At 37.8% G+C, this 72,089-nt stretch overlaps 1 protein-coding gene and 1 long non-coding RNA gene across 2 annotated transcripts; one reads left to right on the plus strand and one right to left on the minus strand.

Annotated features, from left to right (window-relative positions):
• Window positions 1-1,987: 1,987 nt before the first annotated feature.
• On the minus strand, window positions 1,988-26,077 carry Plscr5 (phospholipid scramblase family member 5). Its single transcript, XM_021655545.2, has 9 exons — window positions 25,892-26,077; window positions 20,381-20,440; window positions 16,228-16,412; window positions 11,561-11,603; window positions 10,521-10,741; window positions 8,955-9,116; window positions 6,982-7,143; window positions 4,835-4,917; window positions 1,988-4,748 (listed from the first exon to the last, which is right to left on the minus strand). Exons 2-8 carry the CDS (start codon window positions 20,391-20,393, stop codon window positions 4,879-4,881), a joined length of 825 nt encoding a protein of 274 aa, XP_021511220.1. The 5' UTR covers window positions 20,394-20,440; window positions 25,892-26,077; the 3' UTR covers window positions 1,988-4,748; window positions 4,835-4,878.
• Window positions 12,009-25,672, plus strand: LOC110559902 (uncharacterized). Its single transcript, XR_002477105.2, has 5 exons — window positions 12,009-12,360; window positions 16,523-16,780; window positions 20,576-20,661; window positions 21,970-22,110; window positions 25,302-25,672. It is a non-coding gene; the product is annotated as an uncharacterized LOC110559902 (long non-coding RNA).
• Window positions 26,078-72,089: the final 46,012 nt, after the last annotated feature.

Genomic DNA, 72,089 nt, shown 5'->3' on the forward strand with positions numbered 1-72,089 from the left:
ACAGGGGCTTGTCTGAGACTGATTCTCAAACCAGGGACCATGCATGGATATAACCTAGAACCCCTGCTCAGATGTAGCCAATGGCAGCTTAGTATCCCAAGTGGGTTCCCTAGTAAGGGGAACGGGGACTGTCTCTGGCATGAACTCTGCAGCTAGCTCTGGGAGGAGCAGCCTAGCTAGGCCACAAAGAAGGACATTGTAGCCAGTCCTGGTGAGACCTGATAAGCTAGGGTCAGATGGAAGGGGAGGAGGACCTCCCCTATCAGTGGACTTACAGAGGGGCAGGGAGGAGAGGAGGAAGGGAGGGTGGGATTGGGAAGGAATGAGGGAGGGGGCTACAGCTGGGATACAAAGAAAATAAACTGTAATAAATATAAAAAAATAAAAATTTAATAAAAAATTTTATTAAATAATAAAAAAATAGATGAAGGCACAGAGAAACTAAACTGGGACTGAGATGGAAAATTTCTCCCTGCTAGTTAAAAGTTCCTAGTTTTAGAAGACTCCATTGAGGCTGCTGGGGGAGAAAAGGGACTTGTAGAGAAGACATGACAAGTGAGGGTAACCTCTACAAACCAGTTGTAAACTCTACAAACTACAGTACCTGTCTACCACTCAACAGGTTCCTAATTGTGCAATAGTGGCATGGATTTTATAGGGGTAACCAACTGCTTTCCACGTGGAGTCAGCTAGAGAGACTATATTTTTTGGTACTTCGAATTCTAGTAAAAAGGAAAAAAAAATCCATGCCTGGAGAATAATCTGCTAATGTCATTTAATTAAATTGCTTTAGTGTCAAACCGCCTTCTAATTATTTGTGTTTAAGACCTAAGTTAATTTGCTCTCTGCCTTAATCAGAATAGTCTCTGCGCAGTGAAAGGTAGTGAGTGAAAAGACAATCAAGAAGCTGAGAATGAATTAAGGTTGAATGCTCAGCCACAAACAAGACATTTATATCACCTCCTGGAAAGCTCAAGGAACATTGTTGCAGAAGATATGGAAAGAATGTAAGAGCTGGAAGATAGCCCTGAAGAAGGACTAGAGAGTACCATGAAACAGCATTTCCAACAATGAACTCAAGGCAATTGTGCCTGCTTAAATTGTATCTGCCCCAAACAGTCAATTATCGAGGATCTCAGGGTCCCTGTTGTTCACTCTATTGAACTAGTGTCCATTGATAGATTCTGGGAAACTGAGAGTAACTGCCATTAGTTACATAACTACTAGTGACTCCAACAGAGGCTTTAATACACAGCTCTAAACACAGTCACTCAAATGACCTTGGTTATAAACACATTAGGTCTCAAAATGGTAAACACATGAAAATGGTCAGGGGGTTGTAGAGAAGAGATGACAAGTGAGGGTAATCCTAGAGAGTAATCAATACGTTGTACCCATGTACAAAATTGTCAAAACCAAAGTTTAATAAATTAAAAAATGTAATCAGAAAAGAAAAAAATTAGGGATTAGTGACAGCTCAGTTTTTGCTGTGCAAGCAATTCCCAGCATTCTACATGAAAAGAAAAAAATTAGGGATTAGTGACAGCTCAGTTTTTGATGTGCAAGCAATTCCCAGCATTCTACATGAAAAAAAAAAAAAAAAAAAGACTATGCATAGTGGATGACAATTGTAATGTCATTGCTTGAGGAAACAGGGAGAATTGGGCACCTGAGCCATATCGGATAGTAAGCTTAGTCCAATTCATAAACTCCAGGGCAGTGAGAGACCCCACATCAAAAACCAAGGCAGACAACTTATGAGAAATATCCTTCAGTTGGCCTTTGACCCAGGCAAGCATACCTAAAACCAAAACAAACAAACAAACAAAACCAACAAAACAAAGTAAAATTTTATGGAAATAAAAAAAGACACATAACTTGAAAAGCCAAAATATTATAAACAATAATTCAAGCCCCTCTAATTTTAACAGAGAAACAACACAGGACTCCCGAAATAGAAATGGTGATTGACTGGAGAGATATCTCAGAGGTTAACAGCACTAGCAACTCTTCCAGAGGACCTGACTGAATTCACCTCCAAGCACCCATATGGCAACTCACAACAGTATGTGGCTGCAATTCCAGGGAATCTGACACTCTCTTCTGATCTTCGTGGGCACTAGGCACTCAAGTGATGCAAAGCTATACACATTGGAAAAATGCCAGTGCATATAAAGTAATAAAGTAAATAAAAATAATAATTCTTTCAATTTATAAAAGGATTCAAGGTTTCGAATTTTGGTAGTAAAAATTATAAATATAAACATATGTATGTGTCCTAACTAAGGCTCAAGTGAGTCAGAATTTTAGTGAGGTATTATGTGGTCCCAACTGTCCCCTTGGTTTTCCAGATTTTCTAGAAATATTCTGATCATGCCCAGATCCCTGCCTGAGCTGGAGGAGTGCTCTTTCACCTTACTATACCCCCACCTTTAGTTTTGTGTGATTGCATCTCCCTATTATGGTCACTGTCTTGGTGATTGACGTGTCTCATCTTGAGTTTCCTGTTAATACACTGGCCCCAAACTTTGCATTCCCCTGTTTCCTAAGTACCAAGATTATACGCACATATCACTGCACCAGTTAAAACATCTCATTAATAAGGAAATATTGGTGGTTTATGGGAAGGTTTCAGTTTTTTTTTTTTTTTTTTTTTTTTTTTTTTGTTACAAGGTTTTATGGGTCACAAAGAATAAATACTCTGTTAATCTGTCGGAGTTGTGCCCCTCTTGATTATTACACTCTAGTCACAGTCTTCCTGTGTTTATTAAACTTGCCCAGCATGTTTGACTCTTTTCCAAATGGCAAGTTTTCTCTTTCCTACACGTTCTCATCTCTTGTTGACTTCTTTTCTTCTATGTTCAAATTAACAGCTCCATTTATGTCTGTTTATTTGTCCTGAGTTACATTTCTTCCTAGGTCTAGAAATACAAAACTCTTGCCCTTCTTGTAGAGAACTGATTGATAACTCATCATTCCAATGGGTAACAATTAAAAGCAGCATTAAGTTTATTGAAAGGTTGGTTTTTGCAAAAGTATGTACATAGGCAAGACAATGTGAGATGTCTTTCATAAAATTACTGAACATCAGTTACTGTTCCCCAGCTTCAGTACAATCTCTCTCTGTCTCTCTTTCTCTGTCTCTGTTTGGCTAATTCTCTCTCTCTCTCTCTCTCTCTCTCTCTCTCTCTCTCTCTCTCTCTCTCTCTCTGTCTCTCTCTCTCTCTGTCCAAGTGCCCCATTGCTCACTGATACCTCTCCTTAATAACATTGGGTCGTCTTAGCAAAAGATAGATTTCTTGCAGTTCCCTGGCTAGTGACTATGAAAACAGATTCGTAACTTTTATGTCTTTATACTTCTAGAAATCAGAGTAAAGAGGCTGGAGTGGAAGTTGACTGGGCTTAGTATTATCAATAGCTATAACACTCAGATTCCAATGGAAAGTAAAAAAATTGGTAATGATCTGGACAATTACACATAGCAAAAACTAAAGTACATCTTGTGATGTAAACAATCTTTGCTTATGTAAAAAAAAAGTCTGAAAATTTGAAACATTATAAAAATAGCCCCTATTCTTTAAAAAAAAAAAAAAAAAAAGAAAATTCTTTTGTTTTTAGTTTCGGAGGGAATGAGGTTGAGATGGGACATGATTTTGCATCCCAGTATGACCTTGAATTCAAGTAGTGGTTTGGATGAGATTATCCCCCATGGTCTCATGTATGTGAACATTTATTCCTCAGTACCATTCTTGGGGATGTTCAGGAGGTGGAGTCTGGCCGAGGTGGACGCCCAGCTTGGCAGGCACATGGAAAAGTGGGTGAAGGAAACAGGAGTACTTTGAGGCACGGTGTTCATTCTGCATCGTTTTCATTTACTATGCTCTCTCACTTCTGCTCTGCTGCCTGGATTCAAGTCTGACATTTTTAGTTTTGTTTGTTTTCAAATCCAGACTGGTCCATTTTTCATCTTGAAGTCTCAGATCCATTAACTGGCAGAAACTTCATGGCAGTTAGATAAAGTCCTGGTAGATAAGACTGATTTCACTAATTTAGAGTCTATCTATATGGCTACTTAAATCTCGGGCATGAATCTGCTCAGTGCTTTAGTTAATTGTCTTACGGAATATAATTGCGCTTCTGCTACTTGAACAAATGGAAGCTATCTATCTTCCTTTAGATCTTTAAACGTATTATTTACTCAATCTCCAATTTTCCCAATATAGATAAAATGTGTTTACTACAATAAGAAAATTAACATAGTCTGGGAAATATGAGATACTTTCTCAAAGAATGTGAAAAGTGTCTTATAAAATAATGCTTCTATTTTAATTCATTAAGACTACATAAGAAAAATTTAAAAAGAAATAAAATTTAAAAAGTCAAAAGGAACTACTTTTGAAAAGATAGTTTAGAAATTCAAGCCTTTTGATTAGTAACCACCCGTAGTACCAGAAGCACTTCAAAGTGTTCTCTAAACATTGAATTCCCATCAGTAATGCTGCAAGCCTTCGCTCTCATCTTTCATGCTTACCATTGCAGTGACTTCAAAAGGATAAAAAAAGAATGGTAATCTCTCAAAGTAACCTATATTCACACTAGTAATTGCGTATTTAACCATCATGCATTCACAACCAGGTAATTGTCTCATTAGACTGTGTTTTAATAAATATAATAATAATTAACGTTTAGTTATAAAAAAATCAAATGCTCAAGCCATTCAGAAATGAAATTCAGAGCCCAAGGGACATCTAGAAGAAAATGAAAAAGAATTAGATAGTGTCAAACATAGACATCTTCAAAGGAAGGAGATCATTTAAACTTGCCTTTTACTTACAGAAATGTGTTCTGCATATTTTATTGTGTCCGTCATCATGCTTGTTATAATCCGGCAAGTGAATGTTCAAAGAACATAATATCCTACAAATAAATAAACTGAATATGAATGAATTTATAAAAGAAGCAACAATTAGAATCAAGAGCTTGACATGCCAGCTTTGATGATGTGAAGCAATGATGTTCCCAGTGGTGTTTCAGCAATGCATGATTTATTGGAAGAATAAAAATGACAATGTTTTAAGGTTCATGATTCTCACATGTTGAATTTTTGGCATGTGATCACCTTATCTAAGTAATCCCACTATCACCAATTGAAATTTTGGTAAGATCAAGACTGTAAATTATAAGGCAGAGGAAGAAGTTATAACAGGTACCCCCTTTGAAATGTTTGTAATTTACCTTAGAGATACATTTGAGAAACTATCTCAAAACACCTATTAGCGTAACTGCGATGGTTCCACAAGGTTGTGATTTCACGGGAAGTGGGTGGGGGATCTGTTTCTATTGTCAGTTAGACATGTGTCTCACATAATTGCTGGAGTTTAAAAGTTACCCATTCGTATGACTGGAGCACCCTCTAAAGCAGAGATCATTGAGCACAGAGGACCCATTCAACCCATGGGTAAGTGCTGGCTTGGTGCACCCAGGTGAGAGCTGAGGTTCTACAAGCCTGCATGCCGTGCAGAGATTGTGCTATGTACTGCATATTGAATGGGATCTAAGCAACCTGCCTATATGACATTAATCTCTCAAAGAATGTGAGCCAAGGATGGAAAATACACTTGTCAAAGCACGATATTTAAAAGGCTTCTGAAAAGGATCAAAAAGAAAAATCAGTAAGGTTTAAGATCCAGAAAACACCTATTGTTTACCAGTACTATTTTGGCATCAGTCTGTCAGCAAAAATAGGCTTATAGAGATGATCACAGATGAACTGTTTTTAATATGAAAATTAAGTAAATAAATTGATTAGAAAGATCTAATGAACACCCAAGAGAAAGGGTATATGAACATGTGTTTGCATGAGAATGTGTTTTTCTATGTATATGTGTGTGTGTGTGTTGTGTGTGTGTGTGTGTGTGTTGAATGTTAATGCTGAAATGTGGGATGATCAAAAATGGGAAGAATAAACAGGAAGTGATGAACAACTATGAATGAAGGAGAATGGAGAAAATAAAAAATAATTGCCAAATTTATGACAGGCAAAATTAACTGGACCTACAGTGATTCATAGATAGAAATAGGGACTGACTACTAATTATAGTAAATAAGTAGTTAAGATTCCTCAAAAGGTTTTGAAGTAATAATTCTGTTATACATCTGTCTCTCTCTTTTTCTGTTTACATATATTATACTTCTCTGTGTCCATCAAAGATAAAACTATGGAGTTAGTTTTAGTTAATGTGTTTTCTAAGTGTCTTTAGCAGAAACACAATAAATGGGGCCAATGTTACCCAACAGCAGCATAGATTGTGAAATGCCCAAAAATTAACCTATAAGCCCCACCTGCCCAGGAGCCAGGTAACTTCCTGGAATGCTGGGAATTGTAGTTCTTGGAAAATAACAAACCCTCATGGGAAAGCACTGTCCTTAAAAGCCTGCAAGGCAGTGGCGCCAGGCTATTCCAGCAGAGAAATTCCAGGGGACGGTACTGACCAAATGCCAACTCTTGGTCAGTATTTAATAATTAATAAATGCTTGCTTTAAATTTGGCCTAAAATGGTGGAGTTTTTTTTTTTTTTTTTTTTTTTTTTCTGGCAAATTGCAGAGTTAACAATTGAAGTAATCATTAGATTTGAGATCTGAAATTCTGAATTACTACAAAAGGAAGAGGAAAGATGTTGGTTTATTAAAACAAAACAAACCCACAGGTTTCTGTGAGTTCAAAATGTTCATAATAAGAAAGACCTCAGGCAGGAGCTGGTCAAGCATTTCGGTGAAGGTGTTACCTGACTCTTGTGTTAACCAATTGAGTGAAGCATAAGCCTCTAACTTCTGATTTCTAAAGGATGATGATCCTGTCTTAAACTGCCTTCCGTGTAGAAAGCATGCTCTGCAGGTCAAGACTGTGTGGAAGAGGATTAACTCTCTACAGTCTGGCTCGTAAGGACAAAAACTCACCCACGCAGCTTACACCAAACTTACAAAGAGAAAGCAAGCACCAATCATTGCTGCTTTGAGAGTCACATCCAGGTCTGCAGGAACATGGATCCCAAAGTTGTCGGCATTTGTGAACACATCATTGACAAATCCAGACCAGTACTTGGAAATCTTCCCAATAGTAAGCTTTTCATCAACAGTTTTCACCTTCACAAGGGGGAAAAAAAAACGAGGTATGAAATTTGCAGGTAAGAAGAGATGGTTGACATTTCTCAGTATGTTTCTCTCATGACGAATTTGAGCTGCTGTGTTATTCACCACCCCAAAATGGCAGCTCTCTGCTGTTTGAGCCTGTGTTTGGGCACAGGTGTGGCTCTCTATCTCCACAATAGTCAAGACCTTCAGACTGCCACAGTTTGTAGACCATTATAATTTGTTTTCCTTTTCATTTTTTATGCAGATGGAGTAAATAATTAAGGCCAGACAGCCACAAGATGGCAGCAGGTACATCTTTTAGTTATGTAGCTAGCTAGCTAAGCAGGACGCTAATTTCTTTACTATGTTTAAATTTTAAACCAGAATTTGCCATTATAAAATATGTATATGGAAAATATTTATACTGTATGTGAGGACGTGCTTACATGCATGCAGATATTAAAAATATTTGGGTGAATTAAATTATTTTCTAGGTTATAATTAATAAACTTTAAAAATTTATTGACTATGTAAATATTAAAACTTTTAACCATAATACATTGTCAAACTACATTTTTATGTTACACTCAGACATTTGTTAACTCATTCCATTCTAACCAATCCTAAGTATTATAAATTGCTTACACCTAGTGTGTAGCCAGGAGACTAAGATGACTCTGACACTGAAGTCTTAAGGCTTGTTGAATGAAGGATCTATATTTGACTTTATCAACTGTCCTGTATATCATTCAGACACCTATTTAATGTAGAGCTTCACTTCCTGAATGGGGATAGAAAATAGAAAGTAGGGAAGTTTTCTTAGGACATAGCTATAGCACAGATACTACACTCTAAATTCTAAATTCTAAAATTAATTCAATCATGTTATTAAAAATCCCTGCCACATCTTTTCACAATAGCGGGCCTACAATAAGTCACTTGACAAAGTCTGTGTTCTCAATGTGTATATACTTGCTAAGGGGTTGGCAAACAGATGGAGGCAGGATACATACGAAAAATGAAAAAGATGGTTTAAAGTAAATGCCCCCCTGCCTATGATGCACGTTTGGGATAATCTCTTAAGACAGTGTATGTTGTTACAGGCTAAGTTTGCAGTGGCCCATGTTAATACTCAGTCCCAGACTCCATTATTGTATAAAGCAACTTAGCACGTCTTAGAAGCTTAGCTTTATATAGTGAAACTCTAGTGGAATGAGCTTCTGAAGTGAGACCTGAACAGGGCTAAATGTCCATCAAGCGGGACAGCAGGAAAGGGCTTAGATGACTTTGGTGGTCAAAATACACATATTTACTCTGTCTACATGTGCTTTTAACTCCCTGTGAACCAACCTCATCAAATAGAGGGTTACCGTGATTTTTAAACAATCACAGTTAGTTAATATAAAACCACACTCACTCCTCTCTCTCCACCGCTTGACATTCAAAGGCTTAAGTGAAAAACAACAGGACAGTTGCTGTTAGGTAAGGAGATGCAGTAGTTTATTGGCGTATTTAGCAAATATTTCAAGAATTTTAATTTTATAATTCTCGTTTTTAATTTATGAACTTTTCTTTAAATAATATGTGCAGCGATCTATGAAAAACAAAATGGCGAAGCATTATTTTTGCTAAAAACCAGTGGACTTAGAAATCTCTGGAGTAATAGCTATTATTATAAGCACGGAATTATGATTTATTAGAGTATTATACTAATATGCAATTCTTAAAATGTATTTAAGAATTTAAGGGATACATCATTATTTTGATGTTGATTACATTGCAAGAAATCAGGACAGAAGCAAAACTTTCTTTGTCATTCATACCTCAAAGTCCACATCACCAAAACACCCACAGGTTGCACAAGGACCAACAATTTTCAAAATATCTTCTTTGTTTGCATTTTGGATTGTGAATTTGGGTTGAAAGGGGTCCCACTTCTGTGCAACATAACCGGCTATGGTTCCAGGAGGGGTTTGGATTTCTAGCTGTAGGAGGAAATAGTAACAAAATGAGATTTTCTACAGTTATATGCATTAAACATGATATTTTTAAAAGAGATAACTGTTGTATTAAAAGAGCCATTATAAATATATGTTTCTAGGCTGCAAAGGGGTGTTTTCTTTTGACATTTTGTATTTTGTCTTGGAAATGCCAAGGATGCATTGCACCTGTGTGTCTAGCAGTTCCCCCTAAATGCCTTGGTGTCCTTGGCACAGTTGCCATTTCATATCACCTGTAATGTGAGGAAATTACAGCATTTAGTATGGACCAACTCAATAATTACTCCTCAGCTGTAGCCACAACACATACATATTTTAACCTCTTTTATCGGTTGTAGAATGTTCACATTTGTCGTTTTAGGCATTATTTTAGCATTTGCGTGTAAAACAAATGAGATCCTTTTGGAAGATACTTTGGAATGTGGGGAGGCAAGTAGAAAATGCTTCTTTTGAAGTAAATCAGTGTTCTACCTATTTATCTCGTTTTTTTTTAAACCTCATACTAAGTTCATCATCTTGTGTGCTTGTCTACAGTGTTCTTGGATAGTAGAATATATATGTGTGTGTGTGTGTGTGTGTGTGTGTGTATTCATGCTAATTCATTAACATTTCTCTAAATAATATGTGTAGTGATCGATGAAAAATAAAACGATAAAGGACCAAACATTGTTATAGCATTGTTTTTGCACTTATTATATATATATTTTAAGATGCAAAGTGGTGTTTTTTTTAAATTTAATTTTGTCTTTTGTCATGGAAATGATAAGGGTTCATTGTATTGATATGATAGCACTTCCACATATATATAATATATATTATATATATATACAAACATATACAAATATATATATACATATTGCAGAATGGAGAATAAAACCACATTCTTCTAGGTCACAGAGACATCAAATCAAATTAAGGAGATGTCTCCATCAATGAAAGTTATTGTTGCAGTTCTACTAACAATGACAATCAATTATGTTTTAAAATAAAATAATTGAATAATGTTACTCTCTTACATACCACAGATTTGTTAAAGGTGTAAATGCTAAGTGTCATGGCCTCTCTTGGGCATTGACATTGTAGGAAAAGTGTTACAGTATTTGTGTAGTGATGGAAGACATAACAATTACTTGGCTAATACACAGGTCAGGAGGCTATGTCTTGTTTTTAGGATATATGAGCTGTCTCTATCATTTAATCTCATAGTAGCTGCCATAGCTCTGGGTTACAAATGGAAACAGTGCCTCACCGAATCTTCATGTTTTCCTTATCCTAAAAGGGAAGATGTAACATCAAACAACTGTAACGTTGACTGTCTCATAGCTCCAGATGAATGCCACTTAAAGGAGTAATCTTGAAAAGAAAAGCTGTTCAGAGGCGTTAACCAACCTCTTGTAGGTAGCAAGGGCACCAGCAGCTGTTACACCTTAGGGGCCTGCTCACTGTAATCACCTCTCGACCCGAGTTGTCTGTGATCCTCAGGGTGCAGGCTCGCAGGGTGGAACACACGTTACGGTTAAAACAGATGCTTTCTTCGACTGCAAAGTAAATTCTTTGTCCCAAGCTGTTTTTGATCTCATATTTGTTGGAGGTCTCAGTGCCGAGTATCACTATCGGAAAACACATGGTATGAAGGCACTGCTTTGATTGGCATCACCACTTGTCAAAAGGAAAGGAGTATTAAGAGAACACAGAGATACTGCCGGGTTACTGAGCTGATAGTCTTAGTTTCATACAAATCTGTTTCCATGCTCTAAACTTTGATGACTTAGCCTCAGAAGTCAAAGCAAAATCTGAGAACAAAACTAACAACTTAGCTAATTTTCATCCTAAAACTCTGAACAAACACATTGGGGCACCTTTCAACCAAAGAACAAACTGTGTAAGAAGGAATTCGTTACTCAGATAACAACCCTATTATTTTTCTGTAAGGTATTGGAGCAATTTACAGTAGCATTTGTTACTGTATCTAAAATTTCTTTTAAGATCCACTGGCCAATTGCTTCAATTATGACATATTTTAGAATAATATGGAATCTTATAAATAGAAAGCACTCAAGCAATTTGAAATTATGTATGTTTTGTTGAGTAAATCATGAAGCAATGAAACAATAGCATTGGTATTGACAAAATTTTAATATGCTCTCAACTGTGATTTTCCCTTATCAGAATGTTAAGAAATTTCAGTGACTATTATCCATGGCATATTAATTGCTGCTTGTCACTTTAAAATGAAATATATTAGCACCTGAATGTCACTGTTATTAAAGAATTGCTTTTATACATATAGTTTGTATGTAATAATTTTAATTTTGGTTTAAAAATAGGCCAAGCTATCATTTAATCTAATTCTAGCCATTGTTTATAACATTTTAGATGTAAAGAAACTCCTGAACACTAAAGCCTTTTCAGAATTGCAGAATACTTACTCCCGAGAAGTTCCACCTGCTGATGGATGATTATCAGGTCCAGCTGCAAAGGATGACACAAAAGAAGTGAAAATCATTCTGTCACAGCCCTTACCATGCAACATGAAATCTGTCATTTATATTAAACAGTTTTGAACACTTGCAAAGTTAAAGGCAAAGACTTTAGTCACAGAAATCAAAGAAACCTCTAAAAAGAAAATTAGCTTAAATTGTAGATCAATGAGCAAACATGTACTATGTTTTAACTAAGGAACAAATTCAGTAAGGAAGAATTGATGTCTCAAAGAGTAGCCCTGTAATTCTTCTGTGGGGCCATGTCTCATTCATAGGATGCATGAGCTGTCTTCGTCTTATTGTTCAACTAATAATTTATAGAACCCTTAAAATTTCAAGTCACAATTGCCAAGAGTAAGAAAGGCAACAGCGTTTATGCTGTGTGATCATGAGGAAAAGAGGTGATACTACAAACTATTTTGAGATTTTAAAAATAACATTTGAATAACAATGTAGACGACATTTCAAAATGTCCCCAAATTCCTTTTGAGGAAATGAAGCTACAGGATGAGTACTGGGCAGCCAGTTTCTTCCAGTCCCTGTGTTCCCTCTGACTCTGTTAGTTGGCATCACGCTCTCTCAGATAAATATCTGTTTGAGCTGAGAGATGACATTTTATAAATAGTTCTTATTCTTATTTTCCTTTAGGCCTGGGCATAACAGAAAACTTTCAGGTACCAACAGAAAGTCAACTGAAGCCGAATAAGTGTTCTGCTACCAAAGAGCCAACATAACATTAGCTCTAGGTAAGTAAAGTATGTAACTCAAATTGCTGCTTAGAAATGTATTTGCTGTTATTGTCTGTGTTCATGCTCATGATGTATGTTGCACACAGTGCCCACGTAGTGGTTAGAGGACACATTTTAGGGGTTGCTTCTCATTTTCTACCTTTATGTTGACTTTGGGGATAGAGTCCATCTTACCAGGCAATGGATGACCTTTACGCCTGAGCCATCTTATCAGCCCATGCATTACCTTTTCAAAGGAAATATGTGTTTTAGAGCAGTCTCGTTTGTCTGTTTTTAGTTCAATCCTCAGCACTAGTAGACTCACAAAAGCCAAATCATGATCCTTGCAAAATCGCAGCATTTCTAAAGCTTCATTTTAAATCCCATCTTGAAGTTGCTTTCACCATATTCTCTAATGACATATGTAAATTCTGCAGGAGTCTTTAAGCCAAGGCAATTGTAAACTACAGTATTAATTGTAAATCTACAACTGCAGTAAATTTGAGGCTGTCTTTTTTTTTCTTTTATTGTCCTTGAATATCCTGAGATGAGGTAGATCAAACATATCCTCTTATTGTCTTACCACAGATGAAATGAGGCCTTTTTTTAAAAAAAATAAAAAAGGCAAATATTTCTTACAAAAGTCATTTATAACTTGAGATAGTCTCAAATCATATTAACAATAACTACAAAGCATCTGTAAGTGAAGTAATTGTTGAGTGTGTCACATTGGTTCTGTTTTCTTGAAGAAAATTGATAGTTGTGGGCAAAGAAGGAAAAAGAGACCAGAGAGAAAGAAGTTAGAGATAACGCACTAAGGTCAGTCTTAAGGTGTCTGAGTTTCAGATAAGTACCCAACATCTTAGGTGACCAAGTACCTGAGTCTATATAGCTCAAGGACACACAGTAAAACCAAATACTACTGTTCTTAAACAAATAAAAGCATAGCGATAAAGTGACTAATAATGACACTCTGCTATACTCAGATCAGCTCTTGACTCAATCATCATCAGAGATACTCTGTCCTGAAGCAGATGGGAGCAAATGCAGAAGAGACTCCTTCAGCTGATAAACACCTTCAGCAAAGTGTCTGGATACAAAATTAACTCAAAAAAAATCAGTAGCCCTCCTGTATACGAAAGACAGAAGGGCTGAGAAAGAAATTAGGAAAAGTACACCCTTCACAATGGCCACTAATAACATAAAGTACCCTGGGGTGACTCTAACCAAGCAAGTGAAAGACCTGTTTAAAAAGAACATCAAGTCTCTGGAGAAAGAAATTGAAGAAGATATCAGAAGATGGAAAGATCTCCCATGCTCATGGCTTGGCAGGATTAACATAGTGAAAATGTCCATCCTGCCAAAAGCAATCTACAGATTCGAGGCAATTCCCATCAAAATACCCAACACAATTCTTTACAGACCTTGAAAGAACAATTCTCAGCTTCATATGAAAAAACAAAAATAAAACAAAACAAAACAAAATTTCCAAAGCCATGCTGTACAACAACAGATCATCTGGAGGTATCTCCATCCCTAGCTGTACTACAGAGCAATAGTAAACAAAACAAAACAAAACAAAACAAAATAAAACAAACAGCAACAACAAAAAAACTGCATGGTACTGGCATAGACACAGAATGGTGGACCAATGGAATCGAATAGAAGACTGAGAAATAAACCCACACATCTACGAATACTTGATTTTTGACAAAGAAGCCAAAACCATACAATGGAAAAAAGACAGCATCTTCAACAAATCGTGCTGGTCTAACTGGATATCTACATGTAGAAAAATGCAGATAGATCCATATTTATCACAATGCACAAAACTAGATGGCTAATAGGAAAAGAACTCAGTGTTATGTTTGAAGGTTCCATGATAATGTCATGTCAAAGAATTTCCCCTTTAAAATATACCTTAATATATAATTAACATATATATATAAATATATGCATATATAATTTAAAAATTTTATGCTACAGGTATTTTGTGTGTATGTTTTGGCTTCAAATTTAGTGTTTTTATGGGATTCCTGAGTGTGCAAATGAGTGGGTCTATGTTTCTTGCGCCTTTCCTTAGGCTCTTTTCTTTCTGTTTGTTTGTTTTGTCCATTTCCTATGTGTTAGTTTTTGTTTTATCCTATCATATACTTTCATAAACTATCATATCATAACTTATATCATATCATATTATAACTCCTTAAAAGACTTTTTTTCTAGAACAACAGAAAAGATGTGGACCTAAAAGAGAGGGGAGTTGGGTAGACTTCGAGGAGTAGAGGGGAAACTGTAATCAGGTTATATGTGTGAGGAAAATTATATTTTCAGTAAAGGAAAAAGAGTTAACATCCACCATGCATGTAACAGAAGGTCTTTTACAGACTTACGTGAGGTACTTTTGAAATGCTCCTTTATCTTTCTATACGTACGTGGCATAATGTAAGCCCATATTCTTTTCGTACAAAGTGAGTAACTGATTCCTTTTAGAAGTAAAATATAAACAGTTTATGGCATATTTTGTTTTCTGAAAAATTTCAGCCAGGGTACATATTTAGAAAATGTACTGCATTTAGAACAGAAGCTCATGAGCTCTTACGTCTGTCTATTGAACGTTAGAACACGTATTCATGTCAAGCATCTGGCCATGGTGTGTCATCGTTCATGGGTGGAAGAAGAAAATGTGATGACCATATGTGATCATCAAACCCCAGCCCTCTGGCGCTGGTATATCACTTTTATATTTGGCAAAATCTTGTCTGACAACATTCCCAAACAGCTTGCAGCAGTTAATCAACTCTACTCAGCTATTACAGCTGATCCTTTTTGCAGATGGAAGATGGTAGGTTAGCTTTTCCAGCTCCTTTTCGTTGCTCCCTGAGCTCGCCAGTCTATAGAACATTTGTCTGCCAGTGGGTTTCTGGAGAAGGCATCTGCAATTATAAACATTTTCCCAGGAACATATGCTGCACACAGCTTAAACCCTATCAGGCATAACAGAAATCTCTTGTACCTTAAGGGAATTAACACAAAGATTTGATTTTGATAAAAGAGATAGACTTTATGTTTGAAGGAATGCCAAACAGGCGAGCATGGCGGCAGATGTGCTGACATCTCAATATTAGCGGAAGAGGCTTTCTAATCTTGTGTGGGATAATGTGCTAAAACAACAAGAATACACCCATATGTGATGGTGGTGGTTATTTATTTGCCACATGACAATGCTATTAGAAGGCCATCCTGCCATGGCTATAACAGCAACGGTACCTAGTACTGATATGATCGGTTGGGCAGGTTGCCGTGGAGACTCACAAGCATCAGAAGACAGTAACTTCCTTTTCCGGTGGACTGTCACACTACTTTTGAGATCTGCTGGAAAGTCTCAGCTCTTTGCACAAGACTCTCCATGACTGTGTGTTTTCCTGGCTTTTGTACAGAGCTCTGTACTCTTCAAGCCAACATTTTCTTTTGATTGTTTGATCATCAACTTAGAAAATGTTTGTGTAACAGAGAGTAGGTTTTATAGCAAGTGCTCGATAAGTATGTTTAATTAAATAGCTGTAGGTGGCTTAGTTTGATCATTCCTTGAGAATACCTATCCCCATACCTTGAACCAGGAACAGAAAGTACATAAACATGCAAAATGGCAAAGTCAAACTTGTTTAGTCTTGCCACTATATCAAGTAAATAAGTATAGGTAGCAACCAAGTGGAGTAAAATTCTTTCTAAACAACAACAACAACAAAAATCAGAACAATCAGAACTTTACAACGTCAGGATTTATAATGCACTCTGTACTTCATTAATTAACTGATTGGAAAACAAGAAACTGAATTGACTTGCTTTCAAAGAAACACACTACTAGAAATGGAAAGGCAAGCAAACCTGGCTTAAATATTCTAGACCAGGAGGGAGACTGCCTGTTGGCAGGAAACTGCTTGGCCGAGGGACATCCGGCTGCTGCCTTGCTTGTTTCCTGGGATTGGAAGAAGCTGCTCGAGAGGTTTGATCTGGGTTTGTAGCTCCAGGAAGAAAACCAGGCAGGCATCTAGGATTTTGATTCTGTGAATCTGCAAGAGAATATATATATATCTTGATGTGTATTAAAATTTAGGTTGTCTTTTTCTTTTACTTAATGTTTCTTTTCTTTTCTTTTTTTTTTTTTCAATTCTTGATTTAGATGGCAGCATGTCCCTTGAGTGATGTTTCTCCCACTGTAGCATATTTTCCTCTATTTTTGCTACCCAGTGCTGCCTTGTACTGTGTGAAGATGCCTTGTGTAATTTGTTAGTCAGACTGTTGAGCCTCACACTTCAGCCTTCGTCAGAACCATCTGTAGGGCGTATCAAAATGGGTGTTGGGCCTCTCTCCCGCTATTGATTCAGAAATTGCAGTACAAGGCTTGCAACCCTGCATTTTGATAAGATCCCAGGTAAAGGTAAGAGCACTAATGGTACGTCCTTTGAAAACTCACTGTTAAAGTGCATAAGCTTGAGGAAGCTCGTGACTTATCCGTGTTTTAGCCTAATTATAGAATTATGTAAGTGTCACTTTGTTGGTTTAGAGAGAGCAACTGGTTAATATGACATCTGGCAGATACGCTTCGATTTCAGCCATTTCACCTTTAAATCTGCAAGTTAGGAAACTTTTTATTGTGCTTTTTGTCTATGTGATATTATGCATAAGCTCCAAGCAAGAGAATCTTTATCTGAAAATATAAAGGGTAGTTTTTTACTACTTTTCCCTATTCCTGTCTCATAAATATTACTGTGTTGTCTTTCTTATTAGATTCTATGTTTTTGTTTTTTTTTTTTTTCTGTAGACTAGCAGTGTTTGCTTCTAACCATCATAGAATGTCAAGGGTTTTTCAATGTAAATAAATTTAAGTAGTTTGTCAACGTTGTGTTGATTTAACTCAGCTGTGGGTTCACAACAAAGTGAACAACCATGTTTTTTTTTTTTCAGACATAATAAGGTTCATTATGAAAGCAAGGATTATGAAAGATAAGCTTCACATTGCTTAACAACATGGACATTTTCTGAGACTATATCCATCACTAGGTGATTTTACTGCTGCGTAGAGGTCATGGCATGTGTTCAAAAATTAAAGAGACCCTGGCCTAATTAGACAACAGCATTTTATGGACCATGGACTTTGTGGTCCACCATGCACTGAAATATTGTTAGGTAACACATATTTGAATGAGACAAAGGAATAGATTTTGGATACCAAGAGTAACTTTATAACAGCTACATAAGATTTGACTTAGTGTTCTCATTGAGCATATAGTAAAATTGAGGTGCTATATACTTAGTAATAAATTATAATAGTCTATTTCTGAAACAGTACAGAGTTTTATGGAAATTTCTGTGTTTGAGTTATTTTTCTGTGTCTTTAAATCACAAATACAGTTTTAAAGTGTGCTGGGATTCTTTCTAAGATAATAAATTCCCATCGTTAAGAAAACCCAAGCGTAGTCTGAACAGGGATGAAGGAAGACAGACACCCCATGAATGGCCCTTTGGACAAAGGAATAAATTGATTCTAGTAATGACAAGCTTGTTAAGCTTGTGCACACAGGAAGTGTTAATGAGGGCAATTGCCAGATGACTCATTTATTTATTTACCCCTAAGGTTGTAGGAACTGACTGGGTTCACATTAATATTGATGTTGGGTTGCTAAGTTTGCATTTATCCGTGGCATTCGAGATCTGTGCAGGACTTGCTGGAGTTTTAACACATGAAGAAACTTGTCCTTTGGCCCCACTGTAACAGAGATTGTAAGTGATAAGCCTGGAGTGGTTGCCTTCTCACAAGGATCCCACAAAAACTGCTTCGATCTCTGGAGCAGACACACAGCAAGGGGATAAGGCCTCTTATTCTTAGGAAAGGACACTGGAAGGGAATTTCAAGGGGGAAACCCCAAGACCAGGAAGACGATGTAAAACTGTCTTCGAATCAAATAGGAACATATGGCTAATTGATAACAAAGATTGCTAGGATATTATGTTATCTCTTATTGACATTTTCTTTTTAAAATGATGGGTAAATTACTCCCAGTGTATCTTGTTCCCCATGCTGCTTTGGTACACTACGCTAGATGATTCAGTGTCTGGAAAGGGGCTGCATATCCCTGACTGGGGCTACTGGGTTGCTGCACTAATAGCAGGTCCACAGGATGCCTTTCAACATACTTATCTTTACCAAGTGAAGAGGTTCCAGACGATACGCATTGCGTTGGATCTCCTGGCATCCAGGACTGGCGCTTTTGGAGTTGTCTCTAACATGCCCCATTAACCTGGAGTCTCTGAGGAGCTGCTATCTGACAATGCAACTTCATAGGCCAGAGACCATTATGAAGTCATGGTCATATGTTTAAATACTTTTGAAAAACATATTCTCAAATATATTTTAGGTAAAAGTAATGATAAGGCAATTGCTCGAACAAGATTTCCTATTTAAATGACACTTTTTATCACGTTGGTTTTGAAATAAATGTTCTATTCAGGACATAGGCTAATATTTTTAGCTGGTTGTAGGTGTGTTCATTTTTATCTTAAAGTTTCTCTCTGGGTTTGGGGTTAAGTCTTTTGCATTACTGAGCTTCACTTCTTTTTGGCAGATTAATCATAATATTGCTTTCCAGTCACATTTTCTTCAAAGAGCCAGACCACCAGATGAATAAGAAACTCCTTTGAATTCGTATCTGGCTTTGAATTTCTATCTACTCTTTTAAAAATGTATAACTAAACCATAAATATTTTACACAGTCTGCAACTCTTCTCCGTGAGGGCCACTCTGTTGCCGCTACTAATTTATAAAATGAGAGGTATTTGGACCGTGTTAGTGTCAGTCTTCAATAAATATTTGTAGAGGATTTTGTTTATTTGTCTTCAATGAGAGACCATTATGTACACATACATTAAAATTCAATATTTTTCTCTCTGATATATTTTATAATCTGTTTATAAGCTTTCCCATGGATTGTCCAGAGACTGGTCTACATTTGCTAAGCATGAAAAACACATAGATTACTTAATTTGTTTAATAGATGTCAGAGATGTGTTTTATGAAGCAAACAAGAAGGTATATACATTTGGATTGAATCATCCATTTAAATAATTTAGGAAGTGTACATTTGTAGAGTCATCTTTTTATTTTGTGACTAGTTTTAAATGCTTCCCTCAATTCACAAACCAAACTTCTCCATTCTGAAACTTCATTATAGTGTAGAGTTTAATAATGACTTGTTTTGATAATTGCATAAAAATAGATTATGCAATTTTCATTTTCAATATTTTACTGTGATTGTAAATTATTACCCACAACAAAACCATATCTCTTGTCTTTTGAAAACTGCTAATTGAAACAGATATTTCAATAGTTTTAGGGTCCTGAGTGAAACTGTACTCTTTTTTTTTTCTAATGTCCCTTATTAATCTGCTTGCTTACATTGAATATTTTGACCATATTGATTGATTTTTTTATATTGAATTTACTACCTAGGTATTTTTGAAATACTTTAAGTTTGTAAGCAAAATATTTAGTTCTACTTTATCAAGCTGAGGCTGCACTGAGGTGTTTTGTTCTTCTCTGGGCTGAATCACATGGCTTTGAACAATAAGAGGGCAGTTAAATTTTTTTGAATAACATTTTTAAGTGTTTAGGTAGGCTCTTTTCCTTCCAAGTTTAAATTCATTTAAACTTGGAATTTCATTCTGTTACTGTGTTTAAACCAAATATTGCACTCTCAATTTTGCTTTACAGCATTTCTTTCTAATTTGCTAAGTTTACATTCACTGCATTGAAAACACATTTTACACCTGAACTTTTACTTTTTTTTTATTAACATGTGTATGTATCTTAACTTAGGACAAAGTAAACATTGGAGTAAAATAATTTAAATTCCAGCGTTCAAGAGCAGTAAGCAGGAGCTTTTAAAATAGCAACCTCACTGGTTGTACTTCAGTAGCCATGCACTTGTGGTCTATAATATATATGAGGACAAATTTAGTTGCTGGCTAGTCTCACCCTTACCTTTAGAGGCCATAGGAGTCTCAGTACTTCTTCAAAGGCAGCCAGGTGAAAAGGCTTTTCCTGTTTCAACACGGAGAGAGCAGAGTGAATAAAACTCCCGATGCTCGCCGTCTGCCTCATGTCAGCTTACAGACCACAGAAACACAGTGCCTCGCTGGTTCTAGAGTGTTTGATTTTATCTGTTTTGGACAACAGGGGGAGATGAAGCCATCACGAAAGTAAAACACCTGCTTGGAAAAAGTCATACAGTTTGGTGGCTGAAAGAGCTACTTAAAAGAAAGGTAGGCACAATATTTCTGTCATCCTGTTGCCGCTCAGGTGTGTCCTAGGTTCTGTAGTCGGACGTGGTCTGTTAGGTTCTCAGAGTAGGAGGCTGTGTAAATCATCCTAGCACCCTGGAGACTATCAGAGCTGTACACACAATTCTTTCTATGTTCAGATGTTTGAACAACATTCTTCTTTATTTTGTCCTGTGACTTCTGTTCAACTTACATCCCACAAAACGCGAGTCAAACAAACAAACAAACAAACAAACAAAACAAAAGAGGTTGAATTCCCAACCCTTTATGCACAGAAATAATTCTTTATTTCCGTGTGTAAATGAAATGTGATTAATCACGGGAATTGAGAAGCACAGAGCTTGGTAGCTTCACAAAGCTAATCTAGGCCTGTAGATATTTAACTCATCGTGTACCGAAAATGGAGTTGCGGTTTGTGGTTGTGGCTGCAGCTTCCTGGAACAGCCTGGGTGTTGCTCACCCAGCCAGTTTACTCAGAGGCTATAGTGAAGGTTACATTACAGCACTGTCTGAAACGAGTACAGTTGTCTTAGAAGGTAAAGGGTATGTACTGAAAGTATAGATTTTCTTCTTTGGCAGGTAGCTTTTTGTGGTTGTCTTATTTTGCCTGTGAAGTTTGAGCCGGAATGCAGCTATCCTATTTAAGTTTTCATTCCATAGAAAAGCCATACTTGTGTTATTTTTAAGTTAAACTTCACAAATTTTATTGGCATTTGCAAAAAAAAAAAAAAAAAAAAAAAAAAGAAAAAAAAAAAAAAAAGAAAAGAAAGTTAATCTAAAGAAGTTACACTACCCAACAAGGTGTTTTAAACTGTGATCATAATTGGGCTGTAATTTTGACTGTTCAAGAGAGCACCAACTTTGAAATTAAAAGAAAAACATGTTTAAACGTATTTGACCTGTAGAGGGCACAGCATCCCTGCGAGTGCATATGGTCATGTGACTAGGAGCTAAACTCTCTATGATGCTCAACAACCTGGCATTTCCACACGATTTACCTCTGAAGCACGCATGTCACTACCTATTTCTTCTCTTGTACACTCGCTCCTGGCATTGCCAACCACAGGGCCAACAGATTCTCTCTTTTCAGATGTCTCTTATTTACCTGCCTCAGGCCTACCTTCTCTGGCTCTGCTCTTTTCTGATTCATATTCTTTCTCAAGGAGAGGCTCCAACCCCTCTTCAATGAAGTTTAGATGCTTAAAGCATGCTAATGGTTCCAAGTATCCTAATAATACATAGTTGTTGCTATGGGCTTTGCAACTAGTCAGTCTTTCTCTCTCTCCTCAGGCTGCTATTAAGAGCTGCTGCCCAACTTCACCTTCCACACTACCAGTCCTAACAGTGCTGTGTTAAGAGTAGAACCAAGGCCCCCATTGTTGGTCAAGATGGCCACAGCCTCCACCAGACGCGGTGACTTCTCTTGCTACGGTGATTCATTTTTCTCGTCCCCAATTTTGATTTCCTCAAGTAGAGCTAATAAAAGGTGAACATGTCTAACAAAAAACAAAACAAAGGAGAACGATAAAAGAAATACTGTCAAACTGGAAAAATCGAATAGTGAGCTTGCATGAAAAGAAAAGAAAACAACATTGAAAACAAACACTAGAAAGCATAGGGATGTGGCCTTGCCCCTTCCCTGTCAACTCTTGACTGGCTGCTTTGAGGCAAGCAAGTGTGGAGAACAGCTTAGCAATCTTAAACTCCACCTGATTTGAACCACACACACAGCCCCCTCATGATAATGATGTAGTCATGAGCCCCAGACACTTATTTGCATGCACTTTGAATACAATTCCCATTCTTGCACACCTATTAGCAATCTAGGACTCCCAATTGAATCTACCCCCCCCCCACACACACACTATACTACACACAATGCAGTAAGTTTCTCCTTCTCCCATTGACCCTAACACTCGCACAGTTCATCGTTCATCTTCAAAGGTTATTTCCAGTACTTCCTAAAAGGACCCATCCTGCTTGAACTGGTTTTTAATGCAGACACAATGAGGCAAAACTACGTGTCCTCAAGTACATACTTGGAGAGAATTCTCTATTTGCTGTATTGTACATATGCAAAGTTGCTTGTGAATATGATTAAAATCAGATACATTATGGGAAAGGACATTTGCCCTGGGCAAAGGCTTATATAATCTAAGCCTATCAGTTAGAATAAAGATCCACTCAAACTTTATTGCTTAGTAACCAGCCATTCTTTTTCTCAAACCCCTAAAGGAAAGTTCCAAACAATAGCTGGGCCCCAAAATACCACTCATGTGGCTTGCTTTCAATCTTTAGATTTCTTTTTTTTATATTGACTTGTTTATTTATAATGTGTGTATGTATGTGTGTATGAATATTATGGCACAAATGAAGGTCAAAGAACTGCTTGTGGGCGTTGGTGGAAAGCACCTTTACCTACCAAGCCATTTTGCTAGGCCAATTACTTTGAGTAGCATTCTTGCTGCTTTTGAAAGTCTGCGTGAATGTTTATTTCAGTTCTTTAAATAAGAATGCAAGACTAGGAAACAGATGGTCTAGACTCTGACCATCCGTCATAGTTTCTTCCTGTCATAGTTTGCAACTCCCACATGTGGAATTGTTCTCCACCCGTGGCACTAGGCCTTATCTTTTCTTTCTGTTTGTTTCCATGTCCTCTGTTCCAGCCAAAAGAAAATGAGAAAATTTAGAATGTATTCCCTGCACCCTTATCTATTGCCCATGACTTTTTCACAGGATACATCATAGCTGCTTTGTCATTCTATCCACTCAATAACAAATCCTCGCTTAAAACATTACATGTTACTTAATCATTAGAGATCTGAAATCCATTTTCGTAGCTGAGGGACTTATCAACATGTCTTTTATACCAGGGGAAAGAGTTTATTTAAATCTATATAGTAATAGGAAAAAATGCTATGCATTACAATATAAACCAACAACAAGAGAAATTCAACTGATGTTTTCCAAATCATATTGTGGGAAAAAGATGGGAAGTAGAGTTATACATAAGACTACAGATTTGGAGCAGAAACAAAGACTGGGAGAGCTGGCTTCTGTAATACTTCACTAGGTAAGCTTTTTTTCTCTCCGGTTTTACTATGAAATGCATGTGCTATTAAAAATTATGTATGTACATATAAGCACATCTATATTTATATGTATACTTCTACACATATATGTATAAATACATATACATATACACATACAATTTGTATTTATATAAAGGAAGAGTCACTTATTTTTCTTGATTTTTAAAAATATTATTCTCTATGTAAGTCTTGAACTTATTAAGTTTTGGCTATTGCGCTTCTCATAGATAGTGATGTCTCTGTTATGCAAGCAGTGGTTCTACTCACATGTCATTATTTTGTGTTTTCACATGCAGAAATGGAATTGTTAGTACGGAGTTTGAAAATCTAGATCTTTAATAAGTACTTGTAACAAATTACCTTCCCAACAGTAGTAGCAAAAAGTTCTCATTTTTACATATTCTTTTCCAGACATGCCTCCAGCTGGTCAGTGTATTGGGAGATTAGTTAGGGGATGTTAACTTATGAGCATCTAGCACACAAAGGTCTTAACTATATCATCTAAGAAACGTAAACACCTTCATGGGCATCTCTTTTTCCATCTTCTCTGACCACATTGTCATGTAATAATATAAACAACTAATTAATAATTAATAATCAATAACTGTCAACATAATTAATGTCTAATTAATAATAAGGAATAACTAATTAATAACTAATTTTATGACTTCCATATCATAAGAGTGATGACCAGAAAGGTGAATCTAAATGTAGAAAGACTATAAGTTAGCAATAGAAAGACTCCATTCAGTTTTGCTTGTGGCCAGATTTTTCTGTGATATGAAGCCATGTAAAGCATTTCATCAGCACCACCTAAGGCATGCATTTCTACTCATAAGGGTAATCTTCAAATTTTTCCACATCAACAAGCACATTATGGAACCAGACGAGATAGAAATAAATGTATAAATAAGAGAAAGAAAAACAACTATGAAGAAATCTCATAAGATAGATATTCTATATAGAAGTATGAAAAAAAAAAACCCAACATCTTCTTAATGGGAACTGATGTTTCTTATCATTGATACTATTATTCATTTAAACACTTGTGAATAAGCATCACACCTCAGTGCTTTTACTTAATATTTGCTCAAACCTGCTCTTCTGATGCAGCATTTCATTAATGTATGCATTTGAAAACACCCATTAACTTTTCACGGTGTTTATAGCGTTGTGGGATATACTGACATCTAATGACGTGGCTCTACCCTGGGGAATGTGTACCTCAGTGCAACATCACAATCTACTTATTTTTGAAAATTAAAATCAATTTCTACTTCCTGACAATAACCTGTCAAAATGCATTCTCTCTCTGAAAAACAACTTAATTAGTATCAATAATGTGTCTTCATGTGAGATGGACGATAAATTATTTCACACATACATGTTAAATTTTTCCTTTTTCTGTTACTTTCCAACAGGAGAGTAATAGCTCTTGCAATATTCATTTGTGAGTAATGAGAATAGTAAATTGTATCATACTTGTTTGCTGGCAGTAAGAAATATTTCAATCTGCTTTCTTTCTAACAGAAAAACAAAAGATAATAATTTAGAAGACTAGAAAGGAAGGAAAAGAGCCTGAGATATCCAGCAGAACACATGTGACTTGATTCCTAGGCACATTTGTCTAGAGCCCTCCATGAAGCAGAAAAGGCTGAACTGGAAGACTGGTGCTCAGAGACTCCATTTGTTCATGTGGATAATTCGTCTCTGGTCAGTAGATTGCAAAGCCCACAGAAGCAAACGTTTTCTTGTCCTGTTGCCCTTTACATTGTTTCAGCATTGAACATTTACTTCAATAAGACTCAGGTGGAATGGTGCTTGGATGTAAGTCTGTCTTCATGGCCTTGCTCTGCCTCTTACCTGTATGCTCTGCACAATAAAAAATTTATAATCTCTGATGCTGTTTTTCAGAGAGTCTAAGAAGAAAGAGAACATTTTTAGACCTTCTGGCTTAGATGAGTTTTCCAGGAAGAGAGGGGGTTGGGAGAGGGATGCTAGAGATATGAAGCAAACCAAGAGAGAGATTAATGAGATATTCACAATTTTCAGCGACCTCAAACTACCCCAAAAAGAACTCCACAAGTCTTCCTTGTGGTCATTATTTGAGTTATATTTACCTTGTGCCTTGCTCACTGTGGCTATATTTTCCTCTCAACGTCTGTTTGCATCTTCACAAATATCATCGAAATACTGCAACGAGTCCTTCGGTCACTGCAGCCTCCAGTCCAGCATCTCTGTATACAACTCCCTTTCCTGACTGAAGCAGTACCACGCATAGCCAGAGCAGCTGCAGTTCAGAGGAAGCTAGCTAGACCAGTTGTTTAATGCAGCACAGTTTCTTCCTTTTTCCAGCATTAAAAATAGCTTTCCTGAGTTTAAATCCCCCAGGAGCAAAGCTCCCATGAAAATGAGATAATTATTGTAATAAATATACATTAAATATATAGGCAAACCACATTAAAGTCAATTTACGCTTAACAGTGCATGCTTATTATTTACTTCTTGTGCTATTTATAGGTTAAATCGTTGAGAAAATAAGCACATTTGAAAGCATGCTTTGTTAAGCAATAGCTAAGAATGAGATGAGTCCCTATAAACCACAGTGCTGGGTAGCTTTTGTTAACTCCACTCAAACCTAGACGTACCTGAGAAGAGGAAATATCAGTTGAGGAATTTCCTTCATTAAAGTGTCCTATGGGAATATCCTTAGTGGATGATTGATGTAAGAGGGCCCAGCCTGCTGTGGGTGGTCCCATCCCAGGGTAGATGGGTGTGCGCAGTATCAGAAGGTAACTGAGCAAGTCTGGGAGAACAAACCTGTAAGCAATGTTCCTCCCTGCTCTCTACTTCACTTTCTGCTCCCAGGTTCTTCCCTTGAATTTCTGTGTTGGTTTTCCTCAACAATGATGTAACCAGTCAGCCAAATAAACTGTTTCCTTGCCAAGTTGCTTTTGGTTGTAGTGTTTATTGCAGCAATAGAAAGCAAACTAGAACGACCATCTAGAACAGTGCCTCACTAAATAAGAGACAAAGGGGGCTGGAGAGATGGCTCGGAGGCAAAGAGCACTAGCTGCTCTTCCAGAGGTCATGAGTTCAATTCCCAGCAACCACATGGTGGCTCACAATCATGTATAAAGAGATCTGGTGTCCTCTTCTGGAATACAGGTGCACATGCAGGCAGAACATTGTGTAATGATAAATAAATCTTAGGGGAAAAAAAAGGTGTGCACCAGCTCTTTTAAAAAAAAAAAAAAGACAAAGGTTTTGTGGAAAAAAGGTCTATGTTTGTTTGCTCTTTATTTCCCTTTCTTGTTTTTTAATTTTTTAATAGAAAAACAAGATGCTAACAATGGAGTAGTTTCCGCAGTAGTTTTGCTTATGGTTTGGGTTTTCCTCCCTTAATTATAAGCAAATTCATGAACTATGAAAATGAGTGATAGCTTTGATATTTATCATTACTTTAAATCATAATTAACCATGATCTAAACCAGCTATAAATAAGTGGGTTTGGTTTGTCTACTATGATATTTTGTAAAATACATTATTGAGGTATTCTTTATAAAATTAAAGAATTCTCTAATGGCTTGCTAAAAATCAGACATGGCGAACAGTTCCTATTCATATTGTATTTACTGACCTTCTCAAAGCACATGAATTTTCCGACCCATCACCCTGACCCATCGGCTCTGAAGGAGGAGCCACAAAATGTCAATTCAGATACAGCTAACTTAGTTTCTTATGTGCACTCAACCTTCATCTGAGGCTAAGAAAACATTGAACACAGAGAGCATCTCAGTAGAGAAACTGCATGGTGCGGTGTATGTGAGAGTAACTGCTGCTGAGGTTGGCCCTCTACCACCATGCCCTGCTCAACCTTGTTTCTGCCTAGAGTAGTTTTGTAAGGCGGAATAAGAGAGGTAGAATATTCTAGATGAATGAGGATATCCCTGAGAAATGTAATCAGGGAACTGTAGTGGGCTTGGTGTATGAAGTAAAGATATTCTTAAAAAGAAAGATACATGTAAGCTAATCTAAGACAAACTACTGCTGACTTTTATTTAAGAAATGATTTACAAATATGTTCTTCTGTTTCGGTGAGGACTGTGTTCAAATTCTGTACTGAGAAGGGGAAACAATATTTATATTCTTTATAATTATTTTTATTTTCAAACTCTTTAGTTATTTTTTCTTGTAAAAATTGTAATTAAAATCCTTCTGGAGAGCATATTTAAATTATTTTTTAAATAGTTGAAATTAATTTAAAATATTTTATGTTTTGTCCTAGTACCATATAGCTCCTATTACAATAACTGTATAATATAACCTGAACTCAGGTATGGTGATTTATCTCTCACAGCATTTTATTGTTCAGAATGTCGCAAAATTGCCATGGTACAAACCTTTCATTTTCCTGTCTTGAATTATTCCAATATTTTTTTGAGGCTAATGTGAATTGAATGGTTTCCGTGGTTTTGAACTCAGTATATATATATGTACTTTTTTGCTAGTATATAGAAGGATATCTTCTTTGTGTGTATTAATTTTGTAGCCTGTTACTTTGCTGTATGGGTTAATCAAATATATATATATATATATATATATATATATATATATATATGCATGTTTAAATTGAAATACCCATAGAAGGCAGGAAATGCGTAAGGAGCTATGGTGTGGGAGCTTCAATCAAATGGGATAAATGGTATAAAGGGGAATAGGGAAATAATGGAATGGGGGTTAAATAGAGTAGGGGATGGGAGGGCAGGATAGAGGAGGGATTATGGGGAGGCATAAATAACACTAAGGAGCATTTAAAAGTGTTATATGAGCCTCCCCTATCAGTGGACTGGGGGAGGGGCACGCGAAGAGAAGAGGGGGAGAGGGTGGGTTGGGAAAGGATGAGGGAGGGGGCTACAGCTGGGATAATAAAAAAATAAGAAAAGAAAATTAGTGAAATTGAAAAAGGGGGTTAGTTTTTGTTCACTGATAGAAACTTAGAATATATTATAATATTAAAACAGTTTAAAACACAAAAAAGTGTTATATTAAATCTATTTCAGTAGAAGCTTCATAAAACGTGTACATATACATATATAACATGTTAACATATGAGAAATTCAAATAGACTTATCCTATGAATGGGGGAACAATGCCTCACCCAGACACAGTTGGCTAGGAAATAAAAACCTCAGTGTCAACTCTGGATTACCTTTTCTTGAGGAGGCTCCACAACACTACAGGCTGTTGCAATTGCTCTAGGATACCTTCTAGAACTTGACAACAAGACCCTGTAACTGAAGATATCACATGCTTGAGTCACAGAATATGGAAAATCAAGTTGGTCCCACCTGGGAATATTCATTTCTATTGGCTAGCTTTCTTGGTTCTAGAAAGTAATATGCATGGTGCTTAGGGAGAATAATAATGAGCAGTCTTACCCAGATGGGAACCCTGCAAGTTACAATTACAACCAGCTTGAAAAGATATGGCCATTGGTGCAACAATAGCTCAAATCTTATAAGAGGAATCAACCACTTTCTGGGTGCATTTAAAGCTTCCTATGTAAGATGGAACTACTGCCTGGTATTGTTAACTAGGTCAAAACTCATAGTTGGTGTCGTGGTCTGAATGAGAATGGTGCCCACAGGCTCATATATTTGACTGCTTGGTCCCACAGCTGTGAGAACAGAAATATAAAAGTGAGGTCAGTAAGACTCATGGTGTATGCTGTGTACATACAGCCTTGAATGAGAAAAACGTCAGAATTAATCAGATGTTTTTTCTTTCTTTTCTTTTTCTTCTTTTCCCTTTATATTTTATCAAATAATGAGAAATAAATACATATATAGAAGAATGGGTTTATATTACTGGGTTTGTAAAATCTATGATGGGGGAATAAGAGATTAATGGTGGGATTAAAGGCCTTTATACATCAAAATTTATCATGAAAGCACCAGAGAGAATTATACAGAAATGGAGAGAGAAAGGAGGACATGACAAACCTGTTTCACCAGGTTCAAAATCGACTTCATAATTTTCATCATTTTAGGTGAAATCTTAAATCTATTCTTAGCTATGTATCTTATACAGGAATCATACATGAATCTGTTTTCTTTCAACCATTACTCAACTCTTATTGTTCCCTATCCTAGACATCATGCAAATGTCATGCTTAGGTTACTTTACTGCTGAAGATTAGTCTAATGCTAAATACTGACACACAAGATCTGGTCACTGACCACTGAATACACCCATCCTTGTTTGTGTAAACCTGCCTAAAACATTATACCTGATTGGTTCATTAAATTGCCTATACCTAGGCAGGGCAGAGTGTGGTAGGGAAGCTAGGTTCCCGAGCTTTTGAGGACAGAGACAAGCAGATGGACAGGAAGAGAGGAAGAAGGAGTATGCCATGATGGGTTAGCTTGGAGAAGAAGCCTTGTTGGGCCAGGAGGAAGGACTCCAATAATGGTGTGAAAAGGCTGAGATGAAGAATAAAAGCAAGTATTTGAAAAAGCAAATGGTTAAGGAGGATGGCATTGGATGGGGGCACGGAGAAGGATGGTAGGTGATTTAGACAGCGTAGGTAGGAATATCTGCCTGGTCCAAGGCAAATAAGGCAACTCTAAAATCTATCAGTTGTCTGTGTCTTATTATTTGTGATAGTGGGTTAGATAATACCACCATGATAATAATAGGGCTAATAATAAATATTATATAGCCCATTAGCCATTTTTATATTACTACAATACTCTACCAGTCTCATAAGTATATTCCTTATCTTTATTCCTGCTTCTACTATTGATTCTCAAGAGAAAAAGCAAACATACTCACAGAAATTAAAAATGAGTTTTGACTTATCTATGCAAGCTAAGGTGAGCAAGAAAGGTCTTATACTGCTTGATCACTTAGACACATCTTCTAACTCAAGTCTTGTAATTCCATGTCGCTTGCTCTGGCGTTTGTGTCACAGCTTCCGTGTCTTCTTGCACATACTTGGAATTCTTCCTCTTTGGACATCTGTTCTAAGTGACTCCTCTATCAACAAGTTTATTTTTAAAGATATTTTCAGGTAAACTCTCTCACCTCAATGATTTAATCCAAGTACCATCATCTAAGTAAAGCCTACCCAAGCCACACAGTTCAAAACACAGACACAATCTTACATCAGATTTTTCGGTTCCCTCTTTTCTTATGTGTTTTCTTTTTCTTATGCTTGATCATTTTCCAAAATATTGCATACTTACCATAACCATAATACTCATCATATTTAGTCCAAAACACCATATAATTACTATAACTATTAGACTTAGTATGTACAGTCTGTCTCCTTTTCATGAATATAACCAAAAATTTTTTTACTTTATTTTTATATTCATTTTATTTTAAACTTCCTAAGCATCAATGAAAGTGTCAGTTTTATTGATAGACCCTCTATAAATGCTTGTAAACAGAATGTATATAAAATAGTATAAAATTATGATAGGATATAGAAGTGAGTATATACAGCTTAAATATAGTACATAAAACATACTTTAAATCTAAAGATGTGTATCAAACATATTAGTGTAAATCTGGATATAAATAAAAGTAGATATGGCTCAGGAAGTGTTGAATTAAATGTGTTTGTGATTAACTTAATTTACAGACTGTGAGTCTAAAAAGAGAGGAAAATGAGGGTAGCTCATCAACAAAAAATTGCTATCGATTAATTTGGCTTTTGGTGAAGGAGAATTGGTCCCTTACATAAAGTTAAGAAGCAGCAAGAGAAGGAATGCACACAGGAGAGGAAGAAGTCATAGACTCTCATGCCTATGATGTGACTCTACATATAAAACTCTGAAGGCTCTACCTAAAACTCTTAGAGTTGACAAACACCTTCAGCAAAGTAGCAGGATATAAAATCGACAGACAAAAATCATTAGCCTTCCTATATGCACATACAGCAACATGGCTGCTCCAGCAAGGGATCATATCCAAAGACCTTCTAGGTCTGTGTGATCCAACTGGAATACAGACATGCTCTGCATTACAGCATGATCTGGCTGGAATATATACATGCCCTTTCTTCACACCTTTAATCCCAAACAAGGAAGATAAGGTTAGTTTATAGAAGGAAGCAGCCATGTTCGAAAATGTAACGAATCAGTGACAGATTTGACAGAATGAATGAGAGATAGGATACTCCCAACTCTGAAGAGAAGTGGACAGAAAGGGAGGCTATTTAAGAGTAGCACAGGGAAAGAGAAAGGAGGTTTTTACCAAGAGCTTCTTGCTGGGTCAGTTTTACAGAGACAGGATGCAGAGAGAACAAGCTAGACATAGGTGAAGACAAAATGATCAAGAGAATTAGAAGGAGCCAGAAGATTAAAACATATTACCACAATTAGTTTGAGGCCAGGCAGAATAATTCTGTCAGAAACCAAGAGAAGTCAGTTTGAATCAGCCACCTTGGGGAGGAGTTTAGGTCAGAATAGCTGAGTTGAACCAGTCAGCTAGAGTTCAGAAAGAGCTAGAGCGGTTTGGGAGGGGCTCTCATCTCATCCCCTCATCTGAGAAAATAAAAACAATGCTTACAAGAGGTCTTGGCTATTCTTGCTTATCAAATTGTCTACATCTGGAATTAATTAAAAACCAGTCAGCCGGATATACCTGTGAAAGACTTTTTTTGTTAATAACTAAATCTTTGAAGTGGGAAAACCTACTTTTAATCCGGATCTACTGAAATGAGATCCACTTTAATCAAGGCTACACCCTTTCTTGATAGCCTATGTATAGGACATTGAAGAAGGAAGCTTGTTATTTTGGCTTGTTGGCTCTTGCCTCACTAGTAAGTCCATTTCTTCACTGACATTAGAGCCTACTTCTTCAGGATTCCAGAGTAATCTGAAGATCTGCAGAGGCATCCATCCTTGTGGATTGAACACCTGGATTTTTGGGCCTTCCATTGGTAGACAGCTGTTGTTGGAGTAGCTGGACCACAACCTGTAACCCATTCTAATAAATTTTTAGTTTTATAAGTTTTGTTCCTCTAGAGAACCCTGAATAATATAGTAGGAATTCCCTCTCACCAATATCTTGACTTCCTTGTTTATTTGCCTGAAGAAGTGCTTTTATTATTATTATTATTATTATTATTATTATTATTATTATTTTGTTTATAATATTTTTACCTTAATCTGTTTTTTAATTTAATTTTTTATATTTATTCACTTTACATCCCAATTGCAGCCTCTTCTCCCTCATCTCCTTTTGGTCCCACCCTTCTTCCCTCTCTTCCTCCAATGCCCCTCTCCTAATTGTCAGAAAGGGGGAGACTCCTCCCCTAACGTTTGACCAAGACTCTACCAAGTCTCATTAGAACTGCTTACATCCTTTTCCTCTGTGGCCTGGCAATGTCCCACCCCCCAGTCGGGGGGTGGGAGGGGCACACACACACACACACACACACACACACACACACGTATGTGAGAAACCTACAGTACAGACCTATGGCCATTAAGTACATTCAGTTTCATTTTCAATTTTTTTGTTTTCCAGTGCATTATCTTCAACTGTTTTGCCTTGTAGGTGGAAACAGTCACTTCTGGGAAACACTTCTTTCTTTTAAACACCCTTCATTCGGGGGCAAAATTTGAATGAAGAGTATTGGGCTTTTCTATTTTTTTTCTCTCCATGGCTTCCAAAATATTGAATATTGATGTATCGAATAGGACCTAGGTATCGATAGTTGATGTTCTGAAATTTGCTGTCCTGGCCACATACTTCTTCAAGTTTGTGTTTTACATAGGCAAAAATATTTTCAAATAATAGTATTAAAGGTGTAGAAAGGGACCTTTAAATTCACATATCAAGGAGAGATGGCTAAGCTGTTAAGACCACTGACTGCTCTTCCAGAGGACCTGGGCTCAATTCCTAGCACCCACATGGCAGCTCACAGCTGTCACTGTAATCTCAGCAATACAATGCCCTCTCTGACCTCTGTGAGAAGCAGACATGGATGTGGCATAAAGACATCCATGCAGGTGAAACACCCATAAACCTAAAATAAAAATATCAACACAAAAATAAAATAAAAATAGCTATTACACGTATTGCTGACTTATACAGGTTGGTTCAACTTGTGATTTTTTTAATTTATGTGAAACTGATAAATCATTAAATTTTTAAAGACAAAATTCCCCACTCCCCCTCTTTGAGTTAGTGATATGGAGTATTACACTTTGTCACAATAATGATCAAGGACGTTTTTCAGCAGCTCCTTGCCAGCCACAGATCCTCTGTAATATGCCATGTTACTATTTTTTGGTAGGCTAGAAAATGCATTTTGAATGTAAGATATTTTCATCACCAATCAAGGATCTGCTGTGTTTTAACTCAGGTGGTTATTTGGAGACAGTATTATTTTTACACAGGGTCCCAGCAGTTAATTCTTCAAAAGGAAGCCAAATAGCAAATGAGCAAATAAAAGTATATGGCCACATATATTCAAATAACTAAGGAAATAGTGCCATGGTCGTAGATTTCTTAATACTATTTTTTACTATGTGTATAAGTTGTTGATTTGTTTTGCTACTGACTTTTACAAAACAACACGAAGACATCAAAAATATTCATTTTAAGCCCATTAAAATGGTCTCAGAAGTCTTATTTTATTTTTTTATTCACACTTTTCATCTACGCCAGTAGATTTTAAGCAAATTATTAAAAAGCTTATTATAGACAATGTAATATGCACTGGCTAGTTAATCAGGAGCTGGGGGTTCAGTCTGGGAATTCATGCTGCTATAGATTGAGATATTCCACCATTTTTTTTTTTTTTTTTTATGAAAGAGCAAAAGGAGGTTTCATTAAATTTCAAAGGCCTGTCTTGTGTCCAGCCATCAATGTGCTATTATTACACTTAATGTCTCATTCCTCACAAGGGAATTTTTTTTCTCTTTTTAAATCCCTTGTCACTTTCCAAATCATCATTTTCAGAATCTACCAATCAAAGGAAATTGTGATTCTTTGAGCCGCTCAGCTGTACTCTTTGTAACCATGGAAACCAGCCAAACTGTTACCAAGGTTACCTTGCTGAAGCTATCATTGTATTCTCATTATCCTTTTTTTTCTAAGATTAATAAACCCATTGATGTTTTAAAATAAATAATGGTGTATTTTTGTATAATTGATAGAGTATAAGACGATTTTCATTTTCTTCCATTTAAAATGAATTATAGCAGTATGTGTAGCTCAAAGTGGAGAAACAGGCACTCATGGGGTGACATTTTTGAGCAATTGATTGTCTGACAAGAGAATTAATTAGACCTTGGTGCTGAGAATGGTTTCTCTTTAGTGAACAGTTTAGAGCTTAAGGTTATTTGTCCTTTGTTTTCTTTTCCTTCACACGACTTCATTCTGCAGCATTATATGTCATTATACCATAAATCTTTTATTGGTTTTCAATTTTTAAAATTAATATATGCCTAGGACACAGCATATTTCCTTTGAATAAACAACAGAAGGTATGTTTATGCAAACCATAAAGTCATAAAAGTCACTGTATATTTTTATGTATTTTAAAATATAGTTAGTGTAGGATTTCATTAAACATAAAATGGATAATCTAATCCAATTGAGTTAATACATATTACTTAAACAAATAAATGAATAATCAAATTATAAATATTTTCAGATATTTATAATATTTAGATATATAAATTTTATAATATCTTTGATCTCTGGCCAGACATATATTTTCACAATATCTTTAACTGTATCTGCTACCTATCCAAAGAAGGATGAAGACAATGGCTCAGTCTGTGGGTTGGGATATAACTTAGTTTTGCAGTGTTTGTGTGGTTAGACACTGCTGTCTCAAGCAGTTAAAACAAACTTCAAATCACTGTTCCTTTTCTTTTGCATCTGGGAGTGATATTTTTCACAGTGAAAAGAAGGTATAGGATTGTTCATCTTTTAACTGAAGATGAATAGAAACACTTGCGATGACTTTTTGTGAGGGTTTTCCCCCCATAAATTCTCAGATGGACCAATTGCTCCTTTTGCTTTTGAGGGGGGCGTGCAGCAGTGGAACAAAGGCCATGAAGGTGAAGCCTAATCCCTAGAAAAGAAATTTGGTGCTTGTGGTATAGTGAGAGCCACCTCCAGGTCTCAGGGAAAACTGAGGATGCTTATTACGATATGGTTGCTTATGAACACAGGAGCGTCAGAGCTATAAAGATCAGTATTCAGTCCCAAAGTCAGCAACTCAGCAAACAGTATGTAAATAACCACATGATCCAAAAGAGATGACTGGTTTCCTGGAGAGGATGAGGAGACAAGGGTCATGACAGAAAGTATACACAGCTACGGTGTCCCGCTTTCCTGCACTTCCTGTCTCTTGGCACCTCTAATCTGATGTAAGAAGTCCCAGAACATGAAGAAAAGGAGGTAACTTTCCTGGTAGAGAGCTGGGTAGGTAGGTTTTAGGAAAAAGAAGACATATTTCCTTCTTTTCCCTTTTTTCATATTTTTTTGTGTATACGGTGTGTAACAAAATGTGAGTGTGTGCGCATGCACACACACACACACACACACACGTAGGTATTGTGCATGTGTGTGCGCATACTTTTATATGTGTAAATGTGGGTAAGAGCACGCCAGCACAAGCTATAGATCAGAGGATGACTTCTACAACTTTGATGTTGGTTCCTTGGCATCAGTCTTTATTTTCCATCTTTCTCGAGGCAGTCTCTTGTCCCGGAGCTTCTATGGAGTCTTCTGTCTCTGTGTCCTATCTCACTGTAGGTACACATGTGTCCTCGCACAGGACCTCACCAGGCCTCTTCATGGGGTCTGATAATTCAAACCCGGGTCCTCACATTGACTGGCAAGTACTTTAGATACTGAGCCACCTCCTCATGCCCTGGAAAACTTTCCTGATTAAATTATAGAATTAGAAATTTCAACTGCTGAAAAGATCATTGTAATTGCTACACAGATCTGTGTCATCTGCAACACGCCCAACCTCCTCTTACTCATGACAACAGTGGGCACTTCGCAGCCCCTCAAGAATGACCCACATTCTGAACAAGGAAACTGCCTGGATGCATGTGTGTGTGAGTGTGTGTGTGTGTGTGTGTGTGTATGTGTGTGTTTGTGGTGTCTCTTATTTAAAGGCTATGTGAAGAGCAATATGAAGGTTCTTACATTGTTAGAACTCGGAAGTTGGGAACTGATCCCAAACTGAACTGCAGGTCTCACGCTCAAAGTCCGAGAATGATTAGGAGGGTTTTTTCTTTTCTCTTTCTTTTTTCTTTCTTTCTTTCTTTTTTCTTTCTTTCTCTTTTGTTTTTCTTTTCTTTTTTTTTTTTTTACAATAGTAAAGCTTTGATTCTGGATTTGTAAACACCTACCTGGGAATACATAACAGATGGAGTCTTGCAGCATGACTACAGCTTTTAAATAATAAGCCTTTTTTTTTTTTTTTTAAACAAGCCTGGAAGTAGCTGTTAGGTGTTGTGCTTGGAGGAGGACACAAGAAGGGAGAACATTTACAGGACTAACTATTTTGCGTCTGATTTTGCTGTCTTAAGACATGAGAGAACCATTTATTTTGATTTAGCTAATAAGAGCAAAACAATATATTTTTTTTTCTCTATTTTATAAATAATATGTAGGGCTGGAGAGATGGGTCAGAGGTTAAAAGCCCTGGCTGCTCTTGTAGAGGTCCTGAGTTCAATTCCCAGCAACCACAGGGTGGCCCACAAACACCTATAATGAGATCTGGTGCCCTCTTCTGGAGTGCACCAGACAAAATATTGCATACCTAATAAATAATTAATTAATTTAAAAAAGATTTATTTATTACACCCATCAAAATGGCTAAGATAAAAAACTCAAGTGACAACACAGGCTGGCGAGGATGTGGAGAAAGGGGAACCTTCCTCCATTGCTGGTAGGAATGCAAACTTATACAACCACTTTGGAAATAAATTTGGCGCTTTCTCAGACAATTAGGAATAGCGCTTCCTCAAGATCCAGCTATACCACTCTGAGGCATATATCCAAAAGAGGCTCAAGTATTTAATAAGGACATTCACTCAACCATGTTCATAGCAGCTTTATTTGTAATAGCCAGAATCTGGAAACAACCCAGATGTCCCTCAGTTGAGGAATGGATACAGAAATTGTGGTACATCTACACAGTGGAATACTACTCAGCTATTAAAAACAAGGAAATCATGAAATTTTCAGGCAAATGGATGGCACTAGAAAAGACTATCCTGAGTGAGGTAATCCAGAAGTAGAACAACTTACAAATCCTGGTATATACCATAAATATAAATATAAGCAAGTTGGTTTAAACTTACCATGAACCTAAATTATAATGGTACTATTAAGCAATGTTAATTAAGTACAAACCTTAGCCTCTGAAAGACTCTATCTAGCAGTGTATCAAAGCAGATGCTGAGACTCATAACCAAACTTTGGGCAGAGAGCAGGGAATCTTATGAAAGAAGGGCATATATTAAGACCTGGAGGGGAGAGGGGCTCCACAAGGAGAGCAACAGAACCAAGAAATCTGGGCCCAGTTTTCTGAGACTGATACTTCAACCAAGGACCATGCAGGGAGATAACGCAGAACCCCTACACAGATGTTGCCCATGGCAGTTCAGTGTCCAAGTGGGTACCCTAGTAAGGGGAACAAGAGCTGTCTCTGACATGAACTCAGTTGCTGGCTCTTTGATCACCTCCCCCTGAGGGGTGGGAGCAGCCTTACCAGGCTACAGAAGAAGACAATGCAGCCAGTCCTGATGAGACCTGATAGGCTAAGGTCAGAGGGAAGGGGAAGAGGACCTCCCCTATCAGTGGACTTGGGGAGAGGCATGGGAGAAGAAAAAGGAGGGAGTGTGGGATTGGAAGGGGCAAAGGGAGGGGCTTCATCTGGGATACAAAGTGAATAAATTGTAATAAAAATATGAAAAAAAGAAAAAAATTATTTATTATGTATATAGTGTTCTGCCTGCATGTCCACCTGAACACCAAAAGAGGGCACCAGATCTCATTATAGATGGTTGAGAGCCACCATGTGGTTGTTGGGACTTGAACTCAGAACCTCTGGAAGAACAGCCAGTGCCCTTAACCACTGAACCATCTCTCCAGCCCTAAATAAATCTTTCAAAAAAATAATATGTATTTTTTTCCACAAGATTTGGTACCAACCATGTCTGTTGGAAACTATTCAATAAAAAGTGGGTTATAAAATAACACAAGTTAGGAGAAAAAATAAATATGATCAAGACGCCTAAGAGGGACTTCCAAATGTGTCCTTTTTCAATGTTCTGAGATAAGTCTCTAACCTCTGTGAAGTAGGGACAGATCAAGAAAGAATGTCCAAGTTTGGCTCAGCAGTTCAGGCTGGGGACTCTTTCTCAGATAGAGAAGGTTGAGTTTATTGGCTTTAAGAATGTTCTTAAGACAAATGCCCTGAAAGACTAAAAGTCACACTATTTGTTTTTCAGTATTCATTCAGGATTTCTCCTAAAGTGTCATGGGCACAAAGCTTTCTGACCTTACATCTAGGAAGACATGACAAAACAATCAGCTTGTTACTCACAAGAGACCTAGGTTGTCTGTTAATTTGTTTACAGACAGAAAATTAAGCAAATAGATGATGGTCCACAAGTTGGTCTTTCAGAGATTGAAAGGAAGAAATAGCCTGTGATCTCCTTGGCCAAAAATCATTTTTATGATACATCTTTATGCTTCTCATTTCTGTCTTCTGAACACTCTTGTTGGCCGCTTTTATTGTGCAACGAACAACACTGAGGAATCTGTAAGCAATTATAATTTCACCATGTACAGTATGAGTACTGCATTTAGAAGCAGATGCTGCTGTCTACAAGCATTCTGGATTACTGCAAAACCATGGCAGTGAGAGACCTGACCATTTAGGTGAAAAGCCTGGGCCATTCTTCCACCAAAACATCTAAAGACTAAAGGAAATATAAGACAAAACAGCTTCAGCTTTTGTGTTTAACTGAAGTATGATTATAAAAGTAGGTCCTACCCTCTGTCAAGTCTCATGGTTTGAGGAGAAAAACAAATACTTTACTTGAGACTTCTCAGTTTAAAAATTATTATACACTGCTTATGCAATAGATATTTATCCAATTTTTCCTCTGTGGCTTTAATGTATGAATCAGTGGACAAGAGAACTCACAGAAGGAAATCCATCACTTAGGTAAAAACAAACGAAATAATACCAAGATAAAACAGTGAAAATCGAAGTAGAATTTGGCTGCAAGTATTTCTAGGTAAGAAAAACTGAATGAGAGCTTATAGGTGACCACTGTTTGTTTATTTATTTTCCCTCATATTTTCTTATTAGTCTGTCCAGGAAAGGTTTTTAAAATGGGCCCCTAGCCCCCCTAACATGCTTCTCAGAAGGGTAATGTAAATAAAAAACAACAAATGGCCGCTGCTGTGGGATTGAACGCGGCACTTTGATTCATCTCTTCACCTTTAAGCTTCTTTAACGAATAATTTGATGAACCTAGCCGGGAGGAGAGGCTACAAAGAATGTGTAGTAATCCATTGTAACGTTTAATTGACTTCCCCTTCTTGAGAGGAAGTTCTTAAATCTGTGTGAAACGCTTTGTGCAGGAATTTTAGTATCACTTGAAAGAAAACGCGAAGCACGGTTTCTCTCCTTTGTGTCCCTGTCAGTGGCAGTGCCAACCCCTTTGTCTCTTTCATTTCAAAAGCAGCTTCCTAAAATATACGTCAATATTTGCCTTTTCTGCTTCCCATCCCCACCTGCCACCCATTCACTCTGTAGAGAAGTGACCTCAGGCTCCCACTCAGCAATTCAGAGGCCTATCCTTCTCACTTGGCTGTTTCCAAGGTAACAGGACCCTCAGCTTGCCAAAACTGAATGTGCTTTGAAATCCTGATTCATGTGGCCTCTCCCCGCTCTTGACTGTTGACAAGTCCTTTGTTTTAAAACAGTTCCTTTCTTTGGCATGTTTGACATTGTTTTCCCTTCTTGAAATTGTGATGTTACTCGTGCTACATCTTTGATGTTCTTTTTAATTCTATCAACAAATATTCTCTCCCTGAAGAATCTAATTTACATGCTGGCTTTAATTTTGGTCCACCTCCAGATCATAATATGGATTCAAAACCCTCCTTTTGAGATTTGTGTAAAATCTCTATTACAAAGAATAAATAATTACCCATATCAACCATTAATAGTTTATAAATTTCAAGGATGCAAAACACGTCCTCAGTATACATTAGCCTCACTCACAGGAGCAACAATTTCATGGTTAATTGTTATTTCCAAGTAACTGGCATTTCTGTTTTGTGCCTCTCTCATGGCCAGTTGGAAATCTGGTCAGAAAGCTTGTGCCCTCATGCAATATGTTCATGGGCTTCTAGCAACTGCTCAGAGAGCCTCAGTTCTCACAGAGATTCTTTACCGTGTGTGTGTGTGTGTGTGTATGTGTGTGCAGTGTGTGTGGTGTATATGAATATGCATATGTGGTCTGTAGTGTGTATTTGTGGTATGGTGTGGTGTATGTATGTATGAATACGTGTGTAGTATAGTGTAGTATGTGTGGTATATTTGTGTGTGTGTGTGTGTGTGTGTGTTCTGTGTGGCAAGGAGTATTACCAGACTGTCTCAAGCCACCATCTCCCAATAATGCCACAGAGACTTATTATGATTATAGCTCGGACTTACCTATCTTAGGCTATTCCTCATGTAGCTCCTATAACTTAATTAACCCCGTCTATTCTAGCCCACCTTTGCCACGTGGCTTGTTAACTCTCATTCCCTCAGAGCCAGCACTGGCTGGCTGGCAAATCTCCTGTCTCTCAACTCCTCCCAGCATTCCTATCTCTGCCCAGATGTCCTGCCTTACTTCTCCTGTCCGGCTGTAGACCATCAGCTCCTTATTAAATCAGTCAGGAGGTGATGGAGAAGAGTGTTTACAAAACACTGAGACAGGTGATATTTCATAAAAGTAACACTACCAGAGTCTGGCCTGTACTCAACTCTCTGTTGTTACAGATATCAGCATTTGAAAAATACAAAGAACAACCTTTTACAACGTGTACAAAAGGTTATCCCAACAATGGTGTGTGTGTGTACTGTGTGTGTGGTGTATGGTGTATATTTGTCTGTGTGTGGTGTGATGTATATGTACATATATGTGTGTATGTGATGTGGATTGCATGTGTACTGTGTTTATGGTATGTGGATTGCGTGTGTATGTGTGTGATATGTGTTATATGATGAGTGGTGTTTGTGTATATGAGTCAGTGCGATGTATGGTGTGTGTGTGTCTGTGTGTGTGGTGTGGTGTGTGTAGTGTGTAAATACATCATTCTGTTCAGGGTGTGAAAGAAGTAATCTAGAGTGTGTTGAAGGTAAGAAATTCTTAGTAGGTCTAATATTGTAATAAAACATCTGCTTGACAATATGCCCCAATGTAGGTATGAAAGTTAAGCTACTGATCATATTCAATATAATTCTTATTTGTGCCAAGACAAAGGTATGCATTTTATGCAAGTTCAATTTAAGGCAGAAGCCTATAGTTTTTTTTTTTTTTTTTTTTTTTAACTGTTGAGGACTAGAGCGTTAGTGTTCCTTACTCTGTATTCCATTTTATAACACAAATTAAACAGAAAAATAATGACATAAATATCTCAAGCAAAAAGAAAATATTTGGTTCTGAAATTCACGTTGCAGTGAAATGCAAGTTTTCTAGTGCTGACCCCAAGGTCATTTCTATTTGTGTTTGAATAGACTTTTTGCGGCCTTGGAGAGCAGCTACCACCCATAACAATGCAATCCACAACACGCTTGATATTGCTAATTAGGGTGCAAATTGTGGTGGTATTTCTGGTGACCTGGACATGTGCTCAATAGATGCAGAAATGAGCACCTCAACTCATTTCATCGAGGCCAGGAAACATCTGCCAGATGGTTACAGCTTTCAGCAACGATTAAGCTGGATCACAGTTGAACAAATGACTTACATACATAATATCTGAAAACATATTAGGAAATCTCTACCATACCCATGGAGATTAATCTTAATGAAAAACTACATTAATCCACCTCATTCATTGTAACTAATCTAAAATGGAAAATTCCTTTTCACTTTTTAAAAATGGCTTTATCTGTTTTCACATAATCCTGACAAAACATCTGGGAAATTTATTGATATAAGGCTGTCTGTTAGGACGCCAAATTAATTTCAATTCCCTGAGGTATCTTATTTTAATTAACAAATCTATGCTTCTGTTCTATTAATTAGTATGCAGAAAGAGTAAGCAAGAGATGAGTTTATTTCTAACAAAGAATTTATCTTCTACAGTAATAAAAAGGTCATTAACAGTCTCAATCAAATTTTCTTTATACATTTAATAACAGCCCTGAAATTCTACCCAGAAATGCAGGGTAAGCACTGTCGTTTAATGAAAAACTTAATTCTGGGTGTGCTGTAAAACAAATGCTTCATGATTAGGCCAGTGTATGCCTAATGCTGTGTTTTTAAAGATTATTAATGAACATAAGTTTTTTTTTTACTACATTGAATTTGTAAACTTTCTGTTGGTTATGAATCTTATACCAAATCCACATCTCTACGTTTTCCCGATACACCATTTAATGTAAGTAGAAAGCACCGTGGTGGTACTTGCAAATATCTCCTGGTTCTGACACAACCTGCAATTTTTGCACAGCTATGTATTTTCCCTGAGACTGTCATTAGTGAAGTGCTCTTTCTTACATTTTCAACCCTAAGTGCACTTAAGATATTTCGGGTTGGCCTAGCAAGATGGCTCAGCATATAAAGATGCCTGCCACCAGATCTGACCATCTGAGTTCCATTCCCTGGGTTCACACGCAGCGGAAGGGGAGGTCTGACTCCCGTGAATTACCCTCTGACAGCTGCGGGATAGACGGTATACGCACGCACACGTGCACACCATAAGCAAATAGGACAAATGGCGCTTAAACTATTTCAAGCAACAGCATAATTAGCGGATTAGATTAACTGTGAATCTGGTCTATCGAGAGTGCTAAGACAGTGGAAACTGTTGAGCAGTTTCAAATAATGTTGTCTGGTATCCAGCCACAAAGAACAAAAAACAAAAACAAACAACAACAACAGAAAAAAAAAAAAAACCCTCAGGTGAATTGAGATTAAAAGAGCTACCCTTTGATCACCTAAGTGGTGTTATCCTGAAACTCACTATAGGAACTTTGCAATTGCCCATTTGTTGCCAGCGTGCTTGGGATTAAAAGCACTGCAGAACCTATCCTTTAGTAAAACATTTCTAGAAGGGCAATGTCAAAGGAAAAAAAAAATACTACAAATTTATGGCTACTTGCTTTGAGTCTCTCACATGGATGACCTGTAAAATCACCTGATGACAGAGAGGAGGTAGTGAGTGTTTTAGTTCTTGGTAAGGGGACAGGTAATCAAGACTATTGTGGAAGTCTTTATAAGGTGGCTAGAAAACAGATTTCCATAAATCTTACTGATGTAATTAAGAAACAATAGGAAGTAAGGATATTTGGGGTAACATGGGCCTACTAAATGAGAAGAACGGAACCTTTCAGAAGGTTGAAAGGTCGCTAGTTGAGGTTGAAAGGTAGTATTCCCAGCTCTTAAAATCAATGGCAAGTAGCCATCTGTCAATGCTGACTCATCATGAGAGGCTTATATCTCATTTTTTAATATGACTTTCCTCACAGATAGAGCCTGTCCAGCACTGATACTACCCCAGAACATGCAGAAGAATGCTCCTCAGCTGCTTTCCTTCCCACATGCCATTATTTCCCATGGTTTCATTTCCTTGAAGAGCAGGTGCAGCACCTCATTCATACACAGTGGCAATGGAAACTTGAACTGTCTGAGCTAGAGAGGTATAGCAGCCCCTACAAAATTGTGTGAGGATGAAAATATGTTTTCATCTTAACTTTTGACAACCTAGAAAGTAACTACAAAGGATTGACACTACCTAATCTCAAACAATACTAGATTGCATCAACATGCTTTTTTAAAAGTGTAAATTTTAGATGTAAATAACGTTCTCCTTATAACGTTAGGTTAAATTAGTGTGAAGGAACATGATCATGAGCACAGAAAAAAATAATCTCCGAGGCATTCAGTATTCAAAGTAGTGAGTAAACAGGGTTCTTCTTGATCATTTGTATTGACCTGAGAACAACTGTATTCAAGTCGTATCATTGCTAAGGTTTAGGTTGTCATGTGCTAGAGAATCTCAGAGTATTCAGCTTCAAATTCTCATACTAACTGAAAGAGTTGGTGGTGATTGCCTTCGTTAAATCCAGAGATAGAGGAAGAATGTACATTCAGAGAGTTGAATCACCCAGCAAGCCTAGAGAATCCAGTGACTTCATAATGGGGAATAAGCTTGTAACTGCTTAAGTTTATACGTTTTATTTAGTCACAATGCCCCTGTTAATAAACTCTGTACCCAGATTTCTGCAAGTAACTTCAGTGTATTCCCTGGTCCGCTCGGCTGTACCTGGGTGGAATCATTCTGTGATTGGTGCCCTATTTGGTGGATGTGGTACATTGCTTCTTGCTGTCAGTCTGCTCTGTTGCACATGCATACACACACATATGCATACATGCACGTACTCACACACAATATACAGTTCTGCCAGTAAAATGTTCAAATACGTTAGAGAAATATGGAAGGTTGTTTCAATAGTCAGCCAACTAACCATGGAATCCTGTGGTTGAACAAGGATATTCAGATACAGAGCAGCAGCATACGAAACGTGGGAATGGGAGACTCTGTTTATGGGTCCCTTATCTCTGCCTTGCAACCACTTCTTAATTGTGCCTTCAATGATGAGCATAAAGATACTAATGAAGACATGTGCTGATAGCCATTGCTTATCTTTTGTCTTTTTTGTTGCCCAGACCCCTTTGTAGGATGCATAGTATCTGGTGGATATTAAATTTTATTTAAAAAATATATAATCTATCTCTCCACTTAATAACTAGAACTGTGGCCTGGTTTTATGCTTGTTTGTCTTTAAATTCTTTCCAGACGGAAGGCCATTCCCTACCACCAACAAACCAGTGTGTATTTTCCTTTGGGCTACTTCTATACAAGTAGATGAATTAATTCCACTGACGAGAATTGACTTCTTTTTAAGGCCACTGATGAAAGAGCCTGTAATGTAGTTATTCTTTACCGTTAGTTTACACTGAAATACTGAACTGCTCTTTTATCAGCAACATTCTTGTTTTGCCTTCTCTGCCACAGGCTCATATAGATATATTCTATCCAGCCACAATACATGCCAGGGCATATGCACAGGTGTTGTGCACAACAAAACTCTCATAGGAGCTCGTGGAGAGTAGTGAAAAGATGATATGGCCTTAGATAATCTTAGGATAATAGGGCACCACGAGCAGCGAGCAAGTTATGTGGGAGTTGACGTTCTCAGGCCAGGTCATTTTCCCATGTGCTATAGTACTCTAGTACTTTCTTCTTCAGAATGGAAATTTTAGACAAAATTGTCAGAATTTATGCCCTACAGCTTGGATATACTTTTATAATTGAACTCTTGCTGGCTGTCAAATGAAGATGGCACAGTATCTTGTGAGCAAAGCTGAAGAGGGAGAAAATCACTGAGTCTAGTCATGTCTTCAAGCTGGTATAGATGAGTGTGTAAAGACCTGCTTGCTTATATCTGTCCCAGCTCAAGTGCATACTTACATACTGATGTTGTATGTGTTAGTGATCTTCAAAGCTGAATGCATCGTGTCAATAGCTTCGTGAGCTGGCTGAGAGCCCTGACATGTGGGCTTGAGCCATGTGCATAAGGAGAAAGAAGTGAGTGAGCTGGGCTACCTGCAAGAGAGCAACAGAGAAAACAGACAGCAAGAAGCACAACATCCATTCGCTCCAGAGAGGGCACCAATCACAGAACAATTCCACCCAAGTATAGTTGAGTGAACCAGGGAGTACACTGAAGTCGCTTGCAAGAATCTGGGCGAAGGGTTTATTAACAGGGCCATTGTGAATAAAATACGTAGCTGCACCAACAAAGAGCCCACTCCAAAAGAGATTCAGGAACTTCCAGAAATGCACTTGTTTACTTCCTGAGCTTTGTAAGTTTTATTAACTTTCTGAGGATGTATTGTTTCAATTTCAGATAAAATTGCTGCACAACATAGAGGCTGTAGATGGCTGAGGTAGAAGGATGAATGGATGAGACTGATTCTGTATAGCTATATGGAAACATCATAACAAATTCCATTAATTTGTACAGAAAAAGCCAGTTAGATACTAAAAGCCATATAGATCATTTCATACCCATATCAAAGGAAAAACATCTCTCATATACAAATAAATTCATGGAACCTTCCTAACGTCTATGCGTTTGTCATCTATTCATAGCTACCGTATTGTTGATAATATTGTACTAAGGCCCAGAGTAGAGCCTCCAAGGACCACAGGAGCAATTACTATCCTATTCCCTATCTGTGATACAGTCATTTACCTCCAGTGCATTCATTCTGCTGATGACACTTACTGACATATAACCTAAACAGCCCAATTAGTTCAACAGAACAGAATTTTGTTCAACAGAAATGTTCTATCTCTCTTGTTGAGCTTTGGGAAAGAAAATACCTGGCTTTGATTGTAATGAGAGTTATGTAAAACCTGTGCAGACTGAAGCTTGCATCCACCGAAGCTGCCCATTGCCAAACAAAGAGATCAAGACAGGGTCCCTAAAACATAGTGAAACCAGAATACTCTCTTTGAACATTGAAGTGACTTTTATGTAAAAAAACTATCCAAAATTATCTTTGAAAAAAAAAAATGAGTTGTAGACCTTGCTGGGAAGGGGAAATGGAATAAATTCTGTGGGTGAAGTAGGGGAAGGTGGGGATGTGAACGGGAAGGATGAGATGGGCCGTATGAGGGATGGAGGGATAGCGTGTGAGGAGAGAGGGCTCTAACTGGGGAGCACTGAGGCAGTGGAGTGGGAACCTAGTGCAGTGGAAACTTTCTGGGCTCTCTGAGGGTGACCCTCGTGAGGTCTCCTGGTAACGGAGGACCCAGAGTCTGAACTGGCCATCTTTTGCAGCCAGGCAAGGCTTCCAGTGGTGGGACTTGGTTACATTTGGTTGGGTTGATGGCTGAAGGGGTCACATGGAGATGTGTTAACAACCCAGGTAACGCTAGGGCAGAAAGTCGCCCTCTGAAAACTGACAGGGCCATTGCCCAGGATGCCATCCACACGGCTCATTAAATGTACACAGTTTGGTGCCTTCATGGAGCCCTCGCTCCTACGTCCTAGTCTCTTTGGTGGGAAAAGGTACTTTTCAGGCTATGGCAAGAGAAATCTGGACATCAAGCTAGCCACAAAACCCCCGACTTCGACTCTGCCCTGCCTGTGAGATGTGGTGCGGCATTGTTGGCACAAATCTTGTGGGAGTGGCCAACGAATGTTTGGTTTAGCTTGAGGCCCAGGCGACGATATGGAGTCCCTGCTCTACCCTGCTTGGATGGGCAGGCACTGGACACTGGATAGGCCAGAGACCTTCGGTCAGTGCCTTCTTGTCCAGTCCCCGTCAGAACGTCTTTTTCTTGCAGCAGATTGGAGAAGGGGCAGAGACCCTTAGCTGGACATTATGTAGAGAGAGTCTATATCGGAGGTCTCCACTGGGTTCCTCCTTTTGGAGATTGAGGAACCCCATGGAAGACAGGTTGGAAACATTGTAGGATTCAGAGGGGAAGGAGAACATGGCCCACTGAATCAATTCAGCAGGGCTCAGAAGGGCTCACAGAGATTGAAGTGCCAAACACGGGGCCTACATGGGTCTACACTAGGAAAAAAAGGGGAGTGGATCTGGGGGAGAGGGGAGGACAGTAGCTGGAATGAGTGGAGGGAGGAAAATCTATGGTTGGGATGCACTGCATGAGAAAAGAATCTATTCTCAATAAAAATAAGGAAAAAGGAAAACGAATGCAGTGTACACATTTGAAGTTTTCAACTGCATGTATGGGACACAGCAGTTAAGGAGATGGTTAGCAAAATAATTGAACTCGAGGAAAGGTTGGCTCTCAAACATGAAACAATTGCAAAGAAAATTAAATAAAATACACTGAACCAAATTATGCTAAATTGATGAGTTGTTCATATGCTTATTTTCACTTTTAATATTACACTGAAGAGAACTATTAAAATAAATTACTTAACTCAGTGCCAAACCACAGTATAAATGTGTGTTCATAAATATTCATAAATTAAGAAGAGAGATTATTCGTAGAATAGACAGCTAGTGGTCATAGTTTGCAACAGAGAAAAGCGTTTATTGTGGTTGGAGATTTTAGAGTTTTATGGGATAATATGTCAGGTGCAAATGACAATTACTCTAAGTTACATTGAATATAAATAAAATTATAATTTAACATATCTGCTTTTCTGTGAAAAATTAGAAGACAATTTTGTCTTTCTTACTATAACTGTGTATATTATGCTACTAAATGACATAAACCCCATATTCTGTGTGTGCATACTTTTGAGGGAGGTAGAATGAATTCCATTGCACAAAAGTTTTATGATCCTCTACTGTCTGACTGGTAGAAAACACACACACACACTTTTCCTTTTTTTTTCCGTTTAATTTTTATTTATTTATTTTTTTAAATGTTGGCTGTCCTTGAACTTGCTCGGTAGATAAGGGTGGCCTTGAACTCACAGAGATCCATCTTCATCTGTCTCTGGAATGCTGGGATTAAAAGCATGTACCACCACCTCCCCAGTTGAAGCACACTTATTAATTGTTAGTATCTTATAGCTTACTTGTCCTATATGAAAATTGGCTTTGCTGATATTTTTGTGGCTCTCTGACTTATAAAACAGCGCTCGCAAGGTTTTCATAAAGCTCCTTAGTTTTGTTTTACATTTATTCAGTTGTTTCTGTGTGTATACATGGTACGGTGACTAGAGTGTGGAGGTTATAGAACAACTTATGGAGATAGTTCTTTCTTTGCATAATGAGGGTCCTGAGGATCAAATTCAGGTCATTAGATCTGGAGGCACAAGGCATTAGCTGCTGAGCCAACTCACTGGCTTCATCAGAAAATTCTTGATTAGGTCTAAATTTTGAAAGAAAACAAAAACCACTAGTGAAAAACATCGTTATGAAGTAAATTGATTTTTAGAAATTCCCTGACACTGGTGCAAAAAAAAAAAAAAACAAAAACCAAAAACAAAAACAAAAAAACAAAAAAAACAAAAAACAAAAAACCCCCCAAAAAACAAAACATATATATTGCTTTATTTTTTTAACATTTTATAGACGCTGTTTACAATATCCAAAAAAACTACTGTGGTCCACCTGTTTTTCTTGGTATAGGTGTTGGAGAATACCAGGGCATCTGTGAATAATTGATTGTGTTTTCTTTCCTCACCTGCACTCACTTGGCAAGACTCCTTGGACGGTAATGTTTGCATAAGCCACACTGCTAGGTGGCCAGTCATCAATATACATATTAGATATCCTTTGCGATCCACGTCACTAACGTTATTAGGAGCTATTATCTCATCACCCAATTTTAATTTAGTTCTGATAATCAACATTTCATTTATACTTACCAGTTTCCAATTCATGTTTTCAATTAAAAATTTCACTCAAACGTTCAACCATTAGTAGCGTATTTACACAGTTTCCATTCATTCCTATGTCCCCTCCAACTCCTCCTATGTCTCCCCTACTCCTTTTGTAATTCAAGTCCTATTTTTCCTTCATCATTATTATTACACACACACTTGCATGTAAACACACATACACACACACACATGAATAATCTACAGTGTCCATATAGTGTTGTCCTTATGTAAAGGTGTTTAGGAGCGACCACTTTTGATAGAATAACTTGTATAGGGGCTTGTCCCTGGAGAAAACTGACTCTCATTCTCTCAGTCATTAATTGTCTGTAACTCTTTCTCTCATCCATGTTGGCATGTCAAATGAGACTGTTAGTGTGCATACCTTGTTTAGCTAGCCATATGACCAAGATGTCTTGGATGCAGCATTTTTGTCATGTCTAGAAGATACTATCTTGTTTTGGAAGTCTTCGGTACCCTCCCTTTTACAGCAACTTGAAGGGAGATTTTCTTTCCTGATGCTGGTGCCTTGTTCCTTTAAAGTTCGGGGGAGAGGAAAGCTGTCCCCCTGTGCGGGGGCATAACTTCACTTCTGTTATGTATATGTATGAACACACATTCAGGTGTAAGTGATATATGTTTTGTGTATTTTTCAGTTAACAAAGGCCCTCCTTGTTACTTAGCTTCTTTAGGTCTGTGGACTGTAGTATGGTTATCCTACACTTTATGGCCAATATCTACTTAGAAGTGAGTACATACCATATGTGTCTTTCCAGGTCTGGGTTATGTCACTCAAGATGATATTTCTAGTTCCATCCATTTGACTGTGAATTTCACTCTTTTCTTGTTTTTAATAGCTGAGTACATTTGTATCACATTTTCTTTACCCATTTTTATGGTTGAGGGACATCTAAGTTGTTTCCAGTTTCTGGCTATTATGAATAATGCTGCGAAGAACATAGCTGAGCAAATGACCTTGTTGTATGGTGGAACATTTTTTGGGTATATGCCCAGGAGAGGTATAGCTGGGTATTGAGGTAGAACTATTCCAAATTTTCTGAGAAAGCACCAAACTGATTTCCAAAGGGGTTGTACATGTTTACATTCCCACTAGCAATGGAGGAGGGTTCCCCTTTCTCCACATCCTCTCCAGCATGTGCTGTCACTTGAGTTTTTAATCTTAGCCATTCTTATGGGTTTAAGATGGAATTTCATAGTTGTTTTGATTTTCATTTCCCTGATGACTAAGGACATGAAACATTTCTTTAAGTGCTCTCAGCCAGATTTTTTGGATGTTTTGTGTCAGGAACTTTTTAGGTTTTAAGTTTTCTTTGACTGATGCATCAGTTTCTTTAATTGTATCTTCTAAGCCTAAGATTCTCTCTTCCATCTCTTGTTGGTGATGTTTGTAGTTTCTGTTATAAAAAACCTATGAAGGCCCTAGGCTTTCTATCTCTAAGATTCCCCCAGTTTGTGGGTTTTCCTTCTATTTCCATTCTCACATGTTGAACAATTTTGTTCATTTCCTTCACATATTTGATTGTATTTCTCTGCATTTCTTTAAGGGATTGATTAATTTACTCTTTAAAGGCCTTTATCATCTTGGAAGGTTGGATTTATGGCCATATTCTTGTGTTTAGGCTGTGTTAGGATATCTAAGGTTTGCTGTAGAAGGATAGCTGGGCTCTTGTGGTGCCACAGTGCCCCGGCTCTTGATTTTGTTCTTACACTGGCCTTTAGCCATCTAGTTGTCCCTGGTGCTGGCTGGCCAGCTGGTATTCCTACTGCTGACATGATTCTTGGATGTTCCTGGGGCAGACAGGCCTCCTTGGGAATGCAGGAAAATCTGTGGCCTGGATAATGCTGGCTTTGACCTGGAGTGATCTGGAGAACAGGAGATTGAGGTCTAACTTGGATGTTCCTGGGGTCTGCAGGCCTCCTCCAGAAGGCAGTCAGAGCAGTGGCCCAGACAATGGAGCTCAGGGAACCTGAATGTAAAGGTTCTTATGCCATACACTTATCTTTTAGGACTGTGTTGCACAGGTTTTCATGTGTTGTGTTTTCATTTTCTTTCTTTGTTTTTTTTTCCCCCCTCTGGTATTTAATAAATTATTTTCTTGAATTCTTCTTTGATCCATTTTGTCATTCAATACTGTGTTCTTTAATTGCATGGCTTTATATAATTTCTAGAGATTATGTTGCTGTTTATTTCAAGATTTTTTATTATACTGAGATAGAATATATGGAGTTACCAGTTTTTATATTTGCTAAGATTGTTTTGTGTTTCAATATATGTTCTATTTTAGAAAAACTGTCATGGGCTGCTGAGTAGATTGTGAATTCTTTTGATTTTTGGGTGGAGTATTTCGTAGATAATTGTTAGAGCCATTTGATGTATGATGTCATTTACATCACTCAAGATGATATTTCTAGTTCCATCCATTTCACTGTGAATTTTAATAACATTGAGAAATGCTATCTCTCTGTTTATTTTCTATTCAGATGACCTGTCTAGTAGAGAAAGTGAAGTATTGAAATCACTATTATTGAATTGAGGCTAATCTGTGTCTTGAAGTTATTTGGTATGTTTTTTATGGAACTGATTGTGATAGAGCAGTGGGGATCTTGACCCCTTTGGGGGTCACATATCAGATATCTTGAATATCAGATATTAATATTATAATTAATAACAGCAGCAACATTACAGTTATGAACTAGCAATAAAATAATTTTATGGTTTGGGGTCACCATGACATGAGAAAGTGTTACAGCATTAGGGAAGTTGAGAACCTCTGGGCTACAGTTTCTTCTTTCTTAATTTTTCCATTGATTGGATTGAAGTATTTTTATTTATCTCTTCTGATTAATGTTAGTATGAAGTGCATTTTGTCAGATGTTATGGTAGTGACACCTGCTTGTTTTCTGGTCCCATTCATCAGCAAGATTTTTTTTTCATCCTTTATCTACTGTGTGGCATATCCTTAAGGGCAAGTTAAGTTTCATGTGGACCACACAAAGATAGAGTTTGGTTCTTAATCAGTTTCACTACTGTGCATCTATCATTTAGGAGTTGAGGCCATTCGTATTTAAAGTTTTTACTGAAGGGTGTGCTTTAATTGCCCATGATCTTAGTCCTAGACTGACTTTTTGGCTGTAGCCTGTTGTCTGTCCTTTTCCTCTCTACACTCAGAAGTACCTTTTCTAGTATTTTCTGCATGTTTGGTTTGATGGACATAATCTTTTTATATATATATATATATTTGAGGTGCAAAATGTTATTAAAATCTTAGATTCAAAGTCAAGATAACTACGTGACAGTTGGCCAAATAATAAAATAAAACACATTTTGTCTAAGGGGTATATTCTGTAGTCTGTGGATTTATTTTTATTTTTATTTTTTTTTAATTTTTACTTTTTAACTGAGTCTTCATGAATTTTGCACTGTGTACCCCAATCCCACTCATCTCTCTGTCCCTTCATATCTGCCCTCTGCCTTTGCAACCTCCTCTTCAAAGAAAATTAAAACAAAACAAAACAAAGCACAACACTAACAACACAAAAAGTCCATCTCATCGTGGAGGCTAGTAGTGTGTCACACTGTTTCTCACAGTATATTCGTTTGTCCACACATCTTTATTTGCAAATGCTCATTGCAAGGAGTCATTGGTCTGGTTCAAGTTTTCTGGCTTCTGCTCCACTTTCAATGCTGGGTCCTCATTGGGACTCCTCTTGGCTATCCTGTTGTTCCTCTGTGTCATGAAGATCCTACAGTTTTGGGTCTGCAGGACTGGCACTTCATACGCTCCAAGCAGTTCCTTGATGGGATAGATGTTGCGATGGTCTAACTCAAACCCAGAATCTGGACAGGGTGGTAGCTGAGTTGGCCAGCCTGCTAACTCTCTCACACCCATACCACCAGGGTGAGCTCTCCAGCACTGCCCTGGCTAGCTCACAACAGTGCAGCTGGCAAGAGGCAGGGCCATCTCTTGTGCCCTCCCACCAGCTCACAGGCACCCACTCCACAGGCCTGTTCTACTGTGCTGTCCAGGTGAGGTTCTGGGCCTATTCTCTGGAATTTTGTAGTCAGAGATGGAGCGGCTGGGATAGCTTTCCTATTCTTGACCCCAGTGACAGGAGTGAGGAGGGGGAAGACATCTCTCCCATGGCAGTCCATTGGTGGGGCTAGCTCTCCATTGCTCGCACCCTCCAGATGGCTAACCTGTAACCCTCACAATCAGGTCCAGCTCTACTATGCTTCCACATTCTCGCTGGGTGGTGGTCATCTTAGGTGTGCTCTTCCCACCAGGGCCATGTGGCACCTGGTGGGGGTCCTCTTGGGCTGACTTAAACTGTTTTATACTGTCTGTATTATGGAAATTTGTTCTTTTTTCTTCAACTAAGGTGGATAGTTTTGCTGGGTAAAATAGTCTAGACTGGCATATGTGCTCCTTCAGATCCCAGAGTATATTGTTCTAGGTTCTTCTGGCATGTAAAGCTTCCATTGAGAATTGAGATGTTATTCTGATAGGGTTTCTTCTGTATGAGACTATGGCTTTTCTCTTGCAACTCACAGTACCCAATCTTTGTTCTTTATATTAAGTGTTTAGCCATATTATTCCACAGGGAGGTTTTTTTTTTTTTTTTTTTTTTTTTTCTGGTCTTCTCTATTTAGTGTTCTGTGTGTTTCTTACATCTTTATGGATATCTTACATCTTTAATTCATCTTTTCTTCAGTATTTCTACCTTTATAGTGAATTCACTTTTTATATCATGAGTTTGCCTTCTATTTTATGTAGCCCTATGTGTGCATTGGTGGGCTTCAATCATGAGTTTATTATCATCCTCTTTATAGTCGCTCCAGTGTTCTGGTGTTTATTCCTTTTCTCTTTAAACTCCTTGAACTTTCTGATCCTGTTTATAATTGTTTTTTTTTTTTTAAATTATTTTTCCTGGGGTTAACCTAGATAATCCTCAATGAAGACTATTTCACAGGATTTTTTTTTTGGGGGGGTGGGAAGTTAGTTGTTCAATTATTAGTAATATCACAGACGAAGATTTTCTTAGGAAACGTGTCTCCAGTTGTCAGGAGAATGTCTTATTTGTCCATTATAGGTGTTTCTACTCAAGCATAATCAGTTCTCTACCGACCCTAGAGCTATTTACAATCTTGATGATGCGAACAGCTGTGGGATCCAGAAGGCATTTAGTGGGAGTATTCCACTAGGATAGTGTTTGGAGGAGTAGTTTAGTGTGATGTCAGGTTTAGTATGAATCTGGAGAGAATGCAGCTTGCTGTCACAGTGTTCGGCAATATGCAACTGTACCAAGTTGGCTTCTACTGGAGGTTTAGATTGTCTATCGTAATGTAAAACAACACGAAACCAAAACAGAACACCAGAAAAACCACAAACACCTTTCATGTGTGTCTTAAATGGTGTAATTAGCCATAAAATAAAATTGATGATGTGTGATTTTTTTTTGTTAGTAGTCATTTTATTATAGGTGGGGGGAAAAGACATTTATTTTACATTTAGGTGTTTTTTTTAAGTGGGGGGGGCGGGATATCCACACTCTACTGTGGGCTTATTTGCATTTTAATGGTGAAATGTCTCCATCTTGTGGCCAGATGGACTATCACCGCTTCCTCTTAACTAATTTTGACCCTTTAATTTGGTGTGTGTATGACAGAAGTACAGCTTCTACCCGGGTTATTAAATGAAATAACAAATGCTTAAACTCATTAATTTAAAGTGGACATTGGAGTAAATTTATGTTTGTTTTTTTGGCCACGATTTGATTTTTGATTTTTGTCTTCTGGAGGTCTGAATTTCTCCTTTTATTGAGCAAATTATTCAAGTAATATAAACTTTTTTTTAAAAAAAGTGTATAAGATTTGAGCATGTGTGAACCTGTGCACATCTGTTCTTAGTGTGACTACAAATTACAATGTCCACTTATCTGTATATAATTCAGGAATTATTTCTAATGCATAACCCCATTTTAAACAATAGATGGCATTAAGATGTCATGTTTTCTGTTTTTTTCCATAAGGAGTGTATTTTGTTTAATAGTTTCAAAACTTTGATATTTCTTTTTCTTTAAAAAATTTTTAATTTATTACAATTTGTTCACTTTGTATCCTAGCTGTAGTACCCTCTCTCTCATTCCCTCCCAATCCTGCCCCCCCCATTCTTCTCCCATGCCCCTTCCCCAGTCCACTGTTAGGGGAGGTCCTCCTCAGCATTTCTTTTTGATAAGAATACTTCTTGAGACTCAAAACCACATTTACTTTATTTTGACACTGCTATCAGTGAATTCCAGCTTCAATAGGCATTTAAAAAACTTTCTAAAGCAACAAGACATTTTATCACTATTAGAATATATGAACATATTCCATATGTGATAAAAATCTAAATATATTTATATTAATTCAGTTGTTATTTAATAAAGTAAGCTGCTGGTGTTCTCATTAAAATGAATTTCTGTTATTTTTAAGCATTGCAAGACACTTTTACATTTTATTCTACCATAAATGCTTTTTAGAATTAAACCTCAGATCTTTAATTAAAATTCAGTTTAATTCAAACTCATGTAACTATGTGCTGCCTTTATGAATGTTTCAAATCCTTAGGCCATTATGGAACTCATCACATATTTTTGTAGCTACCTGACATTCTGAAATTAGGATTCCTTCCTTGTATGGCATTTACATACTTTGTATTTTCAAGCTTTTCATGAGATTTAGAGTTTACATGGTTCATAGGGTAAAACTAACTGTCACAAATTGTTATTTGAAGGTAAAATGACAAGGTTTATATAGAAAGAGAATATTGTACTTTAGAGGAAACATGTTTCATTTCAAGCAAGTATTAGGAAGTAAAGGGGAAGACAACTCTGGTTCAAAAAGAATAAATTTCCCTCCAGAGTATGCCAGCATTTATCAGTGATTTATATTTAATTGCAGTAATAAATACGTGTGTCTATATGCATGATGTATATACACATCAGCTTTTCATTGCTGCAATCTAGCTCGTCATAAAAAGGAAGATATAAAATAATAGTCTGCTCTCAACTTTAATTTGGATTCTCCTATCACAATCTTCTTTTGTCAGATTAAAAATTAATCACCACAGTGAATTTGTTGTATATATCGAAGTATTAAGATATATTTGTAATTCTTAAGACCTGCACTAATCAGGTACTTATTACTCCTCTGTATTTTTAATGTCAGTCTAATAAACTGAAGTTAGGTGTGAAAGGGATGTTTACAGTTTTAAATATTCGTCGGACTTTTCAACTCTCGACATTCTCTTCTTTTTCTTGAGGAGTCCTGTGCTCCCTGTTGCTTCTGGGTTAGAGGAAGTCTTCTTATGCAAGGTTGTCCTACCCACTGCAAGATGGTTAGGATCTTTGCACCGGGTCACTTAGAACCAACAGCAAAGACTTTCCACTGACTCTAGTAAGGACAGCCAGTGGGTTCCCAGTGTTTGTATCCATATAGCTGCAAAAGGTGCCACCATTTGTGGAGATAACTAGGCAATAAACTTCCATTTAGAAAGGGTAACTTTCAGGTTCTGTGCAGAAGTATTCATGAGTTGTGAGTCGTGTTTGGAAAAACTAATTGAGACCAAATGACAAAGGAGTTTTCAGAGTAGTGTTCCCTGATGAACAGTGTGGTGATTCTGTGTAGGCACAGAATGTTGAGAGGTGGACATCAAGGAGGCCAATTGGGAAATTGTAGGGGGTGCTTGTTCTGGTCACCACCAACAGCTATTTGTCTTTCAGTAACATGACATTGCACTTCTAGTAGATCTGTAATGGCCGCCATGAAATTTAGTATCTATGTAGAATAATTAATAGCTAAAATGAAGTAAGCATGATTGAAGAGCTGATTTTTTTGTTTGTTTGTTCGTCAAGATAGGGTTTCTCTGTGTAGCTCTGGCTGACTTGGAACTTGCACTGTAGACCAGGCCGGCCTCAAACTCAGAGATCTGCCTTCTTCTTCCTTCCAAGTGCTTGAGAAGAAAAATATGCGCCATTACTGCCCAGCAAAGTGATAATTCTTAAAACTAGTTCTCTCTCTCTCTTATTGTGTGTGTGTGTTAAGGTTTGCATGTATGTCACAGGGCACCTATGAAGGTGGAAGGACAGCCCTCTCACCTTGTTTGAGAGGGTATTTCTTGCTTTTTTCTGCATATGCCAGGCTAAGTGTCAGAGAGCTTGTCTGAGAGCTTCTGCAAACATTCTGTCTCTACCTGTCTCCTCCTGCCTCCCATCTTGCCACTGGAGTGCTTGCTTTATAGACAGGTGTTCCTGCTTTTGGCCTTGTGTGGTTTCTGGGGATCTGAACTCGGGGATCCTTCCGTTGCTCCACAAACCCTCTACCTGCTAAGCCACTTCCCCAGTGGGAAGAAGTGTATTTTTACTTAAATTGTGATGTACTGCAGAGCAAATGTGATGGGTTTTGAAAATGTACTCCAAATTCAAGTAAAATGAAAAATGTTTCAATATAAATCATGTCAATAACGCCCTAAAATTGTTTAAATACATTGTTACATGAACTATAACATACTGAACATAATTCATTAATTCCACGTATGTTTAGACTCTTCAAAATTAAATATGTATTTTACCTGTCACATTATGTTATTGCAGAAGAGAAAACATTTCTCTTTCCAAGTCACTGCTCTTCTGATACTCCTGATGTTCTGATATTCTAGCCCTGGAGGAACTCAGTGGTCAGAAGACAAGGTTCATCAGAATCTAAACTGCTGAGAAAGACGTGCCTTTTTTTTTTTTTTTTTTTTTTTTTTTTTTTTTTTTTTTAGCTTTTAAGATGTAAGTTAAAAGGATAGAATTAGAAACAGCTGCATTACAGTCATGAAGGACAGAAAGTGAAGCAAACACAGAAACAGATCCAAGAAACAGCAAGAGATGAACTCTTGAAGTAAAGAAGTTGACATTTCTATAACCTTAGGTGCCTTTGGGTTCAGGCACTAGGAAGTTTCTGCTGTGTGCTAAGTAACAATTCTTAACTGGCACAGGGTTGTAAAGACCAGAGCTGATTGGATCATAGGGCTGAAGATTATAAATCAGGCACAGATCTGGGAGGGTGAGCTTACAGAACACAAGTAGAAAAAGCCAAAAGTACTGTAAACCTGACAAAGAATCCACACGTGGGCCTAGGGGGAGAATCCATACCATTATTTTGCTAAATGGACCTAGTATCAAACTGACTTCTAAATATTTGTCTCTATACCCACAGTTCCATGTGTCTCTCAGCTCTCAACAGACAAGCTTCTTTTCGGTGTCAAACCCCTTTCTCCTAAGGCTCAGAGAATGTCACAGAAGGATGGAAAGATGGTAAGAACCAGATGTTTGAGGAGACTGCTCCAAACCAGTGTTTTCTGGATAAGATTATTGAACTCAGGAACTGACGGTGGCTCTGACTGCCTGCACAAGACCTTCCAGAGATCAAGCCAGTCAATCCAGGCATGGGTAGGGGTGGGGTCCGGAGTCCCCCTCATGTCCTTTAGCTGAGGAGTTAGTGGCAGTTGATGGATGCCTACTAGGAGAGAGAGAGTCAGTTTCCTTCAAAGAAAGGCCCCCAATATGGGGAAGCATTAACTGGACTCATTGGGTTGTAAAAAACCAAACTAAAAAGGACCTAAAGTTGGGATGGGGATGCGGTGGTATGGCATCTGAGGAGACTTATGTTATGCCTAGATCACAAAGACCCCAAAGACCACCAGGAGGCCGACCATGAACGCAAGAACAAAGAGCCTTTATTATGGTCTTCAGCGCAGGCTCCCCACTGTCCAGTGCAGTGATTTAGTGAGGGAGCCCAGAGTAGCTGCCAAGTTGAGGTTTTATTACGGTTTGAGCAAGAAACCGGACTTTCTGTTACATGATTGGTTCACATCTAGCGGAAACAAGCTTGTCGTAAACTGATTGGTTGGTGCTGATCTAGGGGATGGAGGGGACTTCATAGAGAGTTCAAGTAATAAGGTGTGCCCAGGAGCAAAGAGTGCTAACAAAAAGTGCCCAAGTAACAATATCTTTTTGACTAGCTAAGCAAAGTTTTCTAACTAAGCTTTAATTTGATTTGTCAAATTACTTCGGGACTTTTCAAAGCAGTTACTAGGATTATTGTTTCTGATATTCAGGGAGGTTATTGAGTCATTGCATCTCGTTTCTCATGTTCTGAGAAACAGAATCATGATCTAAGCAACTGTGGAAACGTTACCAGGAAAAAGAAACTCAGGCCTACAGTATCTTTTGAAGCCTGCCATGGCAGCACAGCTGCTGCAGCACAACTGCCTGATCCCTTAACTTGCAGGGAAGCAGCAGGGAGTGAATATGATCAAAATACAGTGAACATGAAGAATAAATTTAAAAATATTTAAAAATTACCACAAAATTCAGTCTTGACTAAGTCAGCTTGAAGGAGTCAGACTTTTTAATATTTTATGATATAATGTAAAGGAGTCAGACATTGTATGAAATTCCTTCCCAGAACCTATTATTTATTTGATTTGTGAGAGTTACAGAGTTAGAGTCACTTAGTGACCTTGAATCACAGGTTCTTCGTCTAAAAGCCAGGATAGAAAACATTTGTCTTATATTGTTGTAACAGGAATTAATCCTCTGGGCACGGAGGACTGACACTCTTCGGTATGCAGAGAATTGTCATCCTACCACATCCATTTAATCATTTTTATGTAGACTTCATGTCAGTTTCTGAGAAGATTTTAAAAGTTCTGTGTCCTAAACCTATGACATTCTTCTCTGAAACAACACAAAGGCATGCTATCACAATCAAAGAGGCTTCATGTTAAACTTCAAGTATTTTTTTTAACTACATTTATTTATTGCATCGGTTACTTCTTTTTTTTTTTTTTCTGTAATGAAATATCACTACCAAAAGCATCGTATAGGAGGGTCTATTTCGGTTTATGGTTACAAAGGGCAAAGTGACCATACATGGGGAAGGCTGGACAACAGGAGCAGGAAGCTGAGAAGTCACACTTCAGTCACACACAGGAAGCAGAGAGGGAATACTGGAAGGGTGATGAGGCTGTAAATGACCAGAGTCCGCCCCTTTTCCCCCAGCAAGGCTCCACCTCTAACCACTTCAATAACCTCTCACGGTGCTAACAACAGGCAGGCACGAGTTCAAACGTATGAACCTATGGGGAGGCTTTTCTCCTTCAAACGCCGTGCTTATTTGTTTATTATTTACCTTTATATTATGTGTGCGTGTGCATGTGTGTGCAATCACACATGCATGCATGTGTGTTTGGGCTTGAGTGCAGGCAGATGTGCAACAGCACACGTGGAGGACAGAGAACATCTTCCAGGAGAAGATTCTTTCCTTTTACCCTATGGATCCTGGGATCAAAGTCAGGATATCAGACTTGGCAACGAGCACCATTAGCCGCTGAAACTCTTGCTGATCTTCTTAAGCACTTTATGAGGGTTTTTTTCCCCACCTTAAAAAGCTAAAACAACTTGTCCCCCCCTGCCCCAGTAATTTAAAAAATATTTGTCTTTCGTTATAAGAACAAAAAAGTTGATGGGACAATTTTAGCAAAATTGTAAAGAAAAAGCTAAGCCTTTCAAATTTGCATGTAATTCTTGTGTTTCCTTCAGGACTAGTAGGAAGCATATTTGAAAGCGTGAATGACGTTGAAATATTGATGCCTTCTAATTACCAACTGTGCTACAGAAACACGTTTTACTAGTATGTGATGCTTAACATCTGAAATTCACTTTTTTCTAAGAATTTGTTAACTTTGAATATTTAATTTACTGGCTGTCAGTGTACTAAATGTCCCTCTTTGTTTTCTTATGTTTCAACTGAGTACTTATTTTGCTTTTGGTGGTTAAGTGGTATAAATTTAATGAAACTAATATATTCGAGGACCTAAAGTAGAAGTATATTAACCATTACCGAACATTCGAGTGTACACTAGACAAGCTATTTTGTACGGCAAAATGCCCACCTCTGATCTCATAGTAGGAGTTAGGGGAAAGAGCTTACTTTTTCTGTCCAATTGTTTAAGGAGTTTATTGATACTGGTATCACAGTAAGATGAAACAAATTATCAAAAACGTTAACATTATTATACAATTTTATATACATACAAAATATAGTTCAACGGGCAAAATGAATGTGACGTACACCTAAATGTTCTGTAGGAAATATCCGGAGCTTTTCAGCAGCGATCCATGCAAAGCAGCAAGCCAAGGCTGACAGTCACTGCTACAGTAGCTGGCATCATCTCCACCACTGAGTCTGCCTATGAGACCCCCAGTTGTCTCAATAACTGCTCCCTCATACTCTTTATCGCCTCTGGAATCCAGGCAGAGGACACTGATCTTTTTAAAAAATTATTTACTTTTTTATAATTTGTTCACTTTACACTCGATTGTAAACCGCCCCCCATCTCCTCCTGGTCCCACCCTCCCTCTGTCCCTCTTCCCCCCATTTCCCTCTTGTAGTCTTCAGAAAGGGGAGCCCTCCTCCCCTACCATCTAACCCCAGCTTATCAAATCTCCTTAGGACTGCCTGCATCCTTTTCCTGGCCACCCCCGCTGTGTGTGTGTGTGTGTGTGTGTGTGTTGGGGGTGATCAAAAAGAGGACATCAGAGTTCATGTAAGAACTTACTTTTTGGTTCAGGTGTCTGATGAATTTTATGAGGTTTTGTGCTTTTGTTTTTGATGCCACAATTTAATCTGAATAATCTAAGTTTTGATTTGCTTTCTACTTCTTGGTCATTTAAAAAAATTAAAAGTTTAGTGGCTATTAGATTTATTTATTTTTGCCATGCTTATAAAATTTTTGTTTCCGATTCTCACTTCTGTATTGCAAGTTTGCTGATTTTTAGTAACTAAATTTGTTCACTGACAATTTCATATATGTATATGTGCGTTATGATTATTCTCAACCACAAGCTCTCTTTTCTCCCTCCATTCCTGCAATCTCCTTTCTTCATTATAACTGCCGTTTCCACTCTTTTGTTTTGTTTTGTGACCTTTGAATTTAATCAGGTCATCTGCAGCAGCACGAGTTTGAAACTATTTTTTAGTATCTGGTAGGGTCACCAGCAAGTACTCAGCTGAAAACGATACCTCCTCTTCTCTATCCAGCAGTAGCTGCCTGTTCAGCAGGGAAGATAAGATGCCCCTAAGCCTCGTCTTCATCCACGACTGACTTCTGCCAGGCCCAGGGTCTGCCGACTGCAGCTGTTGTTAGCTCAGGATTGCAATGGCTGTGCCATGGCCAGAAGATGACATTTTGCAGCCCCCTAATTTTTGCAATGTGGTTTTTGGTCTGTGGGTTAGTACTTACTTTTGTAAGTGTGACGAGCATGTAAGTGCCCAAAGCCCACCCTTCAGTGATACGCTCCGTCCAACAAGGCTACCAACACTTGGCCAAGTGTTCAAATGCATCCCACAGTGGAGGGGCCATTTGTCCTTCAAACCACCGCAGTTAAGCTTTTCCCAGGACAAATTGTCATCCGTGCTTTCACCTTGTATCTTCAGCAGAGCCGAGCACTGATGAGAAGATTCCAGTTGGAATTTCCTCTTGTCAGATACGAGTTAACAGAAACATGGACAGACGATCTTATTTTCATAGAAATTTCTCAAAAAGCCCCGAAATGAAGAACTGGTTATGTTCAACTGGGACACGAGCGCCCAAGTGCTATAACAAGTAGAGGAAGTTATGTGTGCGTGATACCGGCAAAAACATTACCTAGTGGCAGAAGGAAAGATGGGGCCTTCTAATTGCAAAACAGTGGAAAGATACTTTCATAATTACAGGGCTACGGTGACAGCTGCGTACACTGTCCGCTATCACACGCTGCGGGTGGTAATTTAACCATGTGCATCCCATTCATTTGAACGGAAAACAGTGGGGGGTGGCCCTTTCGAATCCTATATAATTGCAGACATTTTAAGCAACTATCATTTTAATACTGTGTAAAATATGGCTTATTTTTTTCAAGGTAGTTTTTTTTCCTATCCAGAGGAGCTTTTAAGGACCAGGCTTCAAGAATTTGTTTCTCTTTTTGTTTAAAAATTCTGCCTTGTCACTTTCATATTCCACGGTACACATGAAGGATAAACAGCTACAAAGTCTCCCTCTAAGAAGAACATTTGATTCGGATCTTGTCTTTCTATTAGCATCTCTAAATGTAGTTAAGTATAAGGATAAAAACTATCACTGTGAAAGAAAATCCGAGTTCACTTGTAGTTTTGTAAAATTGACTTCATTCATCACTGTCTGAAAACGGTTTTGAGATGTATTCATGCCCATCTACTATTATTCAAAGTCACAGCTGTCTAGTTAGCTTTGTTAACTTGACACAAACCTCTGTTAGATAGACACAAACATGTCTGAAGGAAAATAAGGAACCTCAGCTTGAGGCATTTCCTCTAGCAGATGGGCCTGTTTGTACACAGTTGTGGAGCATTTTCATAAGCCATTGATGCGGAATGGCCCAGCCCACTGTGTGGGGTATAACTTCCTGCCATGTGGTTCTGGGTTACATAAGGCTGAGCAAGCCATAAGGAGCAAGCCAGTAGGCAGCATTCCTCTAGGCTTCCTACCCTGACTTGTCATCAGTGATAAACTCTGATCTGGATGTGAGGGCTAAAAGAAGCCTTTCTTCCCCTCAGTCGGTCACGGTGCTTATCACAGAGACAAAGAGCAAACTAGGATGAAGACTCTCAGGTTTCAAAGTGGAAGGGGACTCAAAGGCCCAACAATCAGATGACATGGTTCTCATAGCGCTGAAGCTGTTGGTTGGGGATGAAGGCCTCAGCTTCAGGCCTTTGAACACAGAGTTTTGTCTTACATCACCTATCTTATTTAAGACAAACAAACATAGTAATAGCTTTCTTTCATAGTATCGGGCAATTATAAATCAAGAGGTAATATTAGAAGAGGGATTCTGGACTGCTTGTCCTCAGAGTGGAAACTATTCACCACACTTTCTGATCTCCTGTGCACTTAAAAATAAACTCACATCTCAATTAGTATTATTATTATTATAAATATTTATTAACTGTTGAATTGCTGGTACAGTGTGGGAGCAAAGACTTGGAGTTGCCCATTCTGCTGCCCACGGACACATAAATTGTTAAATTCTCCACGATTTCCAAGCATCCCAGAGTCCTGGTTGCTCGAGTGACTAGAAGGTGCTCAGCAAAGGTTGGCCATTTGCCAATCATATCACATCATACTTCAACCACCAATAATGATACAGGTATGGCAATGTTCTTTCTAATTTTATCTTTATTTCCTCCACTGGCAGAGGGGCACACAAGTTAGTAATGACACTTAAAATCTTTAAGTTCATTATACACTGTACTAGAAAAATGTTAAAAATGGCTTAGATTCATACCAGTATAAAGACAGAGAACATTATAGCTAGAGGCTTAGCTTGGCCAAGCAAACTAGGATTACAAATTATGTTTACTAGGCATCTTTTCTTGCAGCTATATAGAGACACCAAAGAGACAGAAGGGAGCTGATAATATCAATATCCATTATTTTCACAGATGAGAATGTCCAATTATGAATTAAATGGAACAAGGACACTGAGATGTTTGGGGTTTGATTCTGTGCTCTTTGGATAATACTCATGTTTTCTTTCGGTCATAAATCAGTCCACATTTTTCTCTTGTCTCTTTGCTTATTGATGTCCTATTTAGCAGGAAAGATGGATAAAAGTCTGTGGAAGAAATTAAGCTTCCAGAGAAGAAAAGAAAATATTTCAATTATGATAAAACCTACAGAAGACTAAAGATTGCCTGCTTGCTTTTATCCTTACATTATAATCAATACAGTTTCTATCACAGAATCAGGACTGTTTTGCATAGCTTTCCAAGCTAAATTATACCATGAGGCATGATACAGGTTTCAGAGGTTTAGACAGATGGCCAGAGAATTTCCATTTTAACTGTAATTGTGGTTGGCGATATTTTCACTGTATATTACATTAAGATAATGAAGTTGGTGAGCAAGCTCACACAAATCACAAGATTTGCTCCAATTCATCATGAACAGACTCATTAATGTGGATTTCTATTCTCCTTAATTTGGAGGACGGCCAAAGACATCTTACTTCTTTGAGCCCAACTCCTTTCTTCTTGCAAATTTTCATCTCTGCATTTCAGAGTAGAGTGAATCTGTGTTCAGGCATTTACTGGGTCTGTTCTTTATCTAATTCATATCTGGTTTCCCTTTAGGAAATGAAGAAGTAGGTACTCCTCTGCATGTGTATGCCTTTTCTTTGCCTTCTTTTCAGCTTCCTGATTCATTCTTCCTTTCCATGGCTCTATGGAGGTATAACTGACATGCTTTAGGTTACATATACATGATCTGTGCATTTGATACTCTGATATATATTCATTGAACATATATCTATTAGTCCAAAAGCTTTCTTTTTTTTTTTATCCCCATTTCCTTCCCAAGTTCTAGCCTCTGGGAGCCTTTGATCTCCTACAAAAATTTTCTTACAGTAGACATTTCCTTTCTTAGTGGGATAGACCCCAATTTTTGGAAGTAGTTTGAATGTGATGCTTTTTAGTCTGTAGATGGCTTCACCTGGGTGAAGCGAACAGAGCAGCACAGGTAAGGTTGATCTGACCACATGAATGCTGAAAAACAGAGACGGCAAAGTAAAATACAATAATGGTAGTTGTTGTCAGATACAAGTACTGAATGTATTGACTATCTTTAATCATGACATTGATTGCGGCATAGTATATTTTTTTTTCAAAGGGAGATGGACTACAGATATGACCAAAATTGCCAGCTTTATATTGAAGAAGCTTACTTTTGGATGAGGCTGTAATGAATGGGAATGTTAAAAGAAATATTGACATCCTAAATTCTGAAACTCCATTTTGTTGTTATTAAACAATGAATAATTTTGATGGACGATTCAGCATACAGCTTTTGCTGTCTATTTTCCTACTTGGTCATTTATGCCTAAAGTCGAAAAACCTGGCTATCGGGTGGCGGTTCTCAAAGTGTGGGTTGTGACCCTTTTGGTAAACGTCTATGTCTAAAAATGTTACAGTTCATAGCAGTAGCAGAGTAACAGTTATGAAGTGGCAACGAAAATAATTTTGTGGTTGGTGGTCACAATAACACAAGGGTGAAAGCACTAGGATGGCTGAGAACCACAGCTACAAAGCATGTGCTTGACTGCCCATGTGTGGTTTTCATTCGGATAAGGCAATGAACACTGTTTGCCCAGCTGTGGGAGTGTGGGTGTGTATGTGAAGAATTATGACATGTAGAAATAGATTTTTATCGCTAGACTTCATTCCTTTACCTGTAAATCAGAATAGCTTAAAATAATTTGTGCTAAACAAGAAAGCACTTGAAAGGCCTGACATATAATGCATGAGCTTTAAACTGTTGGCTATTATTCTTAGTTTGAAAATTTAGTATTTTAGTGGTGTTTGAGTCAAACTCCTCACATATCTCTTACCCCAACCTACTTGCCCTTTAGAAAATGGGTATTGATTTTTCAAACTCTGGAAGCTACAGCTGTCGCCAGTCAAGAACAACTCCCATATCAGCAGCTATTGAGTTAGCTGCCTGCAAGTAGTCATGAGAGGGTCACTTCTGATTAGAACTGACATCTAAGACTTTTTAAAATGAGTTCTTTCCTAGCCTCCTCATGGATTCCTCTTTATTGCACACACAATTGGAAGCCTTGTTGCTTAAAATAGCAAGGCACTGATCACAATCAATATGATTCAGAATAATTAAAAGTTCAGGCACTTCTAATTTCCTCATGAGGTGTCTCGGAAGCTGATAAATCTACAAGGATTTTAAATAATGCTAACTCTTTATGGCTGAAGATTGCCAACAATGATGAATTAAGTACAGAAACTGACAGTGTCATAGCATGCTGTGCATGGTTTAAGATTTAACAAAAATTATTGCTCTGGTGGAGTCTAGAAAGCAGAGCTCCTGGTCATTCATGCCACTGATTTCTGAAGCACTGCTTTTAGGAGGAATCTTTGCATATAAGCTGGTATATAGTATGGCTTTAAGTACTGGGTCTCTTTAAAACTGGTTCCAATGTTTTTGCTTTAGAAACCTTATTAAAATTAGAATTTTATTTGTTAATGTTTACTTTTGAAGATCAAAAATAAATATTCTTTCATAGTATTGCAGCAATTTCTGGTAAGAGCAGTATGGACTGAATAACAAGTGAAGTGGGTCACTAGACTTATTTACATTTATTGTTATAATTTACTTATTTACATTTATTGTTATAATTTCACAGCAAGCTGTTCTATTAGCCCTTGGGTTTAGTTTCTGATGAAGCCGACTAGAATGTTGTGAGTTGACGTTAACAAAGAATAAAGATGTCCCGAGTATGTGGATGAGTTGGTATGTATGTATGCTCCCCAGAGCGTGCAGGCTCAGTGGATTCGGAGAAGAGAACTGCAAATTCTGCTGATGAAGTCCTGGTTTTCTCTTTGTGGAGCCCTTCAGTGGTCATTCTGTTGACGTTGACCACTCTGAGAGCTTTGACCACTGAGGACAGACTCTTTACACGTACTCTTACAGATGCCGCGTGGTTCCACAGCCTTATGGGAAAAGGAAGTGAGGACTGAGACTTCTGCCTCAGTCAGTGCAGTTGTAGAAGGATCTGGATGCTCCCCAACTGGCTCTCACTACTTGTTTTATGTGTAAACTTTGCATGTTATTCCTATGAAAAAAATTCTCATTTTTGGGGGTGAATCAGTGCTGCTCTGAGCTAACAGAACAGCAAAGGAAGTCATGTCTTCCGGGCAAACTATTTTAGTTCAAATATTACATATTTCCTACTCTCTCTTGAGAATGTTTTCCTGATATTTCAGGCAGAATGTTTAGATGAATAGAAAGAAAACAAACAAAGCCTCAAGATTCTCTAAATAAGATTTTTTTCCAGCAAAATTTAAAAGCACGTCTTACATTCTTTTTTTTTTTAAATATATTTTAAGGATTCAAACTGTCCATGCAGGCTTGAACATTCCTTCACGTTTTATTTTTTGTTGATTTATAACTATAGCATCACTGCTGGAAACTTTGCAAGGAAGGATTTAATAGTTGAGTGGACTGTTGCTAGAAGGTTTGCACAGAATCAGGACATTTGGTTCTCAGTCTAGACTGAAGGCCACTTGCTTCTGAGTGTGGCAGCTAGATTGTGTGCTGGTGATAATGCAGCACCATCCAAGGCGTTGTCTCCACACACTAGGTCAATGCTGTTTCTTCTAATGGATAAAGAACTGAAGTGAAATTTCACGCATCTATTGGGAAAAATATTCTCTTAAAAAGATTTTTCTGGTGAGGGGTGGTGATTGGGAGGAAAAGAAATTGCTCAGAGATTAAGTCAGTAGGTTGACCGACGCATATATTTTCTGTATAAAACGATGTTATTTTCAGTTAGAGACATAGCTTATTTAGTAGAGTGAATGGCACAAAGCTCTGGATCCAGTTGCTGGCACTACATAAGGCAGGGACAGTGACGCCCCTCTGTCTCTAGAGATGGGGAAAGTGTAATGTTCAAAGTCACCCTTACCTACAACCCGGTTTTAGGATAGCCTTGGCTGCAGGTTGATATCAATAGATAAAAATTGGCTAAAAGGTTTAGGGTAAAAAAAAAAAAAAGTACTCCAAAGAAAACCGAACAGTTCCTTTCTCGGTGAAAAGTCAAAAATGTCCTTGGGAGAGGCTAGAGATGTCAGAAGTAACTAAACCAAAAGTGTCTGTGGTACAGCCATGGCCAGAGGCTGGGGGTGGTAGAAAGGGGCACGGCTTTGCCTTATCTCTTTCCCCCAAAGTAGTACCCGCTTTCCCCCAAAGTAGAAAACCATACCGAGGACAAGATTGGAACCTGGAGAATCCGTACACCTGGGATGAGAACTGGTCTGCCCAGCCTATTTCCATCCTATTCTCTTCCTCCACCCACCAACATAGAAACTCCAATGCCATGAAGCTCAATGGTCTTCTGCTCTCTGAGACCCCTTCCTGCTATCCAAGAGCTCTACCGTCTTTCTTTTCTTGAAGAAAAAACTGTAACTTAAATTACCCTCTGTGGCCTATGTGAATTTCATCCTTGAATTTGTGGGACAAGAGCCTCTGATATATATTTTGGCTTTGGTGGACACTGAGTTCCCAGGACCTCTCAAGTTAAGCAGAGTGGAGCTGAGAAAGGTTCAGTCTCTCTCAAAGACACTTGGATGTTTCAGGATGCTTCAAAACAACACAATGAAACATAAATTAATAGAGCAGCCTTATCATGAAAGCAACCACAGTCTAGAACTAGTAATCAAGCAGGTATGTTCTGAGCATATTGATAATAGTATCATTTTTCTTTTTATCAATAATGGCCTAGGCTCTCTCCCCACATATTATTTCATTTAATTTTTATGATGCTATGAGGTAATACCTCCTTTTCTCCATTTTGCAGAGCAACCACAAGTTAAAGGAACTTGACAAAACCACTAGGCTCACCAGTGATTTCAAATTTGAATCGCCGGCCTGGCTCTGGATTGAACTTGATTTTCTGCCTCCCTGTGGTTCTTCATACTTCAGGTGCTGCAGAATTGCCTGGAGAGTTTGTTTAACCCTCATGACTGTTGGCCTCACCAGAGAATTTAACATTTTTTTCTTTGTTTTTGAGAATACCATACATATACACAAAGAAATATCTTAAACACTCTTAAAGGAAGGGGAAATCCATTACTCATCCGTGCGTATTCTGTTATCCAGAATTCAGCCATCTGGTTCCTTCTGACAGTTGAGAAGCTGAGGCATGCGGGTCACTTCTGTGTTCACAGCTAGCACAACCCATTCAGCTATCCGATGCTAAACAAAATGATATGTCACTGATAAATAAACGACAAACTTAGACAGGAAGATGAGCGTTTTTCATTCATTCATGGTGATAAAGAACAATATTCTACTTACAATCCCAAAAACTAGTAAGATGAGAAGAGGTCTCTTGCCTCAAAGGAGTATCGTTAAAAGAAAATATACATTGGGTTAGCCTAGTATTTGCTATATAAAAAGGAGTCTACACAGGCATCTCAGAAAAAAAAAAAAGCACAGCACTGGACACAGGAAAAAAATTCAGAAGGTAGAAAATGGTGCTTGAGTTCAGGAACTTGAGGCAAAATCATTAGAAAACTTTAGTATTTATCAGAATTTTAAAAGAACACTTGATTAACTCTTTTACGTTTTTACTTAAGATAGTCTGTTAGTAACCCTAGCATTTAACCATTCATTTTCAACTCAGTGCACACCATTATCAGCTCTCTGGTTTTTGTTTTATAGAACTTTAGAGTCTTAGAATTGACGTCCCAAAGAAATATCATCATAACAATCCCTATCATGTCTTCCCTCTAACTGTTCACGTATCATAATTTCCCAATTTCATGTCTTTTTAAAAAATACTGTACTAAATAAGTTGGACATATCTATATGTGCATAGGTGTGGGGCCATGTGCTAGAGCACAGAAAACCTGCCAGTGGCCACATCTCCAATAAAGAGTGCTTCTCTCTTCTGCTCTCTCCTTTAAAACTATATTCATTTTATTTTTAATTTAAATAGAATTACGT

The sequence above is a fragment of the Meriones unguiculatus genome, chromosome 6, assembly GCF_030254825.1.
Source record: "Meriones unguiculatus strain TT.TT164.6M chromosome 6, Bangor_MerUng_6.1, whole genome shotgun sequence".
Lineage (NCBI taxonomy): Eukaryota > Metazoa > Chordata > Mammalia > Rodentia > Muridae > Meriones > Meriones unguiculatus.

Bases quoted from the DNA above. Each gene is read 5' to 3' on its own strand.
- Plscr5 (XM_021655545.2), bottom strand. The intron at 10,742-11,560 runs GTAAGTATTCTG...GTTTTCCGATAG, and splicing joins GCAGGTGGAACTTCTCGGGA to TGATACTCGGCACTGAGACC. The intron at 7,144-8,954 runs GTATGAATGACA...CCCCTTGTGAAG, and splicing joins TTGGTGATGTGGACTTTGAG to GTGAAAACTGTTGATGAAAA.